The 72089-nt window shown below is 33.7% G+C and overlaps 3 protein-coding genes across 4 annotated transcripts; 1 reads left to right on the top strand and 2 right to left on the bottom strand.

Moving 5' to 3' along the window:
• Positions 1–18175: 18175 nt before the first annotated feature.
• LOC142636302 (transcription initiation factor TFIID subunit 12b) lies at positions 18176–27258 on the bottom strand. The gene is made up of 9 exons (XM_075810479.1): positions 26405–27258; positions 24072–24284; positions 22945–23544; positions 22757–22831; positions 21778–21856; positions 19602–19666; positions 19422–19457; positions 19089–19338; positions 18176–18700 (listed from the first exon to the last, which is right to left on the bottom strand). The coding sequence occupies exons 1-8, from the start codon at positions 27098–27100 to the stop codon at positions 19156–19158; spliced, it is 1947 nt and encodes a 648-aa protein (XP_075666594.1). The 5' UTR covers positions 27101–27258; the 3' UTR covers positions 18176–18700; positions 19089–19155.
• A 5864-nt stretch (positions 27259–33122) lies between these two features.
• On the bottom strand, positions 33123–49245 carry LOC142636279 (uncharacterized). Of its 2 annotated transcripts, XM_075810440.1 has the most exons (17): positions 48714–49245; positions 47429–47828; positions 47266–47337; positions 47096–47158; positions 46609–46821; positions 45127–45723; positions 44250–45005; positions 43304–43585; positions 42915–43070; positions 40897–41321; positions 39915–40356; positions 39139–39465; positions 35926–36706; positions 35763–35821; positions 34690–35160; positions 33987–34028; positions 33123–33713 (listed from the first exon to the last, which is right to left on the bottom strand). In XM_075810440.1, exons 1-17 carry the CDS (start codon positions 49085–49087, stop codon positions 33528–33530), a joined length of 5646 nt encoding a protein of 1881 aa, XP_075666555.1. In that variant the 5' UTR covers positions 49088–49245; the 3' UTR covers positions 33123–33527. The 2 variants fall into 2 exon arrangements, with proteins under 2 accessions (XP_075666555.1, XP_075666556.1); XM_075810441.1 differs by lacking the exons at positions 33123–33713; positions 33987–34028; positions 34690–35160; ... (1 more) ...; positions 35926–36706; positions 39139–39465 and having other exon boundaries at positions 40213–40370.
• Positions 49246–53316: 4071 nt separating this feature from the next.
• LOC142633517 (protein ELF4-LIKE 4-like) lies at positions 53317–55191 on the top strand. Its single transcript, XM_075807756.1, has 2 exons — positions 53317–53457; positions 54499–55191. The coding sequence occupies exon 2, from the start codon at positions 54538–54540 to the stop codon at positions 54880–54882; it is 345 nt and encodes a 114-aa protein (XP_075663871.1). The 5' UTR covers positions 53317–53457; positions 54499–54537; the 3' UTR covers positions 54883–55191.
• Positions 55192–72089: the final 16898 nt, after the last annotated feature.

Below are 72089 nucleotides of genomic sequence, written 5' to 3'. Positions count from 1 at the left end.
ATCAAAATGGCATTTTTCTAAAACACCTGATGGGAATGCTCTAACCTAGCCCAATACTTTGGGCAAGTCTACAAAAAGGTCTAATCATAATAATGACAATTAAATAGTACATACATGGCTGGTTGGCTTAATGGACCACCATAAAAAAACCCAAAATAAATATTCTAAAATAAAAAATGTGGGAGAGATGATTTTTTTTTTTTTTTTTTTGAGAAAAGTGGGAGAGATGAATAAATGCAAATAAACAATACAAAAATGCTATATCACCCTCAAAAATCAATATGTAGAAATATAAATAGTTACATTCAACATTTTCGCAATATTTAAAATAAATAAATAAATAGTATGTTATTATTAGTTTTAACTTGAATTGATCTATCACTTAAATTATTTTTTTCCTGCTGATAACAACCCATTAATCACCTATTATTTAAAATTTATCGTGAAAATATTATAAAGATATTGTGATCGTAACATTTCTAAAAAAATCAAAGAATATAAAGTGATGAGTTGGGTAATATTTTTCATATTAGATGTAGCTTCTGTCCAGTATTCTATGATATTAAATTCGCTACAACTATAACACGCGTTTGAAAATAGACACATGTTATGATAATAATTGATCCAGTTTACTGGATGCTATGGACATAATATTAGAAACGTGGACATAAGGGAATTGTCCATTTGAGGGAGGCAGGTAATTTAAATGCAAATGAATGGACTAACAAACACCTTGGGAGTTGGGGCCATTCCCATGTGATAGGAAAGATAACTACCACGGGAACCATTCCAAAGTGTTAGGAGGATTACACGTGAATATTTCAACTACACTCATTTACACATGCACGTGACATACAGATTATCCGCATGTTGTTAAGTGACGTTCAAGTACGTACATGTAAATGTAAGAAAAATTTCCTATCCACAAAAAAGAAAAAAAAAAAAAAAAAAAAACCTTTAAAAATCAGTAAGTAGATGAACCGTATTTGATCATTTTGTTGTCACATCAACCTTCAAAAGTTATATGAGATTCCTTTTAAGAAGAATATTCACATCAAACAAATTTTAAAGCAAAAAGTTATGTAAATACGATAAACTAGTCATTAATTTATGCTATGCACAGGTAAGTTCAATACAGGGCTGACCCTTCTACTGGAACAATTAGACAATTATTTAAGGCCTCTAAGTGAAAAGAAGGCTCCAAAATTTTAGAAAAAAAATGGATAGTAGGGGCAAAAAAAAAAAAAAAAGTTTCAAATAAATTAGAAATATCTAGCACATTCTTTTAACTAAAAAACAAAAATTTTGGTAGCTTGGGTTAAGCATTGGTTCTAAACAAAACTATTATCCAAAAATAACATTATTATCCTCTAGATAAACCAAAAGTCAACTAGATAAATTACAAATCCGGTCTAAGAGATTAACCATAAAACACTCACAAATCAAAACAAATAAAACAACTCAAATCCCTAAAATTTTTAGTTTTACTGTTCCCTCTACTTTTTTCTCTCTACTCTCTGCCTCTCTCATCTCATTCTTTCTCTGATTCTCTCCATAGCTCCACTGTTGCTGGCTGCCTCTCTCAACCGCTCAAGCAAGCTTTCTTCGCCTCTCTCATTCCTTATCTAATTCTCTGCTCTCCGCCTCTCTCAACTCAACTGCTTAGTGCTCCTCTGCGCCTCTACTCTAGGTTTTGAGTTTTCTGCGTATGCATATCAGGTATAATTTATTTTGTGGCGCTTTCAGCCTCTCTCTTCAAGTTTTTTTGTTTATTGTTTGGGCCTTCAATTTTTTTTTTTTTAATGAAGCTTGCTTTTTTGGGGGGGGGGGGGGGGGTATACTGTTATAGATATTAGATACGATTTGTTTTGTGTTTTTTTGTAGGTGGGTCTTATTAATAAGCCTTGTATTATGACTGTGCTTAAATTTTTGTTATGCTTGTGCTTGAATTTTTTTTATTTTAATCTTGTGTTTATATATATATATATTTTAGTTGGTGATAATATATTGAATAAGTCATTATTTATGTAGGTTGAGATTGCTAAAAACTTGTTATTGTTCGGTGAAACTACAACAATACTTTTTATATAAATCAGGTTATATTTCTCATTTGCTCTACACTTGAAAGTTATTTGTTATTTTAGTCTTTATAGATATATTGTTTGATTAGAAATGTCTACTAGAAAATATGCATCTGGATATGAAAAACTTAAAAAAAAGAAAAAGAGAAGAAAAATTAATTGAGTCTCAAAAAGACCCCATTTTTAGTTCTCACCTAAGGCCCCAAAATATCTAGAGCCGGCCCAGGTTCAACATATTTATTTTTATATATTAGAAATAAATAAAATGTAAATTAATTTCAACTTAATCATGATATAATATAATATATGTTATCTCTAGTTTGAGATATTGCTATAATTCACAGAGAGGATATATGAATAAATAAATTAAGGGTTGATAGTAACCTAAGAGTTATCATAGGTTTATATAATAATTTTCACGTTAAATTTGCAATAATTTTAACAAAAACTCACATACAAATAAATACAAATTTTTTTTTTTTTTTTTAATGCTTGTATGCTTGAATCTTTGTATGGTTGCACATTCTGCGTCCAAAGAGCAACAGTAATTGTTTTCAAGCCCCTAAAAATGATCTTCCTTTTCCATGGTTCCTTAAATACCCCCAAAAGTGCAGCTCACATGCCTTAACAAATAAAATAACTTCTTATTAACTTTCTTATAAAGTTACAAAGACCTTCTCATGAAAATGTCCACTTAATAGGATAACAATCTTCTTTAGTTTGACCAATTCATAGTTAAAGTTAGTAAGAAGTCACATTAAAGACTATAGATTTTACATATACTATCTTTCCCGCAATGAAAATATAAAGATATGAGCATGTGGTTTGAAAATCATTACCTAAAGGATTGCCAAGTCTTTTATTTTTTTATGACGTGGGACCTCACCAAGGCAGAGTCCTTAGAATTGTCTTATCTTTTATGAAAGAATATATTAAAGGCACACCTAACACTAAATGTTAATTTTGGTTATTAAAGGTTTTAGATAGAAAAATCAAAGCTTATAGGCTGTTTCTTAAAATCTCTATGTTAAAATTACCACACACAAAAAAAAAAAAAAAAAAAAGAACATAAAATCTCAACAACATATGTATTACAAAATAATTTGCGCAGTAGGAGGGGATAAAAAGCATCGATTGCATTCACATTTGTTGAGCTGACAATGAAACTAAAAAGACCTAGATTGTTCTTGTCGAAGTTATCATCAATTTTAATCAAATTGGAGGAATACTGACCTTAAATGGTGTATATATTAGTCTGCCATTAACTTGGTGATCAAACTTGTATATCTTATTACTATCTGCGTACTCTTTTATATATATATATATATATATATATATATATATATATATATATATATATGTAAATCACTACTGTGGTGACTTTTGAAAGGATGTTATGGGAAAAGGAGATAGGGTATAAGAATTTGATCATCAGATAAGATTTGGTTTCTCTAAATACCGAAATTGTAAAAGCACCAACCTCGATGTTACCTTGCGGTTACTGCATTGCCATTTTAATATTGATTGCATTTATTTATACCCATAAAAGTTTTCTCAATAAATGTCTCATTTGTCTAACAGTGACAGGTACCCAAAACATTTGAAGCTGTCAAAGGGTGAGTTTGGCATTATAAATTTAAACTTTAGCTTTTAGCTTTTATGAGTTTTGTCAGATATTTTTTTGATAAACGAGTTTTGTCAAATATTATCTACCAGAAACTATCAATGCTGAATCTAACTTTATGAATCCTGTGCTTTGTGATTGTGTTAGTCTGTTAGAATTTAATATTTTTGCGCGCAATAAAAATTAGGTACAATTTCTTAAAGGCAGTACATTAGGTTCATTTTTAATTAAATCCAAATATATGATTGTATTGATCAATAAAGTACAAATTGTATCTAAGTTTGTGTTTAAATTAATTAGAGAACCTAATGTATTACACCTACATATTTGTATCTAAGTTTTACCCATCTAACCATGTACTAATTCACCATAACATAATACAACGCAACATTCAAAGAAATATATATACATTTTTTGTTTTTTTTTTTTTTCCTCTTAATGAACTCTCAATTACCAAATTGAAGACCTTATATTCCATTATTCATTTCATCGGATTTAATAGCTTTAGTTGAGAATTATTGCCAAGTTCCAAAGATGGGTCTTGAAGTATGAGAACATCCTTAAGTAAAATACAAAAAGAATATATTAAAAAATTTTCAATCTGTATTAACATTTGAGGAAGATTGAGGTTTTAATATCAGAGAAAATGCGTATTTCACTTGTTTCTTCCTTCACCCTTTTAACAAAGACCTTTGTCTTGTAATTGATGCAAGCATCAGCTCCAAGATCCTTGCAAATAGCTGATTTTTCATTATTCTCTGGAAATCACAGTCTAAAAATATAAGAACACATGGAAACTAAACTTATGCACTAGAAAAAAGAGTGATATTGAACCTATAATAACAGACACTCTTGCTGTATCAATTCAAAACTACTTGCGCCAGCAAATTAAATTAAATTTTGATATTAAATGTACCAATATTGCTTGAGCCCCAATGGAAATTAAATTTTGATATTTATTAATTATGCATTGGAGGCACCATGTTAATACAGACAAGCATGTATCGTACATAGATGTTAGTACTATCAATCGTATTCACATATGTTGTCTAATGGCAACCTTCTCGATATAACAGCATACCCTCCTCCATTATGAATAGCACATACTTATATACCCATATACTGTATTAAATTAAATTTTTAAAAAAATTAAGAGAAAAGAGGAAAAGAAGCGTACCTCAAGGCTTGGAGATAGAGATTGAAATGAGAAAAAAGGAAAAGAAGCGTACCTAAAGGCTTGGAGATAGAGATTGAAGTGAGAAAGAAGGAAGCAATCAAAACTTTATTAAGATTTTATGTGTGTGGGTGTTTGAGGTTTTCAATTTTTTTCAAGGGAGATTTGTTTTCGTGTTTTAGAGAAAACTTATAGTCGAGTTTGTCAAAGGTTTCATGTGGTAGAAAATTGTGGGAGCTCTAAAACTTATGTGGCGAACTCTCATGAGGTCGACAAAAAGTCAAATATTTTGATTTTATAGTATACTAGTATTATGCTCGTGCTATGAATGGCTTAATAAAAAAATTTATATATAAATTTAAAAAATATGTATTTTTTGATAATATAGTCAAATTTAATAACAAATAAAATAGTAAGAATACTTTTAAAAATTAAATACATGGAAAATGTATATTATGTAAGTATTTTTTCTTTTCTTTTTTTTTTTGCAAAAAAAAGATGTTATAAAATTATGGTAAGTATTAAATTTCTAAAAGATCTTAGTAGTAAAATTGTTATTTGATTCTATGCGTGTGGCACTTAAAAATCTTTCCATTCTAATCATATATAAATTTCTTGCATATATGGCCAAAAACAAATTCCATAAATTACAAAAAATGTAAGTATTTAGACTGCAATATAAATGTAAAATTTTACCTATAAATTACCAATCATAACCACTTTAATGTTTCCATAAGTGAGGAAATAATTTGCATAATAAATTAAGAACACTAAATCAAAAAATAGTATCAATAATTAAGATAAATTGCATTATTTATTTTTTTTAAATCATATAATTTAAGCAATAATTGAATTACTTTAGTAGAAAAATAGAAACTCAAAAAAAAAAAAATGAAGATAGCTCTTCTCCGTGAATCTCCTAATTTCATATTGAAGATGAGCTCCATCCCAAATAGATTCAGTGATAAAATTTTGACTGAAACAAATATTCCATAAATTACAAAAAAAAAAAATATATATATATATATATATATGTATCTAGACCTTCTAGGATACCAAAATCAAAATAATTTCAAAAATAGATAAATAAATGTAAATAAAGAAAAAAAGAAAAAAGAAAAATTGTATTGCAATGTAAATGTGTAAAAGTTTACATATAAATTACTTGTGTCTAGCTATTTTGATATTGTTATTCGTATCTAGCCATTTTGATATTGTTATAAGTGAGGAAATAATTTGCACAATCCTTTAGGTGGCGTTTGGTACGGGGTAATGTTTTAGGATTCCCAGGAATGTTTAAAGATTCTCATGTTTGGTTGCAAATTACGCTAGGGAATCAGATGCCAGGGGAATCCTTAAACCCCTCTCAGTAGGAATGTGGATTCCTTTTAAAACAGGTGAGAATCCAGATTCCCAAACTTAAAAGAAATTGTATTTTTTATAAATTGACAATTTTAACCCTTTTTCCTTATCATTTAAGCAATAAAGATAAATTATAAAACAAATTATCAATATCTTCTCTCTTCTCTTTATCTTTTCCCGCCAAAACAACATAAACAGGATAAATAACTCTGCTAATAGTTATTTTTGTATTATTCTTGTCATTTTGAAATGTTAGATCACAGTTTTAATGAATGTGTTGCTAATTGATAGTTTATATAATGTTTTTTTATTTATCTATTTAGAGTAAGATATTTTTTTAAAGGACTAATTAATAGTTTATATATATTTTTTCATTATTTATTTAAAGGAAGATTTTTTTTTTAATGGGCTTGGTACTTCACATCCAAATCTAAGGACAAAATGGGAAAAACAAATAATTCATTTAAGATTCCTAGAAATACTCCAAACATTACCATCTCACATTCTTGGGAATCTCCCAATAAAACCAAACATAGGAATAGCTACATTCCTAGGAATGTGATTCCTAGGAATCACATTCCTGGGAATCTAAATGCCAGGAGTAATGTGGATTCCCCGTACCAAACGCCACATTAAGAACACTAAATCAAAAAATACAACAATAATTAAGATGAATTGCATTATGTAAAATATTTTATAAAAAAAAATCATAGAATTTAAGCAATAATTGAACTAAATTAGTAGAAAAATAGAAACGCAAAAAATAAAAAGTAAAAAGAAGATAGCTCTTCTAATGGAAAAAGCCAAATCCTTCCTTTAGTAGTTCTTCACTTAATTTTGAATTTTTTTATTTATTGATTTTAGCATTCTTAAATAGTAGAGTAGAGTAGATTTAGTAGAGTTTTAGTTCAACTCAATTTCTCTTAGATTCAAACTTAATTTGTAGAGCTGTTTTCTTTTTACGTGTATAATTATATGTTTTTTTTTAATTGGCTGTTTTCTTTTTAAGTGTAGCGATTTTTAAAATAAAAAAAATCATATAAGCGTGCACTATGTTGCTGGTTTTTTTTTTTTTATTAAGATTTTTTTTCAACTTTATTTTTTATAAGATTTTTTTTTTCAACTCCAACGTGTACTATGTTGCAGGTTTTTTTTAATTAATTTTTTTTTGTAAAGAATTAGGTAAAGAATTTAGATTGAAATCAAATTAAGATAAAATTTTGATTGTAAATTAATTATGATTTTTATCAACTTAGAAATTACCTTTTTTAATTAAGATTTTTTTTTTATATAAAGGATTAGACGAAAAATTTAAATTGTAATCAAATAAAGATAGAATTTGGATTGTAATCAAATTATGATTTTTATCAACTTAGAAATTATAGGAGAAGTTAAAATCATATAAATGTCTACTATATTGCTGGTTTTTATAAAAGTTATGGTTCCTTTTATGTGTATTATTATTATTATTATTATTATTATTATTATTATTATTATTATATGTTTTTTTTATTTGATATTTTCTTTTTAAGTGTAGTTATATCTATTTTTTTATATCATAGAAACATGTACTGTGTTGCTGGTTTTTTATTTAATTAAGATTTTTTTTCCAACTTTAACGTGTACTATGTTGCTTTTTTTTTTTTACTTAAGATTTTTCTTATAAAATAGAATTTAGATTGTAATCAAATTATAATTTTTATCAATTTAGAAATTATAGTATAAATTAAAATCATATAAACATGTACTATGTTTCTGGTTTATTTTTTTAATTATGATTTTTATCAACTTAGAAATTATAGGAGAAGAAAAATTATATCTATTTTTAAGAAAAATCTAAAAAAATTTATACAATTTAGTGAAGCCACTTGGCGTTACTACAGCTTCTAAGCCTAACTTTTATTATATAGTATACGAAATGATAAGCATAAAGAAACTTTGAATTCAATAATTACAAACAATATTAATTTCTAAACATTAAGAAAAAATCTAGAATTAGAGTTAAAGTAAAGATACTCACATGAAAATTGAATTAACTTTGATAGCAAGGGAGAGGCAGCGAAGTCATGGAGATTTCACATCACGTTAAATATTCATTGTTTTTACATCACCCTTTTTATATTAATCAATTTTCTATCTCCATTCTTTGTGGAGAGATGTTTATTATCATGGTTTTGGATACTCAAATCTTGGTCTCATGGCTACCTGTGGGATCTACACCTATTGGAAAACAGATCTTTCAAAAAGTGAATAAAAGTTTTGTTAAAATTAATTTGTTAGTTTTATTCATGAAAGATATACAATTGATAATAAGCATATAAATTAGATCAAAGTTAACAAATATAACTTAAACAAAAGGCAACCCACACACAAAACATATTCAATTTGATGAAAAAAAATAAAGAAGGGAATTTTAAGAAAAAACAAAAAGAAGAAGGCAAATACATACATGCAAGGTTTATAGGTAAGATAAGTATGAGAAGGAAAGAATACATCAAGAAATCGTACGGTAGGAAAAGGGAAAAATATACCAAACAATATTAATTTCTAAACATTAAAAAAAAAAATGGGAATTAGAGTTAAAGTAAGGATACTCACATGAAAATTGAATTAACTTTGACAGCAAGGGGGAGGCAGTGAAGTCATGGAGATTTCACATCACGTTAAATATTCATTGTTTTTACATCACCCTTTTTTATATTTAATCAATTTTCTATCTCCATTCTTTGTGGAGTGATGTTTATTATCATGGTTTTGGATGCTCGAATCTTGGTCTCATGGCTACCTGTGGGATCTACACATATTGGAAAACAAATCTTTCAAAAAGTGAATAAATTTTTTGTTAAAATTAATCTGTTAGTTTTCATGGAAGATATACAATTGATTCTGAAGGCCATAATAAGTATATAAATTAGATCAAAGTTAACAAAAATAACTTAAACAAAAGGCAACCCGCACACAAAACATATGCAATTTGATGAAAAAAATAGAGAAGGAAATTTTATGGGGAAAAAAAAAAAAAAGGTAAATACATACATGCAAGTTTCATAGGTAAGGTAAGTATGAGAAGGAAAAAATACATCAAGAAATCATACGGTAGGAAAAGGGAAAAATATACCAAACAATATAAATTTCTAAACATTAAAAAAATCTGGAATTAGAGTTAAAGTAAAGATACTCACATGAAAATTGAATTAACTTTGATAGCAAGAGAGAGACAGCGAAGTCATGGAGATTTCACATCACGTTAAATATTCATTGTTTTTACATCACCCTTTTTATATTAATCAATTTTCTATCTCCATTCTTTGTGGAGAGATGTTTATTATCATGGTTTTGGATGCTCAAATCTTGGTCTCATGGCTACCTGAGTGATCTACACATATTGGAAAATAGATCTTTCAAAAAGTGAATAAAATTTTTGTTAAAATTAATCTATTAGTTTTCATGGAAGATGTACAATTGATTCTAAAGACCATAGTAAGCATATAAATTAGATCAAAGTAAACAAAAATAACGTAAACAAAAGGCAACCCGCACACAAAACATATTCAATTTGATGAAAAATAAATAAATTACGGATTTTTATGAAAAAACAAAAAGAAGAAGGCAAATACGTACATGCAAGTTTCATAGGTAAGATAAGTATGAGAAAGAAAGAATACATCAAGAAATAGTACAGTAGGAAAAGGGAAAAATATACCAAACCGTATATATACCCCCACTTTTATATTAGATAACTTTAAGTTGTGAAGAAGTTGATAACTTGATACGAACAGAAAGAAAAAGGAGTTACGTAATTAAGAAGTTAATGTTAATTACATATTAGTTTTTTTTTTTTTACTTTATCCCAAAAAAATAGTTAGTGTTATTAGAATTTTTTTTTTAGTTTACATTAAAGTTAATAAATATTAGCTTTTTTTTTGTTATTTATTCCAGAAGAAAATTAAATTGAGAAGAAATAATAATACTTTTAAATTTGTTACTTTATTATTAGGAAATAGATGATGTGGGATAAATGTTTATCCCAAAAAAAAAAATTACTAACGTAAGCTAGTAAAATTGTTACTTTATAAATTTTTTTTTTTTTTTTTTTAAAAGAAGAAGTTCATTGGAACACTTATTGTTACTTTATCCAAAGAAGTTGATAAAGATCAAAAACTTTTTTGATTTTATCTAAAAACTTAAGTGAATGAATTTATTGAAAAATATAAAAATTTAAAAAAAAAATTCAGCAATTTGGTGAAACCACTTGACACAACCACGACTTCTAAGCTTAATTTTTATTGTAAAATAAATGTTTATCCCAAAAAAAAAATACTAACGTTAGCTAGTAAAATTGTTACTTTATAAAAAAAAAAAAAAAAAAAAAAAGAAGTTCATTGGAATACTTATTGTTACTTTATGGAAAAAATTTGATAAAGATCAAAAACTTTTTGATTATATCTAAAAAACTTAAGTGACTGAATTTATTGAAAAATCTAAAAAATTTAAAAAATTCTCAATTTGGTGAAGCCACTTGACACAAACAGAGCTTCTAAGGCTAACTTTTATTGTAGGATAAATGTTTATCCCAAAAAAAAAATACTAACATAAGCTAGTAAAATTCTTACTTTATAAAAACAAAAATTAAAAAAGGAAGAAGAAGAAGTTCAATGGAACACTTATTGTTACTTTATCCAAAGAAGTTGATAAAGATCAAAAACTTTTTGATTTTATCTAAAAACTTAAGTGAATGAATTTATTGAAAAATTTTAAAAAATTTTGCAATTTGGTGAAGTCACTGGGCACAACCACAGCTTCTAAGCCCAACTTTTATTATATAGTATATGATATAAAAACCGAGTATGATTCTCTCTATGCACCGGGTTCTCTCTAGAGAAGAGGAAGTCAAGCTCTCGCGTAGTAAAAAGAAAATGAAGGACATTCACCATGCTGATTTTATTGACGGCTTAAGTGACGGTGGCCATTCTCAAAGTCATCAAAATGCATGGAGTCTACTAGAGCTTCCTTCAAGGGCAAACAAGTGGGTGAAATTCCAGGAGATTTTGCAAAAGCTTTTGATTTTTCTGATCTGATGGATGCTGAGGCTGAATCCGACGACGAGGTCTCTGACCTCAGGGGACTATCAACTGTAAAGCTCTCTAGGAAAACTAAGATGCGGATTAGAGGTCCTTGGGCTCAACTTTGATTGTTAAGCTATTTGGGAGATCAGTTGGTTTCAATTTTCTCCAAAGCAAGCTCAACCTATTGTGCAAACCAATAGGGAGACTAGATTGCGTCGACCTAGGACACGATTTTTACTCGGTCTGTTTCGCCCTAAAAAAGGATCTGAACTCAGTATTGGAAAAAGGCCCTTGGTTCATTGGAGGACACTTTTTATCCATCAAACCATGGGAGCCTTTCTTCAAACCAGCTATGGCTAATGTCTCATCGATTGCGATGTGGGTTCAGCTTCATTAACTCCCTATGGAACTTTACGAAGTTGCGGTGCTAAAGCAGATTGGAGAAGCCATTGGTAAAGTCCTTTGAATAGATGCTCACACAGCCTTAGAGGCAAGAGGGAAGTATGCTAGATTATGTCTCCAAGTAGGCATCAACAAGCCGTTCATCAACACTGTTCTTATTGGTAGGTTCGAGCAACAGGTGGTTTATGAGGGAATTCATAAACGTTGTTTCGCCTGCGGCAAGATTGGGCATAAGAAGGATGCTTGCCCACATACTATTCGGGACCTGGGTTCACCGGTGATAAGGGATAATGATGAGCTTGATGATTCAGCAAGGTCACACATGGTGCATGCGACGGATAGTACCACAGGTGGGAGTGGCACGTAAGGTGGTAGTAAAGCAACTACAGATAACACTTTGTACGGGCCTTGGATGATTGTAACACGCAAGAAGTCAGGACAATGAATCTTCAGGAATGCTGCAACTAAGAAGGGTCCCACAGATCCAGGGAAAGCAACGATGAATCATACTAATGGACAAGGTCTTTCTATTAAGCTCGATAAGATAGGCTGGGCTAAGGAGTCCATAAATTTAAATATAGCTAACACTGAACCCAGCAAGAAGAACATCCAGGGTGGGCGATCCGTATGGGTTTTCCATCGAGTGGATTAGAGCCTTTCATTCAGTCAAGCCCATCCGTAAGAGGCAAAAAAGGCATAGCTAGGTCTAGGGCTCCTAACACTTATACGAAGTGAGCCGCAGACAGTAGCAACAGACCTTCCACTCAAAATGATAAGGCTTAGTCCTGGCCAAGTGTTGATGGCAACAAGAGAAAATCAGATGCCCCTTTCCAGTTCACAGCTTTAGTTGGAGATGCCGGAGTTAGTGATTGCCAAAATCAGTGTAAATCCTGCGCCAATGATGGGTTGTCTCAACAGGAAGTTGAAGGAGGCGTGGAAGCTGATTTTCCCAATGACGGGGGAAAGCACAAAATCTGGGTTTCTTCCTCTCACAGACCGGTGGTGGGGGATGATGCCAAATCCTTGGTGGCAAGTCCAAACTGACGGGCTGTCATTGGAGAAGGAGCAAAAGGCAATATGGAGGAAGATGCCGTAGATACGCTTATGCGAGGTGATTCCTGTAAAAGACCTCTCGGAGAGAAGGATGTTAGAAGTCTAGCCAATAACCACTTCTGCTATGGGGATTCGTCATGTAATCAAGCTACCTCAAGTGTTCAAGCCGACCCCGGTTTTCAACTTACACTCATTAGCAAGAGAAATGTTCATGGGGGTGCTGGAATTTTGTCTAACTCTATGACTAAGGAGGGGGTGGACAAAGGGAATGTTGGTGAAGATGGGATGGATCTTGAGGATGGAAGCGGAGTTGATGCGCCCTCTCGATAAGTGCCCCACCCTCAAACTATCAGCTTATCATGAATATTATTGTTTAGAATAGTAGGAGCGTTCTAAAGCCCAATTTTCAGAAGTATGTTAGGGAGTTGGCTAGAAATCAGAACTCTACCATTATGGTGATTATGGAAACCCGCCTAAGGGGAGAAAGAGCTAGGGAAATTACAGATAGACTTCCCTTCGACAGTGTAATTCACACGGAGACAATCGGTTTTACTGGAGGACTGTGGCTCTTGTGGAATTCAAATATGGTGGAAGTTGAACAGCTCACTAGCACGGAGCAAGAGATTCATGTGGAAGTCCAGGTACATTCCTCTAACCTTTCTTGGTTATTTACTGCGATTTATGCTAGTCATAGAAGCGAGGAGAGAGGCATTTTATGGAATTATCTATCCAAAGTAGCGGAGTTGCATAATAAACCTTGGGTAATAGTTGGCGATTTCAATGAACTCCTCATCAGGGAGGATAAACTTGGGGGCAGACCAATGAGCGTTAACAGGTCCCTTCTATTCAAGGAGTGCCTAAACAGATGTAATATGGTGGATTTAAGTTTTAATGAGCCGAGGTTCACGTGGACAAATAAAAGAGATGTCAACTGCTTCGTTCAGGAAAGAATAGACAGATACTTCATGAATCCAAGCTGGTGTCTTTTGTATCCAGAAGCTAGGGTGTCCCACCTCACAAGATGTCACTCGGATCATTGCCCGGTGCTCTTGGAAACATTGCCTAGGAGGTCGATTCATCTTAATAGGCCTTTCTGATTTCAAAGTTTTTGGCTCTCTAATCCATCTTTCCTAAAAATAGTTAATCAGTCTTGGAGGAATTTAAGGAACTTATCGGAGAATATAGAAAATTTTGCAAAGGAGGCCAGTCTGTGGAATAAGAACCATTTTGGGAATATCTTTGTTAAGAAAAAAAGACTCATGGCTCGCTAGGATGGGGTTCAAAGGGCAATGGCAAACAATCCTTCTCCCTCTTTGATCCAGTTAGAAAATCAACTCCTCATGGAATTAGATATGGACCATATGGTGAATGGGCAAGAAACAGAGCTTTGGGCTTTAAAAGCTGGTGTTGGGGGGACCGTTACACTTCTTTCTATCATATCTCAGCTCTAACTAGGAGGAAGCGGAATCAAATTACGTTAATTAAAAATGGGGCAGGGGACTGGATTTTGGAGGAAAGGGAAGTAATGAATTATTTCAGAGAGGGGTTCTACAATTTGTATACAACCAGTTAGATCTCGGCCACTTGGGACCTGAATTACCACTCTCAATGGCAGGCCAAACTTTCAGTGGAAGAGAAAGATAGGATCAACCACATGGTGACCAAGGAGGAAATTTCAGCTGCTTTATGGTCCTTAAAGGCTTTTAAGGCTCTAGGGCCAAATGGCTTTCATGCTGGGTTTTACCAGCATTTTTGGATCATTGTTGGGGATTCAGTTAAGGAAGAGGTCAAGAGGTGTTTAGGGAAAAGAAAATTCCTGAATATCTTAATAGCACAAATATTGTTCTTATCCCTAAGGTGCAAGGTCCTAAGATTATTGGAAGTTACCGCCCCATAAGTCTTTGCAATTCTGTCTATAAAATCATTTCCAAAGTGCTGGTTGGAAGAATTAGACCCTTTTTGGATAAGCTTATTTTCCCTTGCTAAGCAACCTTCGTTCTGGGAAGAAGGGGTGTGGATAATGCGATTATAGTTCAAGAAGTCATCCATACTATAGGCAAAACAAGAGGAAAAGTGGGCTACATGGCCCTTAAGATTGATTTAGAAAAGGCATATGATAAACTCGAGTGGAGATTTATTAAAAGCGTGTTGATCCGATTCAATCTTCCATAGAACCTCATTAAGATTATCATGAGCTGCATAACCACTGCCACAACCTCCATTCTCTTCAACGGGGGTAATTTAGAACCTTTTTCCCCTTCTAGAGGAATAAGGCAGGGTGATCCTTTATCCCCGTACATCTTCATCATGTGCATGGAATACTTAGGCCAATTAATCCAAGAAAAATGCGAAAAAGGTTTGTGGAAACCAGTGAAAGTATCTAGAAGTGGCCCCTCCTTTTCTCATCTCTTCTTTGCCAATGATCTGGTTTTCTTTGACAAGGCTTCTATGGAGATTTTTATGGTCATAAAAGAGGTGCTTGACAAATTTTGCAAGGACTCAGGCCAGATGATTAGTTTTGCTAAGTCAAGAGCTCTTTTCTCCCCAAATATTGAGCAAGATGATGTGAAGGCTTTTGCCTCAACCCTCGCGTTTCAATCTACGAACTGTTTGGGGAAGTATCTTGGATTTCCAATTAAACACCATGGAGGATCTAATCAAGACTTTAACTTTGTGTTGGATAAAGTGAAGATGAAATTAGCTGGGTGGAAAGCAAACCTTCTCTCTATGGTAGGGAGGTTAGTTCTTATTCAAGCTTCATCTTCGACCATTCCGTCTTATGTTATGTAGAGCATGCTTCCCGGCAAGGTCCTAGAGGGCATTGATAGAGTTTATAGGAACTTCCTATGGGGTTCCTCAGATGGCAGTAAAAAGATGCATTGGGAGGGCTGGAAGAAGGTTACTAGACCAAAAGAAGATAGAGGGTTGGGTCTCCAAACGGCTAAGGGAAGGAACACCGCATTACTTGCAAAATTAAATTGGCGTTTCCACACTGAGAAAAATGCCCCGTGGGCAAGAGTGCTTAGAATAAAGTATTGCAACCATCAACGGGTGAGCTCTAGGAATGAAAACATTTTGCCGAGCTCTAGAGTGTGGAAGAGTTTAAAGAAAGGTGAGGACATTTTCAAGAAAGGCATCAGATGGGTCCTGGGGTCTGCCAGCACCTTGGACTTTTAGCATGACAATTGGTCACCAATTGGCCCTTTAAGACATGCCATTCAAGGTCCCCGGACTCAAGAATCTGATAGGATTCAAGTCAAGGATGTCGGCCATCCAGGTGGGTGGGTATGGGAGAATATTCAAATGGAACTACCTAGTAGTATCAAAAGGGTCATCCAAGCCACCCCCATCCCTTTAGCAGCTAGAGAAAAAGATAAGTTGGCCTGGAATCCTTCACCTAAGGGAGACTTTGACTTGAAATCAGCTTATTTATTGACTTTAGAGCCTGTCATGGAAGCTTCTTTTAAGGGGAAGTGGATTTGGAAATTAAAAACATTACCTAGAATCTAATTCTTTGTCTGGCAGTGTATGCATCAAAGCATTGGTGTCAAGGATTGCCTCTCGGCAAGAGTGGCTAAAGCCACCTGGCATCAGCTCGGAGTGCAACCATCAGACCCCTCTTTTTTCGTTGAGAATCTAAAGGATTGGATGTATTCTAACTGCAATGCTGATCCGAAATGCAGATTTGGACAGCTACCGTGGTGTCAGGTGTTTTTGTTTGCTATATGGCTGATTTGGAAGAATAGAAATCTTTACATCTTCAAGGCTAGAACTCGAAATCCAAATGTTGCTAAAGAAATTATGGCTCGAGCTATGGAATATAACCACTGTGCATGCAACCACACAGCAACCAAAAAGCTGATTTTGAAAAATATCAGGTGGGAGAAGCCCAATGCTGGTTGGATGAAGCTTAATACGGATGGTGCATCTGTTGGCACTCTCGGATTGGCTGGGGTGTGGAGGTGTGATTAGAGATGAAGAGGGTAATTGGGTGATTGGATATGCCAGAAAAATTGGTCTAGCAAACAGCTTCCTTGCTAAGCTTTGGGCTCTCCGAGATGGGCTTTTCCTTTGCCTGCAATCACATGCTCAAGCAGTAGTCATAGAAATGGATGCCAAAGTCATAGTTGATGCTTTCTCACATCAGAATAACTCTAATGTTATTGTGTCCTCCCTCATGGATGATTGCAAACATTTGGCCACCCAGATCCCTCAAGTGAGATTTAGGCATGTATACAGAGAAGCAAATAGATGTGCGGATCATCTGGCTAAATTAGGGTCATCAATGGATGTTGATTTTGCTGTTTTTTCTTGTCCACCTGTGGACATCCTTTCTATTTTTGAGGCTGATTGCCGTGGTGTTTATGTAAGCAGGTTGTGTACTGATTCTGTTTTTGTTTGTTAGTTTAATGCTATATCCTTTTATACCAAAAAAAAAAAAATATGATATAAATATAGATTACCAAATGCATGTATAATAATAACATCGAGATCATATGCCTTATCCTCGACAGGAGTGGGTTTTAACAAGTTTGGAGAAAATTCAGATTTATTGACCAAATTTTACCGCCCTAAAAAACACGATTGCCTATAATACTTACAAGTTGTTACCCAAAGGGTTTATTATGACAATAATCAAACACCCCGGTAACCCAAATTGCCTCAAAAGTCAGTTAAGCAGCCTTAGGACCACAAAAACAAAAAGGTTAAGAAGGCTCAGACCAAATTAGGATGAAATTTGTTCCTCCTGCGGTTTGAAATGTAATGCAAGCTTCAGTTTATTTGAGTTTTTACCTTCTTTTTGTACTATTCGTAGATCTTATTGTACCTTTTAATATTATTCATGAGTCTCGTTATACTATTCAGTTAGCTTGTAATTTTTTTCTACACTTTCAGCAAAAAGTTTTCAGTTTCAGCTAAATAAGTTGTTTCCAAAAAAACTAAGAATTTGTTTGGAATGTAATAAAAAATTCGGCTTATATGAATTTTTAGCTTCTTTTTTGTACTGTTTATAGATCTCATTGCACTTTTTGGTGTTATTCATAAATCTCATTGTACTATTTAGTTAACTTTTAACCTTTTTTTTTTTTTCTACACTTTCAACAAAAAAATTTCATGCCTAAAAAATACTAACATAAAGTGTCACAATGATCCAATTACCATACAGGCATGTTGTAATTGTAGCTAACGAGTTAATTATCATGCCTCATAGATACATTAGTAAGAATGAAACTCAAAGGAATTGATGGAAGTCCTGGAGCAAGTGGTTTAATTTAATGCAATGCAAAATTTTCAATTATCACTAACATTAATCATGCCACATAGGCAAAAATCATGCATGTCATTGATTTCCATTAGTAAAGGTTAGTAGGACTTAATGAGGACCTTTTAAATTTAATTGAGAATCAAAGACTAAATTGAAACATCATATATCAATAACCAAAATAATTCCTATTCCACAGCACTTGATGAGAAAATGGATCAACACTGAGACATTGAGCAGAGCCAGGCTTCAGATGGCCTTAAAAGTTGTTGAGCTAGTACAAGAACAAATTAGCATCCAAAACCCATCCAACCATCTTCTGTTTATCAATTACAATACAAAATAGATCCCCAGTCCTAAACATATGAAAATTTTCTCTAGACAATCTAGAATACAAAGCCCAACCAACTTGCTTGGTTTTATGCAGTTGGAGGCATGAGCTCAACTTATGGAGGTGGTATAACATGTTTCTGCAGCAGAAATATAAGATCATTTTTCCAACTTATGGGCAATGAATTATCACCTCAACCAAATCATCATGCATCTAAATATATAACAATGTGGAAGGATGGTCAACTAATATGATCTCTTCCAACCAATTTTCATGTCTTTGATAGTTGCTAAGTAATTACAGCTATGATACTACTTTTGGCAATCTGTATTTGTTTGTCCAACCTGTGATACAAAGAATTAAACATTTAGTACTTTATTTTAGCAGGACAGGAAAGAATTTTTAAAGGCATGCATGCTAGTTAAAAATAAATATCACCCAACACATAATGGTAGGATTTGTCGATCCATAAAGTATTAGTTCATAAGGTTTATTCCAAAGGCAGTCTATAGTGGCCTTCACACACAGATTTAAGTAGCACAATGCCCATATGCTTGCTCCTTGAAAATGCACCATTTTAACAAATAGCAAAAACCATGCAAAAAATTGTGAAATGGGTTCCTTCAATATTCACGTGTGGCATGCAACTTCAGGTCTAACGACAGTTACCATAGACATACCATCTGAGAGAGAAGGCAATAAGTTCACTATCCAAATGCCGAAAAAACTTACCAATGAGGTCCATGCAGTTATACCCAATCTTTGTGAAGACCAAACAGGAATTGAGAGTCCATATCCATTAAAACCGTGTCATCTGCTGTAGCATTTGGGGACTGGTTGATTGGGAAACCAACTGCTCTGAACTCAAGGAAGGTCGCACATGGTGGTTGACACCAACTGGGTTACCAAGTCCCTGTCTTATAATCTCTTTAGGATTACTCATATTTGTTTCGGAGTGTTGGGATCCCATCAGTGATCGTATCTGAAAAAACCAGTAGTGTAAAAAGACGAGGTGCCAAATAGAAGGATTCAGGTCAAACATAAGTAAAGATACTCAGAACTTACATAATCAACACGCTTCTTGTGGAGATCACTTGATAACTGCAAAATATAAAATTGAGGAATCAAAATATATTTTTGAATTGTTATATCTCTTTTTGGTAAATTAAAAAAAATGGTAAATACACCCAATATGATACAGTATTTCAAGTATAACAATCTGAAAAACAAATGGAGGATGCTTACAGGTTTGCTTCGGCACTTCCGCTCTTCACTTGAATATCCTGGAACGTTCAAATTCCAATTTTTCTCTGCACATTATTTCCATGCATTAGATTTATTAAGGTTCTATTTGCTTCACTTAAGACATTGAATCCACACTGTTTTGCAATGAACCCTTTTCATCAACATATTTAGTCCTCTGTGGCTATGCTATCATTTCATTCATGCATTTCATGTTTGCCTGGAGTTTGCTCCACATAAATATTGCCAAAATACACCCTAACATCAACCCCACAAGCCTCTTATATCTTCTTGTTTAATCACATCAGAGACAAAGTCAAAAAGAAAATAAAATGCAAAACATGTAAAAAATTGAGTGCATAATCATATTTTCACCCCAAAAACACCTTTTTCTTCTTCTAAACTTTCTTGATAGATACCTCCTTATGTAAGGTCAGTTTGAGAAAGGGAGGTTGGTCTCCTTATAATGGATCTTAAACTTGATATTTGGATTCCATAAAACAGACTACTCACAAAATTGCCGCAAGTGAAAAGACAAGTTATTCTATATTATACCGTATGCCAAGAAAGAGTTATGGATCAAATGACAGGATTAACTAATATAGGTCTGGCTGGCTGGCAAGGTATCGCCTCCCAGTCAAAGGAACTTCATTTTGCAACAAAATAGGAGGAAATCATTAATCCAGTATTTCCATTTTTTATTTCCTACAATCTGTTATCTCTTCTTTTTAATTTTTATGTAATTATTTCAAGAACAATTTGCTCACCAATGTGAACACAATGTACCTTTTTCAATAAAGCTTCTATTACCTATCAAAAAGAAAAAATCATACTGATATCTATACCAATGCAGCTTAATACTCTAAGAAGATGGTTTTATGTAGTTGTGACAGAGAGAGACAGACAGAGAAAGAGAGAGAGGTAAATTGGCAAATGGAAAAAGAAAACTCAAGTTGGTTGAAATAATGGTGGACACTGGACAGTTGCCAAAGACTGACTCTTCATAATCTTGGCCCTATTCCATGTTATACTTTCTCTTGATTCACCAAATAGTGAGAGACCAGCAGATGACCTTAAAAAGAATAAATTACAACTACAACGGGTATACCAAAATTGCAAACATGCCCATGGCAATGAAAACGTGGAGACAACTGTTCAACTTCCGCCATCCTTTGCAGTGCATGCAAATTTTTCCACTACAACCAAAGTTCTAAAAAGTGAACAATTGTTCTCTGGTGTGCATACTTAATAAGAAGAATTTTCTATATTTTTTTGACAAAGAAAAGAGGTATTTGGCAATAGAAGTATAAATAAGATGTTTATATGAAAGAACTTTATATTTGCCACAACACTTTAATTAACCAACAAATCAGCATGCAGAATCAGAAACTTCTTCAAGTCACTCTGATGTAGGACAAATTAGGAAATCTGCCTACATATATTCATGGGGGGTTTAGGGTTAGGAAAGAACAAGAATTAAAGAGAAACTAGGGCTGTTAAGGGGCTGTATGAACAGTATCCGTGAACAGTAAATTTAGAAAAAGAAGATGAAGAAAAGAAAGTGGAGAGAAGGAGAAAGAACTAACAAAGGCCAACATGTCTATTGCTCAAAACACAATAATTTTATTAATCAACTCATTCAACTTCCTTTGAATGCATTGAGCACGATATATATAAAGACTCTTACCTGTACTAGTAGCGATAGAATTCCTACTAGCAATAGGAAAACTAATAAATTAAACCAAAGCTCATACATGAAGATGACTTATTAATAAAATTAAACCTAATAAATTAAACAAAAGTCCATACATATATACCCATAAACTAAATAAGACTTATTAATAAAATAAAGCCCATGTCCCATAACTATGGCCCATACCCAAAATTGTAAGATTACTAAAATACCCTTAACTCTAGAATAACCAAATAAAATATATAAAATCCTAATTAGCTACCACGGACACTTATTCTTGGGCTTTGCCTTAGCCTAAGGCTTCCAAAGAGAATATCCTTTTTTAACCATGCTATGACAATTGTGCCATCACACTCTCTTTCAAATCATACAAAATTTTATCTCTTCTTAAACTTCAGCCAATCAAAGTAACCAGCAAAATCAGTGATTAAATTCTTGTCACAAATGAGAAATCTGCAAGTGAAATATCTGTAGTTCAGCACAAACCTAGATGAAGCAATAAATCCTTGGACTCTAAATTTGGAGACTTCCGATGTTTTGCCAAACTGCACGCAAATGCAGTCACCTGCACATAGATTCAAGTCCTTATCAGTAAGACCATCATAATCTCAGCTAAAACATAGAAGTCATTAACAAGGAATGACAATTAAAAGTATAGTATACAACCAGGTAGATTACAGTAGCAAGCCACGAATTGCACAACACAACTGGCAGAATTGCCACAGCTTCATAAATGTTGTTTGGTTCAATAAAGAAACGTAATTGCAAATTCAAACAATGTTTTTTGTATATAATAAAATTTTATTCAATGCAAGGAAAGAAACATACAGAGAATAGTCATAAAACATCCTCATCAGGTTACAATAAAAAATTCAGAAGAGAAACTTCAACCTATGTTTTTTATTGATAGGTGAAACTTCAACCTATTTTTTAAAGGGATAATCCCAACTCCAGATTATTTCCTTAAAGCATATATATATCCAACAGGATGGAACTCGAACTTGAGATGCAAGAATAGGGCTATTAAAATGCAGGAGTTAATTCTGTATTGAAACACAGTAGTTGATTCTGTTCTTTGTTGCTCCTAATGCTATGTTGGACCAGTTTTTTGTACATCATTAAAACCCTAATTCTAAGTACAACCGTGTTAATAGTTCAAACCCAGACATGATGTTACTACTAAGATTTCTAAGTTCGTAACCACAGAATCTGAGATTAAGCACATCAATCCAAGATATTATAATATAAATATAAATATTTAATATGAAACTTATAGAGCAACCTGGCAGAAATTTGAAGAAAGATTACACTTCACAAACCAATGAGAGAGAGAGAGAGAGAGAGAGGGGGGGGGGGAGAGAGAGATTTTCTGTTTGGACATATGGACAGACACATACACATAAACATGTTTGTGCATCTTAAAAAACAATAAAACGAAAAAGTTATCCACAGTTGAGAGCCTCACATTATCGATGAAGTCATCAGAAATCTCTAAAAGAATATCTTCAAGTTCAGGATCCACCTTTCCCTGTGGATCTACCTGAGCACAATCACAGAAACATATATATAATTGGGGCAAAGAAAAGCTAGAAAGAGAAACTGAACATCATTAGGAAAAATAATAGATTTAACAGAGTTGAACACAGGAAAGACCTGTGAAACCAAATCCTGTATCTTTCTCTTCCCAAGAAGTTGATTAGTTGCTTCTGTTCCTTGACTGGAACTCCCCCCTGGTGTAGTTGTTCCAGATGCAGTAGCATCTGGCTGTGATCCAGTCAAACTAAGGGATTTCTGGCCTGCCAGACCAGGCATCCTAGGAGATTGCTGCTGCTGCTGATGTAAAGGCAGTTGTTGTGCAGGTTGTTGTAGTTGCTGTGGCTGCTGTTGCTGTTGCTGTTGCTGTTGCTGTTGCTGTTGCTGTTGTTGTTGTTGCTGCTGCTGCTGCAGCTGTGGATGCCCCATTGGTTGCTGCTGCTGCTGCTGCTGCTGCTGTACTAGCTGAGATAATTGCTGCTGGTTTAGGGTCATAGAATTTGGGAGCAACTGAGTAGATGAAGCCAGTTGCTGCTGCATTAGGACTTGTTGCCTCTGATGTTGAAGTCGGAATGAGCTAGTACCAGAAATTGAAGGCATTTGCTTCAACCACTGTTGTTGTGATAAAGAGTTCTGCATCATAGCTGGCTGTCCATTCTGAGCCAACCCAGATAACTGAGGGTTCAAAAATAGTGGCGACCCCCTTGGTAAGCTTTGAACCTGTGAGTTTGTGAAGATGGAAAGGATGTCATAATCATGCATAAAAAAGTTGAAATGTACAACATGCAAAGAAAACCTAGCATAACAGCATTGCCTAAGATTGTGAAAGCTTAAAGATATTCTAATACATCTGTATCTATCAAGAATATCAACAACATTAATATGCTATTAATTCCACAAAATCACCAATTTACATAAAAGAGCTGATTCGTTTCAGAAGTGTCGATGCATTTAATTTTAGAGACATCTGGGATTTTGTGTACTGCAAACTTAAGTACTGGACTGCCACCATATCAATCAAAACACAGAAGAAGAAAAAATTATAAATAAATAACACACAATATTGTATGTCTCTGTCAAGCTTTTGGGATAAGCGAAAGCTTATCAGTATCCTTCATCTTAGAACATGAGAACAAAATGTGAAACTAAATATGACAACATATAGATAATGAAGAAAATGGCAAAAAGCATATCCATCACCAGCTAACCAAATCCAGCAACAGGATATAGATAAAGCAACATTATACCTGTGGAGAGTTTAGAGAACTTTGTTGTTGCAATTGTTGCCTCATTTGGCTCGGGTTAATTCGCTGGGCATAAGCAATCCCATTGGGTCTTATTTGTGAGCTCAAATTGATTTGCCCCATCATCCCTAGTGCTTGCATTCCTTGTAAAGCTTGCCCAGGTGAATTACCTGGATGGAATTGAGACCCTTGGACCAACCCAGCTTTCTGCCTTGGCTTCAATACAGGAAAAAATAAGAATGTAATGAGTTGTCAAGTCAATTGCAGACGTATTGCATACTTAAAGAAAGTAAGCTGGATATTTAACTACCAACCTAAATAGGGAAAATTCTACACCACTAACCAACTTTAGTATTTGTCTAAATTAATACATTTGGTTGATTTTTTTCCTTATATGAAAGAATTCACTCTAATATATGGTTACATTCTTTTGGATGCAATTGATATGCTAAGCAAAAGAATAATATTTTTCTTTGATACATAATAGAAATTTTATTAAAATGAAAAAAGTAACATCGTGTTCACGATAATGAACACTTTGTACTTGAGAAATGCAAAAGAATCAAGAAGAAAAACTAACAGATTGTAAAACCCCATATATGAGCCCACTCAAACAAAGTCCCAACTAGCATAGACTTCAAAAAATTTAGCGGTCTCTCAGTATTTTCACAAGCACGGGAGTTGCGTTCCCACCAAACTAACCACATTAGAAAAGATGGTACCATATTCCAAATTTTGGAAAGAAGTTTCCCCAAACCATTCCTCCATGCAAAAAAGAGAGAAGCAACCGTCTTCGGCATCACCAATGGAAACTTCACAAATGTATCATCTTTTACCCCTAGAAGGGCCATATCAATGTATCATTCACAAAGGTACCATCTTTAAAGCATTCCAAATCACCTTTCTTGCTTCTAACAACTAAACCCTACTAAAATTCCATCTCCCAAAGCAAGAAATCAGATCAAAGATTCAATAACCCAATTCACCACCAAGGCCAACCTATTGCCACTCTGGAATAAAAATAAAACAGACTACCCAGGAGTCAAGTGTGGATGTCTTAAAAAAAGTATGCAAGATTGTTATCTACCAACATAAATAGGGAGAATTCCACACTACTAATCATACATCTGATTTATTTATTTCCCTTATATGAACATAGATACTCTAATATATAGCTACATCCATTTGGATGCAATTGATGTCATAGCAAACCTATTGATCAATAAATCACAAAAATATTTCCAATAGTTCATGGTTAAGCATAAGAACAACATACTCATACAGAAACACTTTTAGCCCTAGAAGTCACCTAGTCAACATAATATTCATAAAGGTACCATCTTTAAACCATTCCAAATCACCTTTCTTGCTTCTAACAACTAAACCCTACTAAAATTCCATCTCCCAAAGCAAGAAATCACATCAAAGATTCAACAACCCAAATTCACCACCAAGGCCAACCAATTGCCACTCTGGAATAAAAATAAAACAGACTACCAAGGAGTCAAGTGTGGATGTATTGCATTCTTAAAAAAAAGTATGCAAGATTTTTATCTACCAACATAAATAGGGAGAATTCCACACTACTAATCATACATCTAGTTTATTTATTTCCCTTATATGAAAATAGATACTCTAATATACAGCTACATCCATTTGGATGCAATTGATGTCATAGCAATTCCTATTGATCAATAAATCACAAAAATATTTCCAATAGTTCATGGTGACTCTTTTTTAATGTTTGAATAAAAATTTTATTACTTATCCAGAAAAAACCAATAAAATTCTGCCTTCTAAAGCAGGAAAATCACATAAAAAATTCCATAACAAGAATTCTTTCACCCCCCATCCCCCCCACCAAACCCTCTCAAAGAAGTGACTGTCACACAAATATACAAATAAAACAGACTACCAAATAGTAAATTTCAGACATAATACATTCTTAAAAAAAGTAAGCAGAATCTTAATCTAGCAACATTAATAGGGAACATCCTACACTACTAACAGCTTCATTACTTGTCTAAATCACAAGTCTGGTTGATTTATTTTCCTTATATGAACGCATCTAATCTAATATACATTTACATCCTTTTGGATGCAATTGATGTCATAGCAATTCCAAATTTATCAATAATTCACAAAAGTACCATCTTTAATCCATTCAAAGTCACCTTTCTTGCTTCTAACAAGCAAAACCCACTAAAATTCCGCCTTCCAAAGCAAGAAAAAAACAAAACCACATCAAAGATTCAATTAACACAATTCACACCAATGCCAAAAAATTGCCCCACAAGGAAACAGACACTCAAAAGAGTCAAGAGCAGAATTCATACCGAGGCTAACAATTGCGAATTCAAGTTATACTGCGCAGCCGCCCCGGGCAACAAGGGCAGACTCTGGCCTATCAGAGCTGACCTTGACAAGTTCCCAGCATTAGTACCCAATTGCTGCTGAGTCTGTTGCTGCTGCTGCTGCTGTTGTTGCTGTGTCTGCTGGCCCTGCTGGCTTTGCTGTTGAATCCCAGCAGACCCACCAAAATTCACATTCCCATAAAGACCCTGCTGCTGCTGCTGCTGTTGCTGTTGCCTCAAGACTCCAAATTGTTGTTGTTGTTGTTGTTGAAGTTGGGTGAATTGGTTCAATCTTGACACGGATGGAGAGCGTTGAAGGCTTTGGAGTTGGTAGTTTGTTAAACCAGTGACATTTTGAGACAACGTTTGAGATTGCTGCTGCTGTAAAAGCTGTTGCTTTTGTTGGTAATCTAAACCAACAACTTGTTGTTGTTGCTGTTGTTGTTGAGGGATTTGTGGAGGAGATGAGATGTGATCAAGGGAAGGAGAGTGAGAAAGAGGAGAAGGAGAAGGAATGGAAGGTGGGTTTTGTGTGGAATTTGATGGGGTTGCCATATTTGTGAGTGTTGCTTGTGTTTGTGTTGGTGTTTGTGACTGTGTTGGTGTTGTTGCTGAAGATGGGTCTATGGGGTTTGAAGGTTGGAGAGGTTTTGGGGATGAAACTGAAGTTTCTGCCATTTCTTTACAAGAATTGGGGTAATGGGTATCTCGATTTTCTTGGGTTTGGACTGGTTTTTGCCTTAAAAATTCTTCATTTTTTTTTTTTTTTTTTGGGTTTTTTGAGAGTTCGAGTTTTGAGACAGAGAGAGAAACAGGAGGAGAAAGAGAAGAAGAAAGAAACAGAGGGAATCGGGAAAGGGAAGATGGGAGAGGAAGGAGGAGGATGGATCTGAGCCGTACACGTCAGTAAAAGGGATAATCGAACGGCGGATCAGATGTGTGACTTCTTTGGTTTTTTCTTTTTAGAAAAAATGGCTGCAAAGACTGGAGAAGTCTTTTTTTTTTTTTTTTATAAGAAACAAAGATTAAAGATTTTATTAGTTTTTTAAGATAATTAAAAATATTTCTTGAGTTTATCATAATTCTCTTCTAATCTTTCTCCAGTGTGGGATTTTTTTTTTTTTTTTAGTTTTTATAGATAATTAAAACATTTTTTTGAGTTTATCTTAACTCTGTATTAATCTTTATCTTGTCACACCACAAAACTATCTCTAACATTTTCTTCCTAATGATAATGATGATCCCATCTTACGTGGATTTACTCATTGGGCACTTGCAACATAAGTGAAACAAGAACAAAGCACAGAAAACTTACATGTATTTCACTTGCAACATAAAAAATGATGATCCCATCAATATTTTACCTTTGTATATATTAATTTTTTTAATTATGAATATTTTACCATTGTATATATATTTTTTAAAATTATGAATATTAAATGTATAAAATTATGTATATTTTTTGAAAATTTGTGTACAATGAATATATAAAATTGTGTACATTTTTTGAAAAAATATTTTTGTATTTATTCTTTGAAAAATTTTGTGTTTTAAATGTACATAATTGTATTTATATTCTTTGAAAAAATGTGTACCTTAAATATATAGAATTGTATATATATTCTTTGAAAAATAATGTGTAGATTGAATATACAAAAATGTTTATATTCTATAGAATTTGTTTATGTTGAACATAAAGAATTGCAAAGATTTTTTGTAAAGTTATATACATTAAATATATATAATTGTTTACATTCTTTGAAAAAATGTGATCATTGAATAAACAGAATGTAAATAATTGTATATATATTCTTGGAAAAAATGTGTACATTAAAGATACATAATTGTATATATATTTTTTGAAAAAAAAAAAGTGTAGATTGAATATACGAAAATGTTTATATTCTTTAAAAATTGTCTACATTGAACATATAGAATTGCAAAAATTCTTTGTAAAGTTATATACATTGAATATATATAATTGTTTACATTCTTTGAAAAAATGTGATTGTTGAATATACAGAATATACATAATTGTATGTATATTCTTTGAAAAAATATGTACATTAAATATACAAAATTTTATATATATATATATATATATATATATATATATATATATATATATATATTCTTTGAAAAAAAATGTGTAGATTGAATATACAAAAATGTTTATATTCTTTAAAAATTGTCTACATTGAACATATAGAATTTCAAAGATTCTTTGTAAAGTTATATACATTGAATATATATAACTGGTTATATTTTTTGAAAAATTGTGATCGTTGAATATACAGAAGTGCGTACAATCTTCAAAAAATTGTGTATATTGAATATACAAAATTATTTACATTCTTATAGAAATTATGTACATTAAATATACAAATATACATAATTGACCAAATGAATATACATAATTGTGTATATTCTTCGTAAAACTGTGTACATAGAATATACAAAATTGTGTACATTAAATATACAGAAATTGTGTGCATTTTTTGAAAATTATGTATATTGAATGTATATTAATGTGTATGTTAAATGTATATAATTTTGTAGGTTATTTGAAAATTTGTGTACATAGAATATTCAAAATTGTATACGTTCTTTGAGAAATAGTGGACATGAAATATGCAGAATTGTGTACAATATATAAAACATGTGTATTCTATGAAAAAATATGTACGCTGAATGTACATAATTGTTTACATTATTTGAAAAAAAAATGCGAACGTTGAATATACGAATTGTGCACATTCTTTCAAAAATGTGTAAATTGAATATAAAAAATTGTATGTATTCATTGAAAGATTGTATCCATTGAATGGAATATACAAAATTGTGTAAAAGTTTTGAAAAATTGCATATATTGAATATATAAAATTGTGTATATTATTTGAAAATTTATGTACCTAATCGTATAGAATTATTTACATTTTTTTAAAAAATTATATAAATTGGATGGACATAATTGTGTACATTTTTAGTAAATATATGTATAAAAACTAAACATAATTGTTTACGTTCTTTGAAAAATTGTATACATTGAATATATAGAATTATATATGATGAAGAATAAAGAAAAATAAAGTACTCCAGACCGTCCATGGTCATCCACACCAACAGTCGTCCAAAAGAAAGCACCAGGATGAGGCTAACGTCCATGGTCGTCCATAGACGAAAACACACCCGCAGTCAAATTTGGCACAACCGCATCTACTCGTCCTAGGAAAGCTATCAGCCCCGTCCTAAAGGGGTTCGTCCATAAGAGGAACAACCTCCTTTAGAAGCAAGGTATATACAACAAGAGAACCTCTGGACGAGCCCTTTACACTTCGGAATTCTTGAGCACATGTCACCACTCCGTAACATACGCATAACTTCCGATGACCGTTATATGAGAAAATATAACTCCTAAACGGTTGTGGAAGTTATCCTTGAACCCTCGCACCTCTTCAAATCCAGGGGAGGTTACAAGTCCAATAACTGTTCTTAGGACACTATATAAACACCCATTCAGACCAAAAAAAGGTACGCTTGATATTTCCCAAAAAGTTGGAACTCCAAAAATATAGAGAGAAAACTTTGTCATCGAAGAGTTCTTGGCCGGCAACCCCGGTCACCTTTGATCGCTTTTCTTTCTTTTCCAAGCCATTGAAAGAGCAAGTAGTCCTTTCAAGTCCGAAGCATCCAGCCTACTGATTTTCTTCGCATTAATTGCGTACATGGAACATAGAGAATTGTGTACATTCTTTGAAAAATATTGTACATTGAATGTAAATAATTTTTACATTTTTTGAAAAAAATTTAGGCATTGAACATACAAAATTGTGTACCTTGAATATACAGAATTATGTAAATTCTTTGAAAAAATGTATACGTTGAATACATAGAATTGCTTTCATTATTTGATAAAATGCATACATTGAATGTGCAAAATTGTGTACATTCTTTGAAAAGTTTGTATGTAAAATATACAAAACTATGTATATTCTTTAAAAAATTGTGTAATTTAAATATACAAAATTATTTACATTCTTTGAAAAATTGTATACATTAAATGTACAAAACTGTTTACATTTTTGAAATTGTATGCGTTAAATGTACAAAATTGTTTGAATTGCTTGAAATTTAATTTATTTATAAAAAAAAAATCAAACTTTAATAGTAGAACTTTAATCAAAATAGTTATTTAAACTTTATCTAAAGTAGAATTTGCTTAATAGTTTTATATTAATGTGTGGTGTGAAATTTTTAAATATACAAATGGCATAATAGTCACGTGATTTACATGAAAATTTTAATAATCGTGTGATTTAATACTCGTGGGTACTCAATCGCCTCATAGTGAGTAGGAAAAGATTCCTCTAATTTGGTTTGGAGCTAAACTGTCTTTTTAAAAATGCTAAAACTATACAAAAACCCTTCATATGGTTTTCAAGAAAAACACAAAAAGTTTGGAATGCAACATTAAGCCCCTAGTTTTGTATTGTTTCACTTTCATGTATATACAGTTAAAGTTACACTGGTAAAATATACCATGGTTTGCTCATGTGATGACACAAACATTTGTGAAATAAACAATGAACTATTCATATGATGACACAAGTCCCATATTTAGATCTACAACTCACTTTTTTTTTTAATGAGATACAGTTCACTATTTATTTTTCACATAAAACAATACCAAAAGGGGGTTGAGTGTAACACGACTAATTAAGTGTAACACTACTATTGAATTTATACATAAATTAGTACCAAAGGTTGTTAAATGTTACATCCTAAACCTCAAAGAGGATTCCACGGTTTACACGGGAACCACGATGGGTTTTGTGTTTTTTTATTTTTTTTGGGGGATAAAACAATACTAATTTATAGGGGGAGTGAGAGAGACACAGAAATGAGCAATGCTAGGAACATTTTTTCCACAACTTTCGACATGGCTTAAGAGCATCAGCAGTGAGTGTGGTATATGCCAAATGTAAGGTGTATTTGGCATTTAGACTCAAAAACTGCTCAGCAATGAAAATGGCAAATTGGAAAAGGCCAAATTTTTTTTGCCATATAGCTACAATACCATCGTAAATGTAAGATGGTACTGTAGCTAAATGGGATAAAAAAAATATAATTTTTTAATACTCTCATTCTGTTTATTTACCCGGGAATTTCTCTCTCCTCTCTCATTCTTTCTCTTTTTTTTTCTCTCTCTTCCTTCTCTCTTTCTCATTTGCTCTCTACTCTCTCCAGACCCAAGACTCTCTCCGATGACCCTCTCGTCGATGACCCTCTCTCTCGCCAATGATCCTCTCTCTCGCCGATGACCCTCTCGTCGATGACCCCCTCTCTCTGATAGTGATTCCGACGAGGCATCGGTGCTCCGATCCCTTTACCGATTCACTCAACCGACGAGGCATCGGTGCTCCGATGACCCTCTTCAAACCGACATTCTTGCATGTGTGGATGACCCTCTCTCTTCAAACTGACAAAATCAACATATTGGTGAGTGATGGGTTTCTTGTTTTGATTTGGATCGGAGATCAGAGATCGGTGACTGATGTGGGCATGGGTCAGGTGGTGTAGCGGCGGCATGGGTTTCTTGTTTTGATTTGAATCGGAGATCGGAGATCGGTGAGTGATTTAGGTTTTTACCGGTGGAGATCGGCGAGTTGTGTGGATTTCTGGCAGTGGTGGGTTTGTGACTGATGTGGGCGTGGGTCAGTGGTGCAACGGCGGCGTGGGATTTTTGGTTTGTGATTTCTGGATTTTGTGAATGATTTTTGAATGATTTTTGGTTTGTGAATTTAACTAGTTTGTGAATGATTTTCTCTCTCTGGTTTGTGAATGATTTTTGGTTTCTGGTTTCTGGATTTTGCTAGGGATTTTGCTTAGCAGAAGTGGGTGGTGTGACTGAGAGAAGGTGGATGGTGGACGGTGGTGGTGTGACTGAGAGAAGGTGGATGGTGTGGTGGTGTGACTGAGAGAAGGTGGACAGAGTAAAGAGATATAGAGATTAGAGAGAGAATTGGGAAATATTTTTATATTATTATTTTTATATTATTTTAATATGTAGTATGGTAAAATAGAAGATTGAATGTTGAGGAATTGTAAAATTGTATTATATAATTGATAAAGTAACTTTTTGAATGGTAAAATAGGATAGAATTAGGATAAATGAATGTGGATGCTCTAATGATTGAAGCAACATCATTTTTACCCAGGTTTATCATATCACAACCATCCATAGAGGTAGTGGTAGTGAAAGTGGGGGAATGGGAAATCAAAAATGTCACTGAATTTATTTGGGGGGCAATACTATGTTCTTAAGGCGACAATTATCACCATATAATAATATAAATCCTCTATTATAGTCATAAAAGACTTCGTTACAAAACACTATTCCTATATCAAAAGTACTTGTTTAAAGTTAGAAAATATCGACACAATATCTCTCAGTATACATTTTTTTTTTTGTTGTAAAACTGTTTTCTTGCTTTTGGCTGTTGAGGCGAATTGAAGTTATTGAAACAAGATGGCTTGCCTTACTATGTCACAATCTTGCAACTAAGACGAAATAAAATAAACCAATTATTCCTTTTCCCTGGCCTCCTTAGTGTTCACAGTATATTGTACTATTTTGACTCATGTTTACAAAAGCAACATAAATACATAAAATGTCTTTCCTTAATTTAAAATTTGCATGTCATTAACAACCATTTTACTATATAAAAAAGTTTGAGTACATTTTATCTACACTAAATATCGAATTCCCATTAAGCAGGTGTACACAAGGGAAGAACCATACAGAAAATAATACCAAAAAAAAGGACTTCTTTCAGCTTCAAGAGTTACAATCCTAAGACCACACATTCCATAAGCACAGACGGTCTTTGACAGATTGATCACTTCCCCCTACCCTATTTAATTTAGCAAAAAGGGGGAGCAAAAAAAAGAGTGAACATCCTAAGATCACTCATTCTAATACTCTATACAAGAATCAGCATTCAATGCTACTCTTTACATTTGACCCACAAACTTGAGTACTTTTGTGAAGAGGAAGCAAAGTTGCTCACCAAAACTTATTTTAAAATATGCTTAAAGTTGTTCCCTACAATAAGGATGTACTCATGGGATTTGCAAAGAAATGCTCGCGAATATCAAATTTTTTCATGCTGAGTTTGCTTCCAAGGAGGGTACCAAGAATGCCTGGGGGCGCATTGGATGTAGTTTGATACATTTTCTTTACATGGAGGTGTTTATCCAGAAACATCAACTCCAACAATTTTCTACAGCTCTGTAAGAAATTTAGACCTTGCATTAGCATTTATTCACAAAGAAAGAGCAGGTAGTAGTCCATGTATGAGCAAATTCATGAAATGACTAGTGTAGCTGATAATCCCCACGTGGAGAGTAGAGAATATTATTTATAAAAAATTTTATTAGATTGGTTTCGCAAGGGACTAATATTTTCCAAACAACATTTATTGCATAGTCAGGATAATTTAAGCATTCTAGACTTTTAACATTTTCAATGTAAACCTTTACAAATAGGGTATTGAAAGCTTACCTGGGGGTTCAATATATCCACCATCTGACGGATAATGTCATCCTAACAAAAAAAATGGAAAAAGAAAAGAAAGTCAGCATCAAAAGATACGAAAAGAAGCGGCAGGCTCAAGCTTGACAGGACAAGTCAGACCAATGTAGTTCAAATCTCTAAATAGGGGAACTAACTATTTCTAACTAAAAATGAGGTACAGCAACTTTACAGGAAATCAATGATATATGGGTGGTAAACCCGACTAAGCCCTAGATGAGACAGAACCGTTTCTTGATAAACTACAAATAACTCATTTCAACATCCCCCGCACGCTGATTGACTGGGCGGATCAACAGAAGTCATAAGTGAAGCAAAGGGCAACCGATTACTTTTTTTTTTTCCCTCTGGTAGAAAAAGAAATAAAATCCTATACAGATGAGCCACAGAAGCCTCCTACAACAGACACCACTCAGCCGCTTAATTATAGACCACTTTCAAATTTAAAGCATTTTGCAAAAACACTCTTTGTGAAAAAAAATACTTTTGAAATCAGAAGTTTTTCGACCACCACATGCTAATTGAAATTTGAAAGCTTAAAAAAAAACTCCTTCAGTTAAACTTTTCTTTTTATAAAAGCCACCTGTTGACCCAGAAGAAGACAGCAAAGCATGTTTTTACAAACCGTGAAAAAAATTTATAAACAAAAGCATGAATTCAGAAAGGCATGTACCTCTAATATCCCTGGATTTTGCATCACAATTCCAAGAACACGGCGCCGAACTCCCTTGTAAATTATATTGTTAACAGTCCCGTCTCCATTAATCCAAGGCAATATTGGCATGCATATTTCACCAGAAGAAATTAAAGAGGCTTCATCCTCTTTTTCGCCACTAGGTAAAACAGTTTTTTTAAGCAAATTTCTTGTTTGGTTTTCATTTGAGGGCTCAGTAACCTCTTCGGGTAGATTAAGAATCGTCACTTTATGCTGATTGTCTACACTCGAGTCTGTTTTTCTTTTTAAATTTGCATTACCAATGACATGATTTTCTGGCAGGATAATGAGGTGACTGTCATCACTTCTTCCTAAAGACTTGGTCGATGAAGGTGGTTTAACATTATCACAAAAACCGGACTTTGAAGTCAAAAAATACTTGGAACGATATAGAGAATCAACGACACGAACAGAATCATAACCATTGACCTGCATAAAAAAGCAAAAACGCATTTGAGGCAATTGTAATACATGGTATATATCAGATATGTAGTTGGAGTATTGAGAAACATGTTTAAACTTCCTCAGGTTTGACTCAAACTAGCTAAGCTAACGCTAGCACTCAGCTGAAACTTGAAAAAAGAGTATAAAGTTTGTGACAAAATTCTTTTGATGTTCATTATATTTTTTCCTCTTCCACCGAAAGGCTCAGTCACAGGTTGGCGGTGGAAACAAATTCAGCAAAACTCAACAAAAACCATCATTACTCTACTCATAAACTCAAAATCCAAAGAGTCAAAATGTGTTACCATTTGCATGTCATTTTAGCATTGAATTCTTATGAACTTCGAGTACTAATAACATTGCATCTAACTCTGATGAACTTCCAGTACTAATAACATTAATCAGGATAATAAGAATAGAGCACATATGAGATGTCGACATTGGAGATGCCATATGAGGGGATGCAAAGAGGCAGAGCTCACCACCCAACCCATGCATGTGGCATTGTACCACTGCACTGCAGGTGCATCACGAGCAAATGTTCAATATTCATAATTTCCAATGGCTAAATCTTTAGAAAATCTAACCTTTAAGGCTCGGTGAAATGCTTGTAGCACGTCAATGATAAGTTCAGGAATCCTTTCTCCTAAAATAGAACAAGAATAATCAATCCAGTAGAACATACCCATGAATATCATTTTGCTGGACTGAAAGCAGAAAATGATAAGGCTAAGAAATATCATCATATACCTGGCGTGTTAATGAATTGGGAAACTTCTTCCATGCTCAAACCTTGGTCACCAGCCTTCTGAATAGCAGCATAAACAGTCCCAAAAACCTCAGGATGGATGGGATTTGCTTCTTCTGGATCAGAAGGTACTGACATCAAATATTCAGCAAAGCTTGCCATAGCTTCCCAAGGTGACTCACCATGATTCCTGGCTATAGGCACAACGGCATCTGAGCTAAGAATTTCCTTCATATGATCAACACAAGGTGAACTACTGCTCTGACCAAACGAAATGTTGGATTGATCATTCCCATCAAGCAAAAGTTGTTCACAAGTATAGTTGGTCCCATCTTTAAATAATTCTATAACACTGGCTCTAGAAAATGTTGCACGATGTATGGATACCATAATCCCTGGAAAACCTTTTTCTCTGCGAATTTCTCCCTCACTTGCTGTTAAGGATTTCTGTTTCTTAGCCTTATCATCAGCACAAGATTCATTGTTATCATTTTTACGTTTCAAGCTTCTTGGATCTTCAGCCTCTCCAACTCCTTCATCTGGCAAGCGCGGAGAAATGGACAGTTCACCTGAAGAAACTAGAGCAAACAAATGGAAGATGTCCCCACACTGTAAATCTTCGGTAAGATTTATCCCCCCCTCCATAAGATCTTTTTCTCTTTCATGGAGCCAACTATTAAATTTAGCAGCTCTCTTTTCAGTATCAATTGGAAATTTTGATCTAGAAACACCATGCAAGAAATGTTGTGAAAGTTCAAAAGGTTGAGTACCATTACCCCCAACCTGCCAAAACATGAAAGTTTGAAATAAGAAGGCAATATTCATTGAAAGCTCATATATGAGATTAGTAGAAATGTAAAAGGGATAGAGAAGCTGTTAGAAAAGGATGTTTATATGAACAGAACCACAAATGAGTTTCATTTAAAAAAACAAAAAAGAAAGAATGTAATATTTTGAAAAAAATAATTTATATGCATAAACACACACACACACACCAGATAACCAAAGATAAAGACATCTCAAATTGAATTATTAAACCCAAGGCATCAGATAAACAAAGAAGGCAATATTCATAGAAAGCTCAAATTGAGAGGTTCCATGTCATCAAAAATTATTACATCCAAGGCAAGTGAACAAAGAAATAATGTACTAAACCCAAATGCTGTCTCTGATGTGTGTGTGTGTGTGTGAGAGAGAGAGAGAGAGACAGAGAGACAGAGACAGATAGAGAACAAAGCAATACTCTGCTCTTAAGTAAACCAACAACACATGGAAAATCCATTCCAACATGACCCAAATTATCTTCTAACACATCGAAAGCTTTTTGTAGCTTTCGAAACCAACCATTTAAGACATCAACAGCAAGCTTTGTTAGAAGGCAAAGCTACTTGAAGACTAGAACTGCAGATCTCACTGAACGGGAGTATGAAGATTGTGGAGCTTCACAGATATGAGCTGAAATGATGGTCTGTCTATTCTATTTCTATTGCAAGTAGAAACCTTGTGTAAGCAATAAAAATTGAGAAAAGGGGTCAAGACTGCAGCAAATATTGTCAAACTGATACTCAATAAAGTCCAGAACATGTTTGCATACAACCTAATAACTGATGACATAGCAAATGGTTCCAACAGTCAACATGCTCACCACATGATCAAGTAAATACCAAATCAATAGACCAAATAGCCAAATAAATTGAAACATGCATAAAACCCAAGTAAGAATGTGATTTTATGTTGGTAAAGGAAATGTAACCATCAGGCCTCTATGCTTAAAGATTGGCAAGATTCTAACATGAAAAGGTGCAGATCAATAGGAAAGCACAGTCGAAATTGACTTAAGTTGATTTATCAAAAAAAAAAATTGACTTAAGTTGATGCTGCAACAGCCACTGAAGATTAGGAAGCAACCAAATTATATCGCTTTAAAAGCCAAACTTTGTCCAACACTACACTGAGTTTACATCCCAATATTATGTCATATATGCAGGTTTGCTAAAAGTCAGTCACAAATGGTACTGAAACTGATTGGGACTCTTTTTATTGGTCAAATTTTTAATGATAAATCCCACACCTAGTGGATTTTGAACACACAATCTCATCCTCTATCCATTCTTATGGAAGAAGAAAGTGCTATTTTAACCAACGCTATTTTAACCAACGCTCATTGGTTTTTATTGGTAAGTTATATGTACCGCTCTTAAACTCACAACACACCCTTCACCCTTTTCTTAGGGAGGGAGGAGTTTCCATTTGAGGTAGAGCAACTTGGCATGACACTGTGAGAGTTGAACCCAACCATGAGCTCTGACTCCAAGTCATATTCAGAAATCAGGAATGCAACAATGCAACTGTGATTGATATCGGCCAAACCCTAGCAAGTTGATATCACATTCTCATACTTATAGGAACTAGTCTAACCTGGCAATCGAACCAGCTGAACCCTGAACCAGACACCTTCAGTTAGATATTCTTAAAGACTATATCTACACTTTTCAGTCAAATCTACACTTTTCAGTCAAATCTAGTCTAATCTAGGCTAATCTAGGCTGGTACACATGTCTATGTTTCTTTTTTTTTAAATCATGCTTTATTTACACCCAACAAAAAATATATGCTTACAAAACAGCAGTTCACTAGTACCCAATGGTTGAAATGGTAAACAACTCCCTTGGTCCATTCAAAGTACAGTAAGGTTTTTATAACCATGCACATGGCATGAATCTTGGTTTAAACCATATATAAAACAGACATAGTGCTTCAGCTACTGCACTTATTATAGCCAAAATGAGGATATCAAATGGATTGAAATCAATACAAGAGATAGAACAGTATGAAAGCATTTCCAAGAAGATAGATGAGGTGATGCAAATAGAAGGCAAGGTGAGGGAAAAATCAACTAGGTTATTCCTTAATGTACAAAAGAGACCAACAACAGAACCAGCAAGCAGGCGTGTTTTTTTGAATGATGTGGTACCTCACCAAGGCAAGCAGGAGTGCTTGATAATATTTGAATGAGCTGCAAGGATAAGAAGAATACCCAAAAGAACATAGGTTTAATTGAGTATATGGTTTGAAGGAGGGTGAGGCACTGCATGCTTATCTCCCTAGTACCACAACATTGACTTGACAATTTACCACTCTAAGACCTCAATCCACTTGCGTAGACCATTAACATAGAATGCATGGAATCAAAGAACTAGAAAAACATAACTTACCATGATTTTATTCTCTCTAAGGAAGTTAAAAGCTGCAAAAAGATCATGCTGTGAGTAACGCCGTAAAATTTCTGCCAGGAGATTTGGCACCTCTGCTGCTGTTGAGGTACTTAAAAAGACAAGCTTAAATAGCTCCACAGCATTGGAAACAGCCAATGACTCATATACTTGTCTACTAACATTGACCCCTTCATTCAAAAGCTTAATAAACTTCTGATTAAGGCGGCGACGTGATTTTTTGGCAGTTATTTTTTGTAGAATCCCACCATTGTTCTCAACATCCTGACAAGAACTGTTTGATGCAACCAATTCAGATTCCTGAGAGTCCTGCAAACAAAAATATATATTATTGCCTGCCAGCTTAGAAAAGTGCTCAAAAGCATGACTATAAGGATGAAGCACATATTGAGATATATGCTCAGCGAGGGGATCCACAGCCTAGGGGGAGAGTTCAGAAAAGGGCAGATGACATGCACTAGTCACGTGGACATCAATACTGCACGCATTATGGTGAAGCTTGGTTAATGAAAAGGCTCCTCTTAGCCCTAGAATTTACAGGAGCTAAAATGGATAACACTCACACACAGAATAACCAGATTGATTTGTTCAATCACATTGACCAAACATTAGAGCTAACTAAATGTGTCAGCCCATGCTGAGAGGAAGCTCCAAAGGCAGTGCAATCCAAGTACGAGGTTGCTCTCTCAAATGAGAGATCTTGGAAGTAATTAAAATGTAAGATAAATAAAAGAAAAAGAAAATTTTGGGAGCATTACATTTGCAGATTCAACTCTTCTGGAGGCCTCCAGTTTACCCATCCTCTTGTACCACATAACCTCATCAAGGTCTGCCTTTAGACTTTCATCATCAAAATCATACCACGGTTTTTCCTCAAGACCTGTCTCTTGAGTATGTTCATCAACATTGGAAAAATTCCTCTCAAGACCTTCCACTGATAAACTTTGCACAAGCATTCCACAAGCATCTTTCTTTAGTGACCTGTTCTGGGTTTTCTCCAGGTGTTTAGCGTACCGCGCACCAAGGAAATTACAGAGCCTCATTACAGCTTTTCTGAATATTCTGTTCCTGTTCAGCAATGCCATTCTTCTCTTACAGGTAACTGGAGGTGCTGGAAGGTCAGGAAGCGAAGACCAATCTGTGCGATGATATTTTGCCCCACGAACTACACGGTGTCTTACATATTGGATCACCAATTGCCTAGAAGGAAGATACTGATTTAGGAGAATTACACAGAAAAAAACAATACCACTTAGGTAAGAATATAATTCTATCATCACATAAATCAAATAAACAACAGACCCAACCAAAGCATACATGCATAATATGAATTCTGCACGTCAAGTGATTTTGACAAATTTATTTTTTCCTTAAATTTTTATAACTAATAATATTTTATTGAAAGAGCAGATTACTTCATGTTCTTGATGATGAACACAAAGTATATTAAAAAATTACAATTTACAAATTTAATTTAGATAAGTATCATGTTCTTTATCTTCTCAGTAACAATAGCACTGGGTCAACTTAGCATGAAATTTTCTACATGAGCCCGTTTTTCAATAATCCCCATGCCTTTCTAATACGATTGACCATAATGCTATGCTTTTTCCCAGATTCTTTTAATTGTAGCTTTTTTAAAGCTTCCTTCTAGGATAAACTTTGACATTTCCCAGTTTCTTTTCACGAGATTGTTCTTATAGCCAACAAATAATACTTTGTACATCCAAATTTCTTTACCTGTCAGCTTCATCTGTCCATGAAAACCTTCTTTGACGAGTTGGATCCATCTTTGAAACAGCACACTGACTAATAAAGGAATAGCACTCCTCATCTTCACTTTGTCCTGGCTCCTCCTCACTTTTGAGATGATCATCCTCCTGAATTGTTTGCAAATGATTGTTATGCTCTCCTGGATAAGTGACCAAAAGATCTTTTTCTCCCATACATTGGTTAACAGTATCAGGCAATCCATCAAATCTCTGCTTGTCCAACTGTCCAGTTTCTGTGTCAACTCTGGCGCGCTTTGTTGACCTCGCTACTGGAGATCTTTCCCCTCTCCAAGAAGATGAATTGCGTTTCCTTCTTACCAGTTGGGACTCATCCCCTTTACCCTGAAATCTATTAAGTCGTTGTTGGCGCTTATCATAATACACACGAAGCACCTGCAAGTGGTATCCAAAGAAACAAATAGGCATCATGTTTAAATGAATGCCAACCAAAAACACAACAAATATTGGTCTCAAAACATCATTGAGTAAAGGAACAAAGTGCAAAAATAAATATAAGCACATATCGTTGGCAGCTATCATAATACACACGAAACACCTGCAAGTGATATTCAAAGAGAACCAGGCATCATATTTAAAGAGGGCGAACAAGAAACATCATTGAGTAAATTGACAAAAGAAGTGCAAAAATAAATATAAACAAATGAATAGAAGAGTAGAACTATTTACAAAATAAGTAATAAACAAATGATTCTGTGGTTTGTACAAGCAAAAGACCAAAGAAAAAGTAGAGTGATGACCATAATACTAACCAGTAAATAGGACCAGAAAGTTTTTTTTTTTTTTTAAATTAAGAAAAATGTTATTTCCAAACTCAAATGTAGACTTTCATAAGTTAGTATGTGAATTAGGCAAGAACAGGAAAGAAATTGATGATTCAAGCAAATGTACTATCCTAAAACTTTAGGGATAGATAGATAAAATCTTATCAAAAAAAAAAAAAAAACAGATAGATAGATAAAGATGTATCACCTCAAAAGAATCAAAAGCCACTGGATATGTTCAAAACATATAAACTACCTAATAAGTGCTCAAAGAAATTAATTTTTATTTCTTTATTTTAAATCCAAGTTCCAAGCAGATGTGATTCCATTAAAGTCTCCTCTTGAAGATGCCTGCTCTTAGATATTATAATTATAAAATCATAATTTGGCATTAATTTTTATTTTTATTTTTAAAAGGGATAGATAGGATAGGATTTGAAACCAATAGCGTTCACTCCATGATAAATGATGATTGCTCTGTATCGTCAGGTCAAGGCACCAATTGGTTCTTTTTTTTGTTCATGTAAATAGGATTCAAACTCGGGTTCACTTATTTGACAACATGAGACTTCACCAATTGAGCTAAATGGAACCCACAATATTATCGATATAAATTAAATTAAAAAATTTTCATCAAATGATAGGTAAGGCCACATTTGACTTCAATTAATTAAGCAAAATAGGAAGGGCGTTCAAAGGGATGGAGATAGGTCTCTTGTCAAAATCTTATATTGATGACATAAATCATTTCAAGCTTTTATAAATAAATATATATAAACTTTTTAAAAAGATTAAAATAGAAAAAGAAAAAGGAAAAAGAGTTATGCTTTGAAATCAAATAACCTCATCTTATACTTTCTCATAGTTGATAGTCCCTTCTTCCTTCTTATTTTAGATTTTGGAAGATAAATTAAGGAGCAGATTCAATGGAAACATGGGAATTCACTTAAATTAAAACAGACCAAATAACTCCATTATGAACAAATTACATGACTTTTGGAATTCAGGATATTTCAGTTATTATATAATACCAAGAGTACATCAACCTATTAAATAGCCTGTTGTACATATGATCTGCCTTTTCTTTTTCTTTTTTTTTGGGGGGGGTTTAACAAGGATCTGCCTAATGGTATTATGTCAATTTGCCATAAAGGTAAATAGATAAAATATGGAATCATGCGAGCAAACAAGAAGACAATCTAACCTGCTCTAAGGTCAGATTAAGTTCCTTTGCAATCTTCTCACAATCTTTATATGAAATTTTTTCACTTATATCATCCTGCACCACACGATTTAAGAGCTCCGCACGCTGATCAGCTGTCATAACCCGGACTGAGGCCCATGACCGGAATAGGAAAACCTGTAAAAGATAAGGTTTAAACAGTAGTCTTTTTGATGGGTACTTCATATACCTGGCAATCCTAAAGATTAAAAACAGAATCTGACTGCACAAATAGAAGGATATATATGATTAAACAAGTCATGTGCATATTTTAGCTCAGAAATGATAGCATGAATATTTAAGTTTGTGGTGAATGAATTTGAAATCATTCCAAGTGGACAAACTTAGAAAACATTACCCCAAGTGCATACCTCATGAACAGCAGATCCAGGGAATGCAAGCAAAGCAGATCTTGGATCAGCAGCAGCATAGCAATACTCCAAAGTTTGCCAATACTCATTAACAGTGGCTTTACTTGACAGGATAAAGTCATGTCTCATTCGTGGGCGAAGATCAAGATCTATAAAACTTAAAGATGTAGCATATTTTGAGAGTGGTTCCTCTATGTAAGGCTTAAGCTCCATTGCATGCGTATAAGTGACATGTGGTACCTGGACTCCTTTTAAATGTCCATCAGTTATCATCCGAATCAGCTGCATCAACGAATAAGCTATTAGGCAAAAAACATCAATATACTAAAGAGCATAATATAATTGTTTTAAATGAACACCCTAATCCAAAATGACATTTCTGAGCTGTCAATAGAATGGTCATAATCTGAATAAACCAGACTAAGAGTTAATATTTGAGCGGATTCCAAACCATATACACTCATATAGGTATTTGCATCTCCCTTAATCAGCATTGCATCTCTTTATAGCTCCAAAGCATAAGTACACAGAGATGATTAGTATAATACTATAGTAAACAATGTCAAACAATAATGTCCTTCTATGCCTACTAAATCTAATGATTAAACACAGTCAAATAAATTATTTTATGTCAAAATGTCTTAAGAGCAGCTTGCAATATCCTTCTCCTATAAAAACACAAAATGGTGAAGTCCCAATCAAATGAAGCTTCCAAACTGCAATAATATAGGCCACTGATGTGAAAGAAAAACAATATTACTTTCCCCAATCTAAGAATGCACTTATTGATATGTCAGTTGCATGATGGGCTGTGAGCACACCCCCATAGTGGTTCACTTTAAATAGATATTAAGTATACAATGGTGGTTCAGTTTAATTAGATATTTGAAAGGATGGATAACACTAACATGAAGAAAGTATTTTAAACATGACCAAGTAATTATACCTTCAACCGTTGTAAAATGTCAATAACCAATGAAATCCTTCCAGTAGCATGAGTATCCATTAGTTGCTTGTACTCCTCAGCAGGAATATCAGAGAGAAGCAATCCCCTCTTACACTTCTCAATCATATCATCAAACTTTTGAGTGGTCCCCACAACTTGTAAGAACAGCTCAACTGGCATGGCCTTAATTGCCACTTCTAGAGAAAACAATTTGCTGTTAGTCTGCAAGCTACTCATTTCATAGACATGCTTTCCAGATGATAAAGCATCATTAGAACCAGCTGCACTAAACAGGTAATCCCACAGAAAGCAATGCAGCAGCTTTGCGCGAACCATTTTAGCCAAGACAAATCCATTAGCACGCATGGATTCTGATCTAACAGCTCGGACATCAGAACCTACATGGTTCTGAATCCTCTGAACACCCTTCAATACAGGAACTGATTCATCATTTTTCACCCGAGATGAACCCTGGCCGCGACTTTGCATTTCAAAAGACCTATGTCTATCATGAATTTCAGCAAGTAGCTCAGGAGATAAACTTTGAATAGATGGGTGCAGAACCACCTGGGTGATACGGCTACGACCAAAATTTGTGATAACAGGAGAATTGATGAGCATGCATTTGCAATGCCCTTGCTGCTGAAGTTTATTAAGAATTCGGTCAATGGTCTTCCTGTCAGCCGTTGTGGACTTGTCCTTCTCAAGACTCACCAGCCACTTAAACAGCTCACCTCTCAGAATGAATTTCTCCTCCTGAACAAGAGGATTGGCACCTTAGTTATAGTTATTGAACTACAGAATAGTAAATAAATAATCCCACCCCTCCCCCTCCCCCTGTGAAAGGAAACATTCAGAAATGGATGGTGAAAAAGACCTGTAACCGTTCAAGTATTCTTTGCTCCCTTCGAGCGCTATCTGCAGTCAAAGGCAGGCATGGATACCTCTGAAATGATCCAGAAGTAAGTGGCTTCAAGGCAGTAGGAGGTGGTGTTTCTGATGAATCAACATTTGTTTCCAACTCTGCGTTGTCTATATTAAGTTCTGCACCAGAAACTGTATCTCTTGGCTCAAAGAGTGGGTTGCTAGGACAGACGAGCATATGGTTAGAATCACCATCCCCCGGTGACCCATGAAAAAGTTCAGTATCAATTTGTCGATTTATGATCTTTCCAGGACTAGCAACATCACCTTCTGAAGTTGATGGATCATGCTCTGAACAGATTAGAGCTGATCCCTTAGAAGCATCTAAATTGCCAACATGTATATTGGAGAATTTATTTTCATCAAGAACATCTTTTGATTTTTTCAGAAATGCATTAGCAGATTCAGGACCAAAATTCCCAGGTGTCCAAACGCGATATATCATACATTTTTTATGGTTTTCTGCCTGCAGATTCATTCCAAATCTAGAGAACATATTAACTAGTCGGTTATAGTTCTTTTTGTTGTCAATCCCAAGCCTCTTGCAGACCTGTTTTAGCAAAGATGAATATGCAAGAAAATTAGTGGTTGAAATGCAACATTTATGTATTTTAAGGGATACATCACACAAAGCAAGCTCTAGAAAAAGCACCATTGAAATGGATATCTATAATTGTATATGTACCACAACAGGATTATTTTACAGCAAATCCAACCAAACTCATGCTCTATTGGTAACTAGCAAACAGGCATTTAAGTTTCACATTGCTGGAAAAACCGGAATAACTAAATTGACAGGAGTGTGGCCCATAACACCGCTAAAGCATGCATGTTAAATTTGTGTGAATGTCTACGTGTTGTATAATTGTATTCATTGGATCCCCAAGCCTAGGTCACAAAGTCCTACAATATCAGTAACCACTACAGAAGAAACTGTTTCCACGTACCAAATATGGCATAAGCACTTTATTTCAGGTATCCTCTCTAAAACCTTTTAGCAAACAAGTACCATGTACTTGCTGGAACACTTGTGAAATACTATATCAAGGTCCTAATATTATATTCTCTTCTTATAAGACCTAAGATGTCATAGGGTTGGATTAAAAAAAATTTAAACTTGAGGTACTTATTGATTAAACCAAAGCATGAGGCGAATGTAATTGGGGCAGAGTGGCAGACATGCAGAGGAGTGTTAAATAACTTCTTTTTTTTAGTCTTTTTGATATGTAAGTTCTGGTCCCAAGAAGAGGGGGAAGAGGAAATTCAAACTATTGACCTCTGCTTCATGAAGCTTGGTCCCCAGCCAATTGTGCGACCCCTTCAAGGGTAGCAATGTTAAAAAACCTTGAGGAAATATTAGCAAAAAGAAGAGTAAAATAAACTATAGGAGCAACATCAATATGAGACATGTGAAGACATAAATTAATAAGCACACCTCCATCACAGTCAAGCCCTCTGATCCAGCTGCATCAATCATGTCATAAATTTGACGCTCAATGGGAAGCTCTACAAGCTGCTCAGTGATTTGACGTTGCTTTCCAAATTTCACCTGCTGTTCTTCCTCAAAATCATCATCTCCACATCCATGAGTATTTGGTCCAAACTGCTTTGGAGAAAATGTTTTCACCAAACGCAGGCAAGCCTCGACCTGACCAAAAAAAAAATCTTAATGACCATGATCAAACCTAAGAATGTATACATTCCAAACTCCTCTGAGCGAAAAAGGCAGATTTTGCACATCAAAACAATAAAAACCCTAGCAAAATAAAAAAGATTAAAAAATTTATATTCAGAAAAGGGTGCAAAAACTAATTGTAGAGATAGGTTTGAAAGGGGAAAAATGCAATTTAAATTCAAGGGAATACAATATCTGAACAAGCAATTGTATAGATATGATATTCAGAGAGATTTTTTAAGCCTACCTTCCCATTCACTTTAGCATCAAACTGCTCCACAATATTTGCATCTTTCAACTTGTCGCAAATCTGGCAGCACATTGTGCAGGGAACTATATGGTCAAAACAATCACAGGTAACAAACAAGTAAAAATAGCTATCCAAATAATAGATAAAAAAGTTTAGCTAAAATTTACTCTTCTCCAATCTTTATGCCCTGAAGGACCACAATAACCAAGATCCTTTTTTATATCTGATACAACAAGAACCTTCAATAGAAGAATAGAATGAAAGAATATCAGCATATGCAATAGAAACTATAAAGTAATTGGAGAGATCAATCATGTGAATAAAATTCACCTTGTCAGCAGCTGCTTCCAGTTTATCACATACAGCTTTCATTGCTGGTACATAATCCCTCACATGTACATCCTCTTTTACACATTTTCCATAAAAACCACCACCACTAGTATCATTTTCATCTGCATTCCCTATACTCTCTATGGTCTGTTCTTCCTTGGTAATCTCAATTTTTTGTTGGGAGCCCAATTGTTTTGCATAGCGATACAAGTACATTATATTGGTGATCACACATGGACTGTTTTTCAGATCCCCTTCATTGGAAGCTTCTTTCGTTCTTACAACCGCAGATTGCCTCACAATCAGTCCTTGACATTCAAGGTTCCTAACTATATAAAACAAGTTCTTCCCTTCAATGCCAAATTCCTTGCCAAGTTGATTTTGTGTAATCCCATTTGTTCTGCAAGTACCCAATGTGTTTAATAATCATTCATCAACCTAAGTAACTAACCAACATTGTTCTCTCATTTTAATAAAACAAATATAAAAATCAACTAAGTTGATTAGCACAGCAAAATATAGCCATTTCATTGTAAACACACAATCATCAAAGTCAATTGCAATTGCTTCAAAGCTTCCACTTTTGAGAGAAACACAGGCACACACGGACTTTTGGCCCTACTTCAACCAGTTCAAATATATCATAAAATGAAGATTGAAAGAATCCAAAGGCGCTATTTTGTGGAAGAAATTTTGGCATTTTCAGCTTTAAAAAAAAATGCCACCAGAAGCACAGCATTACACAAAAACTAACTTCCTCATAGACCATTAACACATCAAAAAATTACCCATTCATTATAAAACAAACACACACACGCAGACACACCATCTAATTGAGTTGCACTAAAAAAAAAAAACCCACTTCACATTCAGGCACATATTCAATAAAACCACATAAAAACAAAAACTTTATGGCTTAACTAGACCACAAAAACTAACTTCCCCGAAAGTCCTTTAACACATCAAAAAAGTATCCATTTATTAGAAAAGCACACAGACACACCATCTAATTGAGCTACATTCAAAAACACCCAATTCATATAAATTTTAGAAGTTGCATCCTAAAAATTTAAAATTTTCACACAAAATTGTCACCAGAACCCACACTATATTTCCACCCCATAACTCCATTACTAAAGAAAAAGGAAAAACACACACACATATCATCTGAATTGAGCTACACTCAAAAACACCCACTTCACACTCAATCACAAATTCAACAAAACCACAAATTTAACCACATAAAAACCAAAATTTTTTTTTTTACAGCTAAACCAAACCATACCTAGCAATAGCAAGTCGTTCAAGGGCACGCCTTTGTGGCGAAGACATGTTGGCATTGGCGGATTGGACATTGTAGAGCCCAACAAAGTTGTCCCTCAAGTGCTCTTTAGCAAAAACCTTCAAATTCAGCTTCTGGGCATCTTCAAAAGACTGAATTGAAGGGTCAGAGGGAGAGTACGAGACATTGTGAGCCTGGAATTGGAGGGTTGGGACGCTTAAGAGCCTGACCCAGATGGCCTTTTTCACTCCTGGTGAGAGATCAAGGTTGAAGGAAGAGAGTAGAGGGTTGAGCTTGGTGTAAAGGGTTGGAAGAGTGACACCGTTTTGGCCCTGAGAACAGATTTCTTCAAGAGCTGAGTTGAGGATTGAGTCCATTGAAAATATATAGAGAGAATTTTTTTATTTCATTGAATCAATGAACTATTGAGGTTGATGATGGTGTGATGTGGTGTTATAATGGCGGGACGGGTAGCGAAGGATTTAGCAGAAATAAAAACCGTGTTTTTCTAACTTCTTCTAAAACAGAAGTACATAAACAAAAAACTGTGAATCATTGGAGTTTGGGTTTGGGGGAAGGACTTGAGATGAGATGTGTGGGCTTTGATTTTGGGTTGGTGTGGCTTTGGCAAATTGGGCTTTAGGCCAGGCCTTGTGTCAAAAGGTCCAACAAAGGTTTTCCGAAACTGCTGAGTAAGAAGCCTCCCAACAAGCCGAGGATGGATTTGGTATCAAAATGATACTATGTCGGTGGTATCCAAATTCAATAAGTATGTGACATGTCAGTAAGAAATAATTACATCACTAACAAATGAAATACATGTGTTCTTTCAATAGTTATTTTTTATACACATATCTCTCATTTATTGGGTTCTAATATGAATGATGTGATATCATTTGATACAAAATACATTTATCTAAATATCTCCCAAAAAAAACCTATTATCGAATAAAAGAATAAAAATTAGTGCACAAAAGAGGAAATTAGGCCTATACCGTATAATGATTTCGAGCTTTGAGATCCTTTTGTTTTGTTGTTTAGGTTCTACCGTTCTACTAGGTGTTTTTTTTAGAGTTAATTCCATATTATTTTCAGAATTTTGGTACATTTGATCAAAATTCTGTAATATTCATAATTTTTGTCAAGAAAAGAACATGAGTAAAACTTTGCTACAGTAATTAGATGTTGTTCCTTAAGTTTACTTTGTAAAATTTAGTCATGTGGCAGTACTTAACTAAAAATGCAATTCCATCTTATGAGAAAAAAGCTACATGACTTAATTTTAATAGGAGAACCTAACCATCGTGCACCCTTAGTGCGATGATCACTCCATAAGTATAAATACTTATGGGGTGTGGGGGACAAGGGTCGAGGTTAAAGTCTTTAGGAGGGAATTTCACTCGCTTTGGTCTTCTCTGGAAGATCCATGATTTGGTAACAAAGAAGGGTGTAAGCTTGGAGCCAGCCATGTCTTCAAGAACACTTCTCTGGATTTTGGGGATGGTTACTAGGAGGAGTCTCTAGCATGGATTTCTTAGTCGAGACTGATGGTTTAACCCAACCTAGGGCTAAGGGATCATCATAAGACTTTAGGCACACCTGGGGGAAGGACTACCCTTAATATGCGCAATTTATAAACAATACCGAATTAACTAATAAAGAGACGAAACTCACAACTGCCGTAATGAACCTAAACTAAAGATGGAAAGAGTCACTCATTGAATACCTACTTATTAAAGAAGACTGAGTTAGTCCTAAAGCCGAAAGCCAAAGGCAAGGAAAGAAGAAGACTAACTAGATATGTATATAGTACCATAGTTGTATATGTCTATAGTACAATCATACACACACACTTAGATTAAACTAAAGTAGAATTTCTATATTGTATATAAAAAAATAAAAAATAAAAAATAAAAAGAGAACCTAATGGGCAGTACCTTCAAATAAAAGAGGAGAACCTAATGAACAGCACCTAAGTACTGTACCTAAATTTTATCCAAAATATATCATATTATCTCAAAGTAAACTTATTTCAATGTTTCAATCTAAGCCCTATAGTTTAAGGGATTTTTCAAATTTAATCCATTAATTTAAGGTACAAAACCAAAACCAAAAACCCTTAAAAATCTATTTCAATTTACACCCTGAATTATAGTAATAATTTAAAAAATGGTATAATACCTTTGTCGCATATATATGCGTGTGTGTTACGTACAATCTTATATAATATAAATTAATTAATGTGATGCAAGTTTGCATCACGATCCCAAAATAAAAATTGGAATAATTATTATTAATGGAAGATATCACTTGATTATTATTAAACAATAACTGTAATGAATTTCTGTTTTCATCTTGGAGAAATGATATGATGACATAACCTATGGACATAATTTACGAAAGATTGTGCATGTTTTCTCTTCATTGCGCAATTGCATATGTCATGTGAATATCTGCACTCTTAGCTTGTAGGGAGGGTTATTTTGCTCTGTCCCCATCATACAAGCAACAAATACGACTTATTCAGCTAATTGCTTCCTTCATCAAACCATAAGGTAAATGCATTGTTCCTCAAGGAAAAAAACACACCAATTAAGTTTCTTATTGAGTGGCAATTGTTTGGAAAATATATGTTTTTCTGATTGAATGCAATTGGCCATTGCTTTTGTTTTGGGTTAAGGACAAATTAGAAAAAACGAGTATTGTTTTGTTTAATGTCAAGGCCGATTTAGTAACATCATGTCCATTGTCAACTCAAGATCCAATGACATATTTTTTTTATTTCTTGAATTCATATATTCAGTCAAGGTCAATTTAAATCCATTGATAGCAACTCATATTATTCTACAAAACTAATAATGATATATATGTTCGGAGATTGTTGACTTCAGGAAACTTTTGAATCACATACCTTATCCAAGGATGAAACACTGCTTCAGCCTTCAAGGAAGCAAATATGTACTGATGCACTAACGAGGTAAGTGGACATGCACCAAACTATAACAAGATTTTGTGATCTTTTTTATTTTTTATTTTTTTACGTGGATAGTTGATATTTTTGTTAAAAACATCATAAGGTGCCAGTTAAATCACAAAAAATTTGAAATGAATTTGTGCCACTTAAAACTTGGACCAATCGAATTTTGTATCCTTTTTTTTCTTTAGAAATATGTATTTTTAACTTTGAACATAGATAGGATGGGTCATTGCTATGATAGATTCTAAAATGATGTTTGCTTGATTGAAATCCTAAATTACCGAAAATAAAATAAAAATAATAGTTAGTTAGTTATTAATGATCTTTGTAGCTAAATAATACTTCTCTTAGTTTAAAATAAAGTGATAGTTGTTGTTCATTTTGTGTTCAGTCATTCTCATTCCTCACATAACATCTAACATAAGATTAATGATGGAGGCATTTTTTTTTTCCACAACTTATTTAATAATAAAAAAGAAGAAGCAAATTATGATAGTAGAAACATCATTTTAATTACTAACAAATTATGTCAATAATCATAAAGAAATTCATATCATTAGAATTATGGAGAGTTATCTCATGTCTACAAGCAATATTCCATAGTTAGTGGGATCATGAGAAAGTTTATGGACACAAAAATTTGACAAAAAATTTCAAACTCATTGATGTGATAGATTGTTGGTGATAGGTAGAAAAGTGATATCGGTGATGAGTTAAGATAAAAATCAGTATAAACTTATTTACTCAATTGTTGTGAAAATTTTATGAAATTTATTGTGCTTGTAGCTTTGTTCTTGCAATCACATGTCTATAGATCCCACAAGTTACAAAGACACCTTTTTTTAACGGAAAAAAAAGAGAAGTATGAAAGGGCACCTGGAATGACTTTCTTGTGTAGGCGTTACCATATTAACATCTAAGTTGCTAAGTCTGATCATGCAAGAAGAAAACCAGTAAACCATAACTGTTATCTCAACTCTACTAATGGACATTGTGTCTGAGGCATGAAATTTTTCTTAAACGCTTTCTATTGCGGAATTCGAATTTAGGACATCCAACTCTTAATCCGATTGGGAGTAGGCCCAATAACCACTAGATCACCACCCTCCATGATACATGTTACAACGTATAAGATACTATCTCTAGACTTATTGCCAACACAAACGACAGTCGTTTCATTTCTTGATGGACAAAACCAATCACTACCAAACCTAAGATCAAATGGCCTATAATATGGTCTCCAAACCCCCCAATGAATGGCCAGGATTATCTCAGAGGACAATCCCACGTGGCCATCCCAAGTTTGTATCACAGTCATATCCACAACACAACACAACACACCCAAACAAAACATGTCCTGTGTGCTGTGTCTTGCACAACATACAAATCTTTCCTCACCACCAGACAATGAATGAACCGCAAGGACTGCAGGTGTGAAGTAAACGAGGACCTGAACCAAGACTCAGAAAAAAAAAAAAATCTCTATTTTACTCTTATTTAAATCAGCCTTACAAAAAGACACACAGAGACAGAGAGAAAGAGAGAGTACTGTCAATCAAATCTTTGCACAAACTCTCTCTAAAGGCTCCCTCTGTTTCCTTCATGATTTCAGGGCCTCCTGCTTCTATCTGCTCAGACCAAGATTTGATTCCTTTCCCATATTTTACTTTCTCCACAAAAGTCTCATTTTTACCTTCTCCTCAGAAAAATTCTGACTTTCTCTCCTTCTGTTCAAATTCTCTGTCTCCTGAAATGGTACATGCTTTCAAGGTAATCCATTTTGTTTTTTTTTGTTCTTTTTCATTATGGAATTTTCTTTGATATTCTTTATTGGGGTTTATGAGTTTGTGTTTTTTCTCTATCTGGGTCAAAGAAAATTTTTTTTCTTGAATTTCCAATGCTTTTGTTTTGTTTTGCTTTTTTCTAGTTTAATATTTTTAAATGGATAATTCTCAAACCACTTGTTTTCCTTTTTTGCCACTTGTGATTAATATGAATGTCTGTCTATATATAAACAATTGCTTGTTTTGCAGTGTATAATTTGAACATCTGGGTATCATTTATGTAGCAAAAAAGAAGATTAATGCAATAATTATTATTAATTTTGTTGTAATTTTAACATAATTTCATCAATTTAAATATATATTTTTTCTTGCCTGAAGACTTTTCTCTTCTAGCATTGACTTGGTGGTCATCCAGATTCTTCTCCATTCAAATCAGCAACTTGGGATTTTTTTTTTTTTTTGATAAAACAAACAGAAAAGGTCTGCTTTTTATTTATTTATTTTTTTTTGGAAAAGGGGCTTGCTTTTACGTTACAAACTAATGCCCTTGTCTGGTTTTTCTACTTCAAATCATTTTATGTTGACTCTTATGCTCCATTTTTCTAACCAACTGTTTGGTTGCTGAGAATCTAAGGAAAATAAAATTAGGCAAGAAATTTTGAGCGTTTGGTTTATGTCAGTTCCACTGGAATTACATATTATATACATGAAATAAGCCAAATTCCTCTTAGGCAGAGCTGGGTGGGATATTTTGTTTCAATGGAATTCTGGGTACTAGAAAAATGCAAGGTTTGAATTTTTTACTTTTATATACTATTTTTTTAGTTTCCTGCGTTTTCTAAGCAACGAAACAGAGGTTAAGATTTCATAGTCTCTCATGTTTGCATTTGAGTTCTTTTCTCCCCCTTGGACATTATTTAGAAATCTAATAAAATTATGGGTATTCTTTAATTTTCAAAACGATTTTAGCTTATTTCTTGTTTTATTCCTCCTTCTATGTTCATCATTAATGGCGTTTCCAATGCAGGGCTGGGGCTGGTTTTGATTGAATTGAAGTGTAATTGAAATGGATGGTGATATTTTTTCAAGCATAGGAAGTACAGCACAAGTAGATGGCAAGGTTTTGCAGACATTTCAGAAGAGCTTTGGGCAAGTCCAGCACATTTTAGACCAGAACAGGGTGCTAATCAATGAGATTAACCAGAATCATGAATCAAAAATCCCCGATAACTTGAGCCGAAATGTGGGATTGATTAGAGAGCTCAATAACAATATTAGAAGGGTGGTTGATCTCTATGCTGATCTTTCAAGCTCAGTTACCAAGTCAGTGGATGTTTCATCAGAAGCAGACTCAGGTGGGAGTTTCAAATCCAATGGAAAAGCCAGCCAGAAGAGAATTAGATCCGGGTAATTGATCTAATGAAGATTTCTTTCGTATAGATTGAGATTCTGCACACTTTCATTGTGGAATAAGAATGAGTATTTTAGTACCAGAAGCAAAGGATTTGATGATATTGTGTAACTCTTCCTATGTTAGTTATAATGTATTTGGGGCCTTTTGCTTCTGTTTAGTTCTCACTGTTTCCATTGAAATAACATTTTTTTACAAAATTGTTATTGTAATTCTGTGTGACTATGGTAAATCATTGGAATCAAACAGGCTTCTGTTATTAAAAATCTTCAAGTTTGAGGCCTGTAATAATAAATGCTGGGTAGTTCTATTTTCCTTTCTCCATTTACTTGGTTTTTACCTTGTCGGTTGTTTTTTAAATAGTTAAAGGGATACTAGGGATACACAAATTTTATTACATAAATTTTAGAAACTAATGCTTCACTAATAATTAAAAAAAAAAAAAAGCAATTCAAGAATTAATTTATTATGTTGTTGAAGGGATACCAATTATATTTATTTTTATATATTGTAAGTCTTTTATAGGAAAACTAAAACAGCTTAATCATTTTTCCTTTTGGAAAAATCATCCGTACTTTGTGTGATCATCAAGTATGGTTATCAAAACCTTAGTTTGAGTGGTTAATTGTCATTAATTGAAGTTTGAACCAGTAGCATATGATTTTGAACTTAAACCAATTAACTTGATTGTTACATTTTGTAAGTCTCTTTTGTAATAAAACTAGTAACAACTTTATCATTTTTCTTCTGGAAATTTTCATCCCTACTTTGAGTGACTATCAAGTATGGTTAACAAAACCTTAGTTTGAATGGTTAATTGTCATTAATTGAAGTTTGGACCAATAGCATATGACTTCCACAAAAATTGAGATTATCATAATGGCTTAAATATGGTTTTTGGAACTTTTGGTATTTATAACTATATTTCACCACTAGTTTTTTCTATCCATGATCTGCTTTTGATGGGGACTTTCAACGAACCACTTTATTCTTTTCCCATGTTTGTCAAAAGAGATTCCTTTTAGTGTCCTTACTCTCAACTTTAGTTGTGAATTGAAGTGGAGGTTTAGTATATACAGTCTCTTTTAACACCCCCTCTATTTAGCAAGATCTATATGTTTATAACCTCCTATATATCACTAACTTGCTTTATGTCACTGTGAGGAACTAAAAACATGCAAGCCTATAAAGACCCTTGAGAATTATTAGACTTTTGGGCTGAAAGAGACAAATTGAGAAAGCAAAATTTGAGTGAAATGATTTTTGTTTTTATCTGAGCACCACAAGTTTGGAATCTCATGTGGTGGATTGGTATCCTTTTGACTGATATTTTGTCCCAATTACTGGCATTCTCTTCAGTCTTGAATATTCTTAATTTTAAAATGATCCATTGAGAAAATTGGGATTAAAAAATAAATAAAATAAAGAAAACACATAATACAGTACTTGAAGAGACAAAAAAGGTGATTACACAGCAGAAAAAAGGCCCCAGTAAAATTTTGAAGAGATGGAATTGGCAGAAATTTCTTGTCCTTTATCTGGGTTATTTACTTCTTCTGTCTCTCACTAATTTCATATTCCTCTGAAGTTTTTAATGTTGGAAAAAATTTTGCTTTTAAACTGTGCATTTTTAACACACAATTTGATGGTGGTACTTCTGTTGGTGGACCCAGTAACTTTGGTTTTATCTCTTTTGTTTTTTTCTTAGAAGCACTTATATCCTTTCTAGATTTAGTTGGAAGACCCATGTGGATGATTGCTTTACATGGTTAGTGCTTTCTTGTTTGTCCCCCCCCCCTTCTCTACTTCTCCAAAAAAAAAAAATATCTGGTTTAGAATTTGACCTAGGTATTAATCTAAAGAGGGTTTGGATTAATTTTTTGCTAATTTATTGAAAGTATGTAAAATTATAGGTGTATTTGGGGAAAAAAAAAGCCGAGACTTATAAAATTTATACATAAACAAATAAGTTAAAATAAGTTTCTAGAAAAAATGCTAGTTTATAAGTTTTTTTTTTTTTTTTGATAAACTAGTTTATAAGTTTTTCTTGTGTGAGATATGATTATATGATTTCTTGTCTCTTGAAATAAAAATAAATAATTGTTCTGATGGAATTTTCATTTCTATCTCTAACAGATATTGGTTGTTGATACATGATTCAAGCTATTAATATTAGTTTCTTTCTATTCTATTTGTTATCTTATTATCTTTATTACAATTACCAAATTAAAAAAAGACTGCAAATACAAATAATTAAAAAATGATGAATCTGCTCTTAGGAATCATTCAATCCTCAAAATGATTAGTACAATGTTCAAGGTAACATACCAATATTCATTTGGAAGCAAAAAATAATAAATTGTTTTAAGTGGAAATACGAGATATTTTGTTCTCCTATAGAGAAATGTTTGATTTTTTTATTTTATATTTTATCATTTCAAAAAATTTACACAATGCACAAGGAAATGCATTTGTCATTCATTGATTTTTAAGGGCATCCCAAAAATGTTCAGGTTTAAATATAACTTTTAAGTTAAGTTTTGAATTAGTTACTACTTCCAAAGGGAGTGGCAATAGCATACGATAAAAATGGGTTAGATCTAACCACAGTCCACGTTGGTTGAGCCAAATGCTCCCATGTACATTAATCCAAGTCAAATGGCCAAGAAAGGCTACACAATCCTAGACTTTCTAAGAACTTATTCTAAAAACATGATTGACTTTTCTTCTAAAAAAACAAAGGGCTTCGCTACTCTTAAGATTAACTTTATATATATTTTTTGATCCTTGGACCAATGAAACAATGCAAAATGGAATGGTTGCTGGCTAGCAATATAGATGACTAACATTTAATACAGCTGGGATCACACAAGAAAAAGGCTTTAATGGGTTATCAGATTAACTAATTGAATATATACTTTGGTTAATGTACTCTCTCAAGTTGAGCAAATTAGATCTCTTGAACTTGGGGACAGACCAAGACAAATCAAACCTGGAGTGCCAGATCATGTGAAAAGAGATAATGCTTTTAATTAACTACTTGCATTTTTAACAAATTGCAGCATAGCAATAGCATCTCTTTCAATTATTATATGTTTAACATGTTACTAGCTATATAGTGGATTACAAGTACTTAAATTTGTTGTACTTTAGCAATATGGGACAAAATAAATAAAGAAAGACACTATAATATTTGGAAAAGATAAAGGAAAAAGGGAATCTCAAGAGCTTTGTGATAAGGATGGGAAAGAAGATTTGATTTTAAAAATAACATGGGCTTGTTTTACAAATGAAGTGAAGAAATCAGACAGCAAGGAATGTAAAGATTGTGTCCGTACATAAACATTTTGATTTTTCCCTATATATGTTTCTCTTTCCTATCATGTTGTTGATTATTAAGAGAGGAAAGGTATGTGTCAATGTGGGTAACCCCACCCAAGGTCTCAAATCTAAACTCATTTGTGAAAACTTATTGAAAATTCTAGGGAGATAATTCTTACCCACGTAGGACCTACATTGCAGATGCTACCTTTTCTTGCCAATGCTTATTTATTTAATCCATATCTTATGCATTCTTAAAATCTCCAAAAAAAAAAAAAAAAACAAGAAGATAATCATACATTACTTGTTATCCAATGCATCTTCTGTTAATTCTCCGCACTACATATGCCTTAGTTGCATGAGAAAGCATCTTGCAATATTGCAATGTTATTTTTAAGGTATCATATGATGCTAATAAGACAAAGACATTTAAAGACAAGATGATTAATTCTTGAAAGAATCATCTCCAATTGAAATCTTCCAAGTTAATCAGTTTTGTACATTTAAAAAATCCAATGATCTTAGAAGACTTATGTAAATCACATAAAATCAAATAAATATCACGTGTCTCACATTTAGCTAAAAATGAGAGGAAATCTTATCTTGATTCTTAACATTTCATAATAGGTGTAAAAAAAAGAAGTTTGATGTAGCCTTATAGATTTTTTTTTTTTTTTTTTTTCGGCTATAAGATATTTAGCATTGGGCCTCATGTCATGTGTGCAAATCACATTTAAAACAAACTCTAAGTCTTAACGAGTCTTTGTGTTTCAATAATGACAATCTATCATGTGTTTTAGAGTTTGTTTGTATTGTAGATTGCCCTTCTGTTAGTTCTTTATAATCTAAATAGCAGGTTATATTAAAAAAAAAAAAAAAAAAAAAAAACCTAACTTGTATACCCCTTTTCTTTTGCAATTCATTTCATGAGAACATCACCCACTCCAAAAAAAAAAAGAAAAAAAAAAAGAAAAAGAAGAAGAAGATGATGAAAATGAATGATTGGTATGTCTTTGTGCATGGTTTGGGTGTCATTAATCATTATTGAAGCTGTTGCTCAGTTTTCTCCATCAATCCAGCCAAACACTCTTGTCAATTTGAAATCTTCTCGTCTCTATTTGTTCCCTATTTTGAAATGGGCTGACTTCGAATTCTCAAAGTATCTGTATTTTAAAGTTTGTTGTTTTGTTGTTATTTTTTTTTCTTCTCAATTTTTGTTGTTATTAGTGTACTACCTTTGAAGAAGTGTATATGTTAGGTAAGAAACTACTAGTAACAGAGAAAGGTATCTCAAAAAGAAAGATTTACAACTCTTTTTTTTTTTTTTATTGGAAAATTTAGGGGGTGTTTGGTTGTGTTGTTTAAACAACAGTTTTCGTTGTTTAAACAACACAACGCATATTTTCATAACACTTTTTAAATCACACATATTTCTACAACATTTAAACAACGAACAACATTACCAAACCAACCCTATAATTTTTTGATTGGAAAGATACGTGGGCATGACATAAAGATCAACCTAACCCATTTTTTGTCTTTTCTCAAATAACATGGTTTGCTTCAGTTTAGTCCATCCTCTAGTAATACACACAGAAATAAAACTCTGTTCTTAAGAGATAAATATAATATTGATATCAAAAAAGTCCCACAGAGATACCACATTCTCTGTTCATGTGAACTCTTTCCTCACCTAATCGGCTAATCCCCAACTGCATCCACAAGTAGTCCATCGAAAAAAAAAAAAAAAAACCCCATTCACACAAAGTCATGTATACAAACAGTGTAAATTGTGATCCTGAACTTTCTTAACATTTTATTGTTGTCAAATATGCACATAATTTTCGAATCAGTACAAAATATCAACTTTGTGAAGGGAGTTATAATTAAAAATTTGTGAAAATGATGTTATTCATCTAGACCAAGTTTGGATTGGTTTTTTGAGTTAGTAGAGGCAAGTTTCCAAGCCATATGTATGATTTAAATTTAACCCAAAGTCACCCCTTTTTATTGGGTAAAGTGGGTAGTAATATAATACTATAATCAGCCATAATAGAGTTAAAGCAAAAGACTGTCATAGTAAAAATCCAAAGAATTTTAAAATAATAAGAAGCAAATATCAGCAGAGTGAGAAATGCTATTAGAGAGGGCCAGAAATGAGAAACCAATACCACCACCACCTCAGCTAAATATCTTTTTTATTTTTTTTATTATTATTATTAATGCGAATACTTTTTTTTTTTTGATGGGCTAATACTATTTCAATATCTCGTAGACTTAATTGAATACATATTCTAAGTCCATCTATAAGATTCCAAAAATCTGTATCCACAATAATTGCAAGACCTATGGTCCAATGAATATCCAGAGTCACCCTTTGTCCTTTAGTTCATAGGCTCCATACCAATGGAAAGAAATGTCAAGATTTGTTGTTATTAAAAAAAGAAAAAAGAAAAAGGGCAGAGCCCAACCATTAAAATGTAGCAACGAAATTTTTTATCTTTTGGCCTCAATTATTTACCACCAACAGCCTTGTAGTCAAATGGTATTTTTGGTATTTCCAACCAAATATCCAAACTTCGAATCTTTCTCCATCTCCAATTATTAAATTATTAAAAAAAAAATTTCATATGATAGTTGAGAGGAAAATTTTGTTCAAAATGGTTTTACACTATTTAGATAACGATTGACTAGAGAGAATGGTTAAGGTTGAGTTATTTATTATCTATATTACTATTTAAGAGATTTTTTCTGTTTGGATTCCTCATTTTTTAGTTCAAAAATTCTCCTACAGTCCTATGTTTAAGTAAAGACAAAACTAAAGATAATCTGGTAAAAATGCAACTCTAACTCTAACTTTCACTAAAACATTGCTTAAAAAATAAGACCACTCTCCTATTAATTTTTAAATTGATTTATTCACTTATAAATTAAAATTTTAAAATAAAAATTATATATATAAAATAATTAAATACAATTTTTTTTACAAAATAGGACCACTAAAAAAAAAAAAAGCCTCATCGCACACGTGAAGCGTGTGTGATGAGGCTAGTAATAAAATAATTTTTTGGGCGCAATTGCATGTGGGTTAATTAAAAAAATAACAGGATTTGTTTATTGAATTTGGTTAATAGGTTTTCTTAAGGTATTTAATTATAAATTATTTTTAAAAAATTTGATACCACTTTTATGGAAGATATAGAAAGTAATAAAAAAAAATCAGTTATTTTTTTCCATAAAAAGATTCTAAAAATATTTTTTAAACTAATGTAACAACCACGAGACTTTAGTTAAATTTTCCCTAGTTTAGTTGTTTTTGTTGCCATTACCAATAAATTCATTCTTTATGGAAGCTCTTACAAAATTTTACACTACAGTGAAAGTGAATAAATTGTGATACAACTTAGGGTTTGTTGGATACCGTTTATTTTGCTGAAATTGAAAATTTATTGTTAAAAGTACTGTAGATAAAGGTAAAAGTTAGTTGAAATAATACAGCAGAGTTCATGAATAGTACCAAAAAGTGCAGTGGGGCCCATGAATAATAGCAAAAATAAGCTGAATAATAAAATAATTTTAATTTTTCATTGGTATCCAAACACACACTTAGTGCCCGTTTGTTTCAGCTTTTAGAAGCTGAAACGCTCATTTTGAAACCTAAAAAATAAAATGTGCGTTTCGTATGGTTTTAAAAGTTGCTTTTTTCTAAAAACTGTGTTTTCATTTGTGAAGGAAAAACCCAAATCGGGAAAGCAGCAAGGAGCTCCGTTGCAAAAAAGCGCCGAAGTGCGTTTCATGTTATCGTTAGAAGTTTCACAAATTTCACAAATTTCCCAAATTGCCCACTCGTTTTTCTTAAAAACCCAATGTTATCACTTTTTTTTTTTTTTTTTTTTTTTATATATAACACAATTTCACAAAGGAACCCAATAATGAAATTAGAACCAAAAAAAAAAAAAGATCTAACCCATTTCTACCGCATGTCGTTGGCAGTGGGGAAACGATCAAGCAGCGGGGAAAAGATCAAGCAGTGGTGGGGAGGAAGACGGGTAGCAGTGAAGGCAGAGTAGATAAGCAGACAATGGAGGCGTGTTGAGGAAGATAGGCGGCGGTGAAGGTAGAGATCAAGCACCGATCTAACCCATTCCTCCTTTGGCGATTTCCCCCTCTCTCTATCTTCGTTTGATGAGAATCAATGGTGTGGTTGTGTGTGACCTTTAAGTTTGTGTGTGTTAATGGGATAGAGGGAAAGAAACTTGCATACCAAGTGGTAAGAGAGAAGATAGAAAGGAAGAAGGAAAATAGAAAAAGAAAGAGAAAGTAACAGAGCTTTGTGGAATGTTCTGGAATTTGGAGGAAGTGGTGGGGAAAAAAGAGGAAAGAAGGAAAAAAAGAAAAGAGTAAGGGTATGTGTGTGGAGGAGAAAAGAAGAAGAAGGAAATATGGATGAAAAAAAAAAGAAAAAAAAATTAAAATTGAGAAATGCTATCACAATATTTTCAAAATACTTTCACAATAAATCTTAAGTAGTAAGTTATTATTAGTTAATATTGGTTAGAAAAAATAATTTTTTTAGAAAGTGTTATAAAAATATTATGAATATGTAGTTGATTTAAATATGAAATAAACTCTTTTATATATACATTGTCATTTTTTATAATTTACCACTCAAACCGCCACTTTTATAAGTGCTAGCCAAATACAGTTTTTTCAAAAAACACTTTTTAACATGTGTTTAAACCCCATGTTAAAAACACTTTTTAGCGGCTGTTTAGTAACATTGTTTGTATTTTTTGGAAATACGTGTGAATAAAAAAGTGTGAAAATACATGTAATATTGTTTAAAAACTGAAAACATGTGTTTAAACAAAGGTACCAAACAACCCCTTAGCTTTTTCAAAAAGCTTAGTTTCATACCATACTTTTTAAAACCTCCACTTTTTCAAAAAGCACAATATCAAAAAGCTAAACCAAACTCACCCTTAAGCTGTGGGTTTGAATTTCTTTTAAGCACTAACAACTCGTTGCTACTCCTTGTACCCATACACAATGGTGTCTTAGCTCGAAAGTGGTTAGAATGCTACTGCAACAGCAAAGCTCAAGTAAGAAGCCACATTGGTCCCCAATCTTTTTTTTGAAACTTCATTGGTACCTAATCAATATTTTTTCTACCAAAGAATAAACTTTAAATTGTGAATGATATATGGTAAGGCGATGTGGGCCACGAACCCAATAAAAGCCCAAGTTGTGAAAAAAATAAATGCAGAAATCACATTTTAGTCCCTATATTTTCAGGCTATTCCCACTTTAGTCCCTACATTTTATTTTTATCACTTTTAGTCCCTAACCTGAAAAACGCTTACCGTTTTGGTCCCTGCCGTTACATTAGAAACGGGGAAAGCTGACGTGGCAAACGACTGGATTAAATAATACTAAATTAATGTCCACATGGCCTAAATTAATAATAAAAAAAATATTTTTTTGACATTTAAAAATACCACGTCAGCATCTAAATTAAAAAAAAATTATTAATTTTAATTAAATAAAAAAATATTAAAAACAGAATTAAAAACTAAAAATTATATGAATTGAGATCTAAGTGTGTCTTGAACAAGATCAACAAGAACACAAACTCAGATCCAATAACACAAACCCAGAAATTTAAAAAAAAAAAAAACCCAAACTCAAAATTTTGAACAAATCAAACTTAAATTCTCTAATTTCAGTCAAAGCACAGCCATGAATCAAAGCAGAAATTCTTAAACCCAAAATTTGATATGCTATCACCAGTACGAAAATGAACACTCCAAGGAAACTAGCAAAGAAGCTGAGGTCCTGATCGTCGATCATCTGTAACACAACACAACAAGCAGATACAGATTGGATTTACCATTTACAAATTTACCAATTTCAGCTCAGATAACCAGTTCCAGATCAAAAATCTTAGCCCAAAATACCAATTTGACTCCCAAAATTGATAAGCTAAAACCCTAATTTTATTGTTGTTGTTGTAAAATAAAGAAAAGAGGGATCGAAAAACGAACAATGAGATCGAAATATTGAGATCAAGTAAAATAGAGTAAAGACGAAATATGATGAAATAGTGAAAGTTAAAGAGAGAAAGAGGTGAAGAAGCTTACGATGTGAGGCTGGGATTTGTTGCGACAATTTGGTTGACGACAACGAAGACGCAGAAGTGAGGGGAACTCTCTTTCTCTTTCTCTGCTTTGATTCATGGCTGTGCTTTGACTGAAATTAGAGAATTTAAGTTTGATTTGTTCAGAATTTTGAGTTTGAGTTTTTTTTTTTTATATTTAATTCTGGGTTTGTGTTCTTGGACGTAAGTTTGTGTTCTTGTCCAAGATCCGCTTAAATCTCAATTCATATAACTTTTTTTTAATATCTTTATTTAATTAAAATTAATAAATTATTATTTTTTAATTTAGATGCTGACGTGACATTTTTAAATGCCAACAAATATTTTTTATTATTAGTTTAGGTCACGTGGATATTAATTTAATATTATTTAATCCTGCCATTTGTCGCGTCAGCTTTCTCCGTTTCTGATATAACAGCAGGAACCAAAACAGGAAGCGTTTTTCAGGTTAGGTGAAAATAAAATGTAAGGACTAAAATGGAAATAGGCTGAAAATATAGGGATAAAAATGTGATTTTCGCCAAAAATAAACTCTTTTTCTAATATTTTTCATTCCCGCCAAATAACCCCTATCTCTATCAGAAACAGTGAGCCCCTCTGGGTTTGAACTTTGAACTTTGAACTTTGAAGAACTCTCCAATGGCGTCCTCTCAGAAATTTACAGAGTACGAACGGAAGCGCCTCGAAAACATTCGCCGCAACGACGAAATGAAGGCCGCCCTTAAAGTCCACTCCAAAGCTACTGAGCTCTCCACCACCTCTTCAATGCGCCAAAGATCTTTCTCTTTTTCTCTCTCTAAATTTCACTTTTAATGGAAAACCAAAACCCATCATTGTTTTCACTTCAAATACAAAACCCATTTCTCATTTTTTATTTGTCTTTCTAATAATTCATCTAAAAAAACCAAAACCCATCATTGTTTTCACTTAGTTTACAAAACCCATTTCTCATTTTTGGTTGTCTTTGTAACAATTCATCCAAAAAAACCATAACTTATCATTGCTTTCACTAAATTTACAAAACCCATTTCTCAATTTGTTTGATTCTAGTATAGATGATGATGAAGAAGATGATGGGCTTCATTTGTATGACTCACGTCACGGTGTCATTTCCGGAATTTCAATTCATCAACATTCATTTCCAAAGGTTATAATTTGATTTCAAAGATTGCTTTTATACTAGTAAAATGTTTGCTATTGTCTATCATGTCAAATAGTTGTAAAAATGAACCACGTGCGCATTTGTTTGTGTTTGGACCTTAAATGTGTTTTACTTATGAATTCACTAAGATACACCCAAGATGTAGGTTGAGATAGATGCTTAATTTATAAGAATTTCTGTTACGGAAATTGGAAATGGAAAGGCAACTACTGATTCATTTACTTATGCATTGCTATGGTTAGAACTTAGAAGTGAATTGGTGCGCACCAGAACCATTTTTTTAATGTGAACTTTGTATTTTTGTTGAAGTTGTTGCTTGTACTTGCAATGTATATTTTTTTTTCTGTCATAGAACAATGCACATTGATTTGATCTGTAGACTAATGTTAGAATGAACTTCAGTTAGATAAGTTAATGACCAACATTTGTTGAAGCTGATATATGCTTCCCTCAACCACCCTCCTGAAATTGTTATGAATCAGCATTTCATTGTTCTTTTTTCCTTTATTAAATATGGGTAACATGTCAGTTAACAATTCTACTGAAGGTTCTGTATACTTGAGAAGACTTGATGAGGTTGTACATGTTCTAGGATACCTTGGTTCCATTGAATTGGAATAAAAGAATGCACATGACTTTGCTTGGTCTGTATGACTCTATCTTCATGTTGAGTTGTCTGCTTTGGGCAGGACAATATAATTGCTCTGGCTCTTGTAAAATGTCATTCGACTCTAGCTGTGCCTTCCTGGTTACATGCTCTTACACCCTAGAAATATTTGACACATGTTGAGTTTCATAGATTCATATGATGTCAGCTGATTCAGAATTGTTGAATTTTGAATCCTTGGTTATGTTTTGATTGCAAATGAATATTTGGATAGTAGGCTTCAAGAAAAAGGTCTTGGGGTACTTTGTAAAATTGACTTAGGAAAAGCGTGGGATCATGTGAATTGTTATTTTCTTCTTATATAGCGGAGATGTGGATTTGGGGAACAGTGGTTGAAGTGTATGTATTCCTGTATTTCTTCTGTTCGGTTTTTGGTGTTTGTGAATGCAACTTTGAGTGGCTTTTTTGCAAGCACTAGGGGTTTCCAGCAAGGGGATCCGCTATCTCCACTTCTTTTGGTTTTTGTAGTGGAAGCACTGAGTAGAATGCTGTCCAGGTCAGAGGAAGGTGGCCATTTATTTGGGTTCTCAGTTAAGTGAACATTGATACGATGATGATTTATCATTAATTATTCACAGATGATACACTCATTATGTGTGATGCACCAGTTCTAATGAGTTATCTTCGTTGTACCCTTTTGCTTTTCGGAAAGAGTCTCTGGGTTGAAAATAAATTTGGGCAAATCCTAATGGTCCCAATGGGAGAGAGAGGATTTGAGTGCTCTAGCAGATATTATTGGTTGTAAAGTTTTGAACCTACCTTTGAAATATTTGGGCTTCTATTTAGGAGCTTGTTTTAATTTGTTAGCTATTTGGCACATATTCTTGAATGTATGGAGAAGCAGTTAGCAGGGTGGAAGAGGATTTATCTTTCGAAAGGGGGAGGGCTATATTTTTAAGGTATGCTTTCCAATCCCCTAAATATTTTATGTCCTAGTTCCCCCCCATGGCTAGTGTGGCATATCGTATGGAGAAATTTAGAGGGATTTCCTATGGGATGGTGTGGTGGATGAATTGAAATTTCATCTTGTTAATGGGGATTCATGTGTTATCCCCTTTAGGAGGGAGTATTGAGGATTAGTCGTGATGATCTTCAACCAAGCCTTGTTAGGGAAATGGCTATGGGATTTCAGAGTGGAGACAAATCTTTTTTTGGTGGGCGATTGCTACCTGTATGGGCTCTCACATGGGTGGCTAGTGCACAGCTTTTGTGAGAGGGGCCTACGGAGTGAGTCTTTGGAAGTATATAAGCAAGGGATGAGAACGTTTTCTAAATATGTGAAATATGAGGTAGGCACAAGGGTTAGAGTTAAGTTTTGGCATGATCATTGGTGGGGAGTTGAACCTTTCAGGGATCAGTATTCTGAATCATTTCAAATTGCTAGAGATAAAACAGCCACGGTGGCTAATTATTTAATTGTCTGATGGTTTTTGTCATTGGCATCCATCTTTTACTCAAGCAGCACATGATAGGGAATTGGAATCTGTGGATTCCTTTTTGGATGATTTGTGCTTTGTTTGGATATATTGGCATTAGGAGGATAGGATGATTTGAAGTTTTTTTTTTTTTTGGTTGTTTGTTGTTGTTGTTGATAATTTGATAGTTACAATGAGGGAGGAGAATTTGAACCTCAGAAGTTTCTGTTAGAAAGACCAGGAGGTATCAATTGAGCTATAAGGCTCTTGCCAGGATGACTTGGATTTTGTCTACGGTTAGGGGCTTCAAAGTTAGCATTTATTATAGCGTCTTGCGAACAGGTGGGGATTTTTCATTCCCCTGGCAAGTTGTTTGGAGAGCTAAATCTCCACCTTGGGTTTCTTTCTTTATGTCGGGTGGCTAGAGAATTATGGGGCTTTCATGTGAGCTGGGTGTGAATTGGGTGATGCCTAGAAGGATTTTGGGTTTGCTGCTATGTTGGCTGGTCTTTCTCCTAAAAAGAGCAGGCTGTCTATTTGGAATGCAATTCCATCTTGCTTGATGTGCCTTATTTGGAGGGAGGAATTCTCGCATTTTTGAAGACAGATTTTTCAGTTTCCTAGCTCAAATCGCAATTAGTGAGCAACCTGTTCATCTAGAACCAGGCTTCTTCTCCTTCAAAGGATTGTGGTTCTGATTTGGTGTCCTTCTTAGATATCATGTCTCTCTGCTGATATGTTTTGTTTTTTCCCCCTTCTGTTCAATGATAACGATAATGATGATGATAATGATGATGATGATGATGAGGAGGAGGAGGAGGAGGAAACCTTATTAAGCACAACAGTCTGCGCCTAAATTCTGCAAAAATCAAACTGAACCAGCTGCTAAGACTGCAACACAAGAACTCTAATAACAAACAAAACAATTTACCATGATCTAACCAGGAGCCCAGGCTCCTAAACAATAGTTTTTCTTTCTACCAGTTGACACTGAGCAAGAGATACCCCAGAGATTGCAGAGGATTCTGTTCTGCAAAGTATTTAAACCTCCTGCACCAATCAACTCTAGATTTCACATCCCACTTGATTGCTTGAATTTTGCTCTCCTCAGACTTGATGAGACAATTAAACTCTCTGTAATTTCTTTGCAGTCATATGTGATATACAGCAGATGCCCATGCAATCTTGCAAATCACAGATTTGAATTGAGACCCTTCCCCTTCAAAGCCTTGACACTCCATTGTAGGATTTTAGACCAGCACTGCCTCCTTAATCTAATCCAATATAACATCTCAATCTGATGCCACTCTCATGGGACAACAGCACTTAAAAATTCAAGTTCTTCCTTCTTTTTCTATACCGTCTACGAAATATATGCAAGATGACACCTTGATTCCAACAATTCAAGTCTGGCAAGGGTGATCAATCTATTTCTCGGAGCCAACCAACGGGTGAATGCATGCTTTGGGGTTGTAGAAATATGCCTGACTATCCTCCACCAATCAACAACTGGTGGCCTTGATCTGATAGCTTCCCAGATCTCTGCACAATTGAAGATACTGGAGTTTGCAACAATCCAGCCCATTCTATAGAATACCTCTCTTCCAGGTTTACCAGATGCACTTTAACTTGAATCAGCACCAATGGCCATCATAGATAACACTAGAATCTCTAGCATTAATGCTGCTCCCAGCATCACATACAATCCCTCCATCAGGGTCAGAGTTGTCCAGCCAAAGAAACATCAGGATGCCAAATTTTAATCAAGTTTGGTCGATTCATTCTCTGAAGCAGATTCTTGGACAGTAGGGATGATATCAACCATCTGACAAAGATGGACTGTAGTCACCCCCCCCCCCCCCTCCTTTTTTTTTTCTCCCCAACCACAAGAAAAACCCACCCTTTAAAAGAACACATAAAAAGAAAAAAATTGATTAGGATAAGGTGGACAGTACTGTGGTCTGATGTCATTATATAAATACAATATCTTGCAATCATGAAAATAAGATTGTCATTAAACATCTCTTTTTTTTTGGGAGCAGAGCAATATGGGGTTGGGATGATTCACACATCTTCATTGGCAATATGAAAAGAGGAGTTGATGTTATCTCCCCAACTCTTGAAAAAACAATATTCAATCTACAAAGCCCACACATGTCAGCAGTTCCACGCAGGTTTGATGCACACCCTTTAACTGTTGGCATGCTGGCAGGAGGCACTTGTTTGGGCCAGGTTTTTATGTGGACATTGACCTAGCAACGTCAGTTTCTTTCTGTGAAACATGACTGCTGTTGCATCTTGATTTTTTTATTTTTTGGAGTAAAATTGACAGAGCTTGTGCAGTTTGATGTCTTGCAAAATGACGAGAAACTGCTTTTGTTAGGCAGAGTGACTAGAAATCCGGGTTATTGATCAAAGGAAGGTTTTGTATAGATTATGCACACTTTCATTGTTGAGTAAGAATGAGTAGTTTAGTACATGAAGCAAAGGAAGTTTGGAATCTCATGTAGTAGATTGGTATCCTTTTTGAGTAATATTTTGTTCCAATTACTGGCATTCTCTTTGAGTCTTGAATATTCTTCATTTTAATATTCTTTTGATTAACATTTTACTCACTTTTATATCATTTTTCTCTTGCAAACCATTTCATGAGAACACCATCCACAAAAGAGGGAAAAAAAAATTGAAATAAGTGATTTGCATGTCTTTGTGCCCGGTTTGGGTGTTGTTATTAAAGCTGTTGCTCAGCTTTTTCCATCCATTTAGCCAAAATTGCCAATCTGAAACCTTGTCTCCATTGACCAACTAGTGTCACTCAAATAAGAGAACATTTGACAACCCAATTACTATGAAAATAAAGAAGAAAATAACATGGTTCAAACAAATTAATAAGATTTTTTTTTTTTGGGACAAGAAAATCATCCCAGCAACTAGTATTGTCTTTAAAAGCAGTCTACTTCCAATTCTCAGACTATTAGTATTTCTTTACAACTTCTTGTTTTTAGTATACCAACTTGGCGTTTTATCATTGTAATGCTCCATTTTTATCAAACTCAAATTTCATTTTCTTGCCACAAATACTCAAAAGATGTCAAGAACTAATGGCAATGGCGCCCCTAACCAATATTCTGCACAAACTAGACGTATTCCCACATCAGGAAAGGCAACAGTGCTTGCATTGGGCAAGGCCTTCCTCAGGAATGCTTGGTGGAGGGCTACATTCGTGACACAAAATGTGTAGTCTTGTCCATTAAGGAGAAATTGGAGCGCCTGTGTAAGCAAATATTAAATACTTCAATTTGTGCTTGGAACTTTTTGAGACCAAATTCAATTTTTTGCTTTCTGAATTGTCCTGGTTTAATTTTTGGTTAAGTTATATATTTGGTACTCAACTTTTTTACCTTTGTTTCAAAATGGTCTTTACACACTCTAAAATATTTCACTTTTGTTCCTATATTTTCAAAATTATTTTAAAATGGTTTTTATTATTACATGTGTTATACCAAGTGTACAAAACTCCCACTTTTGTGAAATTTGAGAGATGTTATGATAAACAGTTTTACTCCCAATTTATTGAAAAGATTGATTCTTAGACTCGAATCTGTAACCTGCTGCTTTTGGTGGATTATTAAAAGTTCCACAAAAAAGAAATCGTGCTGCGATGTAGTATTTTTCTTAGCAAGCCTATTAACTAGTTGGTTTTGCGAAAGAAATGCTTAATCTTCATGTGAAAGAAATGCTTAATCTTCATGGAGGGGAATTTGCCTCTTCAAGTTCCTATAATCCTTAAAAATGCTTACTCAAATGTTCGGGTTAACTTTACTCTACTCCCCTTGCTCCTCCTCCCTCCCCTTCAATCTAAATAGGCCATAAGAGAGGGCCCAAAACTCACGCCTCCACCACATTAGCGTCAATATGTCTTTCTAATTGAATTAAAAAAAAAAAGGGGGAGGCGGGGAATTTCAGAATTAACACACAAAAAAAAAAAAAAAAAAATCAAGTGTTGTTATATCTTACTAATATAATTTTACCATGAGCTAATCCTATGACTTAAGGAGTTTTACATATTTTGACAAAAATACTAAATTAAAATAAAATATAAAAATAAACACAAACATAGCAGCACTACAATTGACAAATTCGGTATTTGCTATAGAAAGTTACATGGATGTATGATATTACAATTGTCAGACTGTGTTTACTCTCATGCTGTGGCTTTTGGACTTTAGCAGTAATTTTGTGTGTTGGGTTTGGCATAGAAGAGAAAGCAGGAATGGAATTGGTCATAGTTGGCATGTGAGATATGTCACAATGGATAAGTAATGTTGCAACTGAGAGATTAGGCTATGGAATGGCTCTTTGTTGGCATTAGATAGGTAACTGTTAAAAGCAATGGAGAGGTGATAATTTTGTATAGCTAATTTTAACTATTATTATTAGATGTGCAGCTTATAATATACTTTTAGAGGCATTGCTCTATTGGTC

This window comes from Castanea sativa, chromosome 5 (assembly GCF_040712315.1).
Source record: "Castanea sativa cultivar Marrone di Chiusa Pesio chromosome 5, ASM4071231v1".
Lineage (NCBI taxonomy): Eukaryota > Viridiplantae > Streptophyta > Magnoliopsida > Fagales > Fagaceae > Castanea > Castanea sativa.
Note: the sequence above shows the minus strand (reverse complement) of the source record. Positions and strands in the feature narration are given on the sequence as shown.

Bases quoted from the DNA above. Each gene is read 5' to 3' on its own strand.
- LOC142633517 (XM_075807756.1), top strand. From the start codon at position 54,538: ATGGATGGTGATATTTTTTCAAGCATAGGAAGTACAGCACAAGTAGAT.
- LOC142636302 (XM_075810479.1), bottom strand. From the start codon at position 27,100: ATGGCAGAAACTTCAGTTTCATCCCCAAAACCTCTCCAACCTTCAAAC. The intron at 24,285-26,404 runs GTATGAATTCTG...CCTGTATTGAAG, and splicing joins ATTCGCAATTGTTAGCCTCG to CCAAGGCAGAAAGCTGGGTT. The intron at 19,339-19,421 runs GTAAGTTCTGAG...TGGTTTTTTCAG, and splicing joins ACAAGAAGCGTGTTGATTAT to ATACGATCACTGATGGGATC.
- LOC142636279 (XM_075810440.1), bottom strand. From the start codon at position 49,087: ATGGACTCAATCCTCAACTCAGCTCTTGAAGAAATCTGTTCTCAGGGC. The intron at 43,586-44,249 runs GTATAATTACTT...TCGTTGATGCAG, and splicing joins ACATTTTACAACGGTTGAAG to CTGATTCGGATGATAACTGA. The intron at 33,714-33,986 runs GTAAGCTTTCAA...AATTTCTTACAG, and splicing joins TGGATATATTGAACCCCCAG to AGCTGTAGAAAATTGTTGGA.